This window comes from Quercus lobata, chromosome 6 (genome assembly GCF_001633185.2).
Source record: "Quercus lobata isolate SW786 chromosome 6, ValleyOak3.0 Primary Assembly, whole genome shotgun sequence".
Classification (NCBI taxonomy): Eukaryota; Viridiplantae; Streptophyta; class Magnoliopsida; order Fagales; family Fagaceae; genus Quercus; species Quercus lobata.
Window position 1 is genome coordinate 32185649 of NC_044909.1, and position 56319 is coordinate 32241967.

The window sequence follows — 56319 nt, forward strand, 5'->3', positions numbered from 1 at the left end:
TCATAAAAAAAAATCTAAAATAACTCATAATAATTTGTCACTTATGATTTGCTGTAAAAATACAAAGCATAAGAAACCTCTCTTTATTTTTAAGAAAAAAACTCAGTTTAATTATAGACCAGACTAAGAAATCGTAATTTAAGTAAGGAGGTCCCACTGAAGTGACTGAACCAAAAATAGTAAAAGATAGAGATACGAGATATCGAACTTCTTTATTTATTTATTTATTTTTTTGAAGCAGCCATTAGAAAACCCAATAATAGCAACTAAGGTCCAAAAACAAAAAAGAAGAAAGAACATCCAAACAAGAGAATAAGCAACTCACGTGGGCTAACAAGTAACAACTAAACCGTCTAAACTAATAATCGATTGTATGTATCAGTCATTGACAATTCGATATTAGGTACAATATTAAGAACTATGGTTTTAATCTTTACATTCAGTGTAACCAGAAAGGTACATAGTGAATCATGAAGGGCCACAAGCAAACAAGCTAGAGCAAGATGATCACCTTCCTTTAGGGTCTTGTCTCGGCTAGTTTGATCTGTGTCTATGAACATCGTTCTTATCTTCCTTGTGTGTTATGACATTATTAATTGTGTCTTCTTTTTTTTTTTTTTTGGCTGAGAAATTGTGTCTTTATCTTCAATGATGTTATGTGCATGATGGCATTCATGGATTCGAACTACAAATATAGTACGTTCTAAAACAAAATAAGCAACAAGTACAAACAATATAGACATAAGAACTTGCATGATTTAACAAGGTGTACTCTCTGTTTAAGAGAGAGGGTACTAAGTACTCTTAGCCTGTTTACAATCTCTTCCATTCTGTCTCTCTCCAATAAGGGTTTTGATATTCCCAACTCAGTAAAGAGAGGGAGTAGTTATTGAATTACACTGGCATATATATGTGTTTGGTGCAGTAAAAATAAGTGTAATCCACGTGCACAAGAAGATAAATTGATAAAGAGTTGGAAGTTCAGTTGTACACTAATGTCGGTCCGAGTTATATGACTTAGTTTAAGCCAAATAGAAAGGTCGTAAGCATTATTCCATACCGATAGAATAGAGAAGGCATTGATGGTGTCGAGGAACATGTACAAAACTACAAAGAGAACTACTCAAAGAATGTGCCAGAAATTTCTTTATGCATGCATTTGATCACTCAAACCACATGGCAGTAAAGCAAAAACTGTGTCCTATAAATCAAGTCGCTTCTTTTGTGGACAGATTAGTAGATGTTGTAGGGTCAAATATAAAGCCATGGCCAATTGGCCAGTGCCCAGTGGCAAATGAGATTTACCTTAGCTCTAAAATACATGCATTTGCCTCTCTCACATTGATGTGAGTGATCTCGTTTGCGTGCTACGTACCCAGAGTTCATTGAACCAGAGATATTTTTAAAATAAGGAAGCCATCGATATTTTTAAGACAAAAAAAAAAAAAAAAAAAAAAAAAAAAAAAAACTAGCAATGGACTAATGGATTCTGTCCTTTGAGGCATTATTGAAATTTGAATTTATTTATTTATTTATCTTTCATTGAAAAACATGGATGAAAAGATTGTGCAAGATACTCTTTTAAGGATTTATTTTGCATAGAGATTATGGGATATTATATTAGGACATGACGAGCCAGAGACTACAAGATCTGTACTTTGTCGTTCAACTTATATATATATATATATATATATTTATTTCAAATCCACCATCTTCAATTATTGAATTGGAAAAACATTTATTATGTTTCACAAGCTTAATGAAAGCGTGCTCAAGAATAAGGAGAATCTTTGACACTTTGTGGTCATGTTTAGTTGCCACCATTGACCATTCACACAATTTTTTACCAAACGAAGTAACATAGTAATATTGTAGCTAAAACACAAGCAATGTAATTAGGAAATTTGAGATGTTAAAAGAGGTAGAGGTAGTTTTATATATATATATATATATATTATTTTCTTTATATGAAATCTAAGTGTTACGTAATTCACCTTTTTTTTTTTTTTGGGATTAAATCCTTTTTAACTTTTTGGTCACGAAAAAACCCATCTTAGGCCTAAAATCAGAATTTTTTTTCTAAATAACAATAAATATTAAAAAATTTAGTTAATTGTCACGTTTCAAAACAATATTGGAAACTAGCATCTCGAGTGTCTAAAACTCGAGTTCCAAGATAAAACTCGAGTTTTTAAGTATCGATTTGTTAGTGGATTAAGTTAAATTTGGAAAAAAATCAGGCTGAAAATCGAGTTTTAAAAACTCGATTTCCATTAATTGAGTGAAAACGCTGCTATAGGTCTATAAAACGTCACTATAGGGATTAAAAACGCCACTATAGGACCCTGTACTTATGAAAATTTTTTTGCAGGAAAACGCCGCTATAGGATTTTAAAACGTCACTGTAAGGCTTAAAAACGCCACTATAAGTGAAATTTTTTTGCATGGAAATCGAGTTTTAAAGACTCGAGATCTATGTGGCATTTTCACATTTGCAAAGCGAGTTTTTTGGACTCGAGTTATAATATGGATCTCGAGTTTCTAGAACTCGAGATGTTAGTTTTCTTAATTTTTTGAAAACGTTCCTAACTTACTATTTTGAATGGCTAATGGATGATATTATGCAAAATACCTCCCTAAAATCAACTAGATTTTTTAGTTCATATCTGGATCAGATGCTTTTTCCTTTATCGTTTTGGGTGTTGGGCTTAGCCCATTATTAACGAGTGAACTTTGTTGCTCCTTATGTCGGGCCTGATTTTCAAATGGCTGAACCCGCTGCTTCTAGTCGTTGTGTTTTTGGGCTTGGGCAGCCCGAGGGTCGGGTTCCTTTCCCTTTGTAAACGAGATCAATTGAGTTAAGTACTAAAAATTCGCGTTTATTTATTTATTTTTTTGGAGCACGAGCTGAGTTGAAGTTTGTTATCAAATTAAATTATATGTTCAAATTTTGTTTATAAGCTATTAATTGATTAACTTATTCTTTTCCTGTATATTGTAAATATTAGAATTTAGAACTAATTTTTTAACCAATTTACAAATATACTAATAATTAGTAATTAAATTATAGTTTAAAATTGAAATTATATCATTTGAGTTAATTGCATAGAATTATTTACGTTAATAAACTTTTAAAAATTATATTCATTGTTGAAAATTATATAAATGGACTATTTATACCATCAATAAATTATAAATAGTAATTTGATATCTTATGAGGGCGAAAATAACCAAATAGCACATTTTCATAAACTACATTGCAATCTATTACTGTTTCAGAAATATATAGGAATGTACCACTTTTTAAGTACTCGAATTTGGCAAAATTGAGTTTATCATGGTACTCGTGTTTCATAAACTCAAGTACCATGAAAAAATTTTCAAAATTTTTCAGAATATAATTTTTCAAAAAACTCAAGTTTTTAGAACTCGAGTTTTACGACAAACTCACGTTTCATAAATTCGAGTTTCAAAAAAGTGGTAAATCCCTACATATTTCCAAAACAATAGTAGATTACAAATTTTTTTGCTAAATAGTGGTAGTGGGCCATTTTTGCAATCTTATGAGCTTATGTATACACTTACATAATCCAATCGCAAACTCATAATTGTAAGTTTGTTCATGAGCACAGTATTATATATGTTTGAGGTCTACTTGTTTAATAATCGAGTTTGAACTTAGACTTGAGTTTGACTTTTTTTTTGTTCATAAACAACATAAGTCATTTACAACCCACTTACACATAAATGTCTTTATAATGTATAGTTCTTGACTTACCATGACTGGGTGACACAAAATATAACATTTTTTTTAATAACTCTAATGTTGCCTAATGTGATTGTTACATAATAAAAATAGGATTAGTGGTGGGATATGTGAATGTAATATTACTTCAATCACAATTTGTCGTTATAAAAAGATTACGAAAATAATCGTGTCCCTACAATTGCTACTATATAAACACATTAAATGCTTTTTTTTTTTTTAATTTTTTTTTTTTTACTATTGTAGGAATTTTTTTTTAAAAAAAGTCATTTTTATTTTGACCGAATTACATAGGGCCGTTTTCATTTTGGTACTACATATTTGAAAATTTTTATTTATGTCCCTTAGAAATTGCTTTCAAAGTGGTTTTATCGTCTATTTTCTTTAGTAGCCTAGATGTTCCATATATGCCAGCAATTAATTAAAATGTGGAAATACATGTTTGCAAAAGTTAATTATTTATTTCTTTAGTAAATTACCATTTTGGTCCATAATGTTTATTTATTTTTGTGATACAAGATAGAATTTTTACTCTAATATAATCTAAGTGTATATACGTGTGAATCTCCCTTCTAGACACTTGAACCTCGACCCTTGCTCCTCACATTTCACAAACACTTATATTTGTAGAGTGACTATTGTACTAAGGATACGTGGTAATAGTCCATAATGTTTAAACTGTGTGTTAATTTGGTTCAGATTTACAGATTAGGGACCTAAATGGTATTTTCATTTTTGGTTCGTCTTTATTAAAATAAAAAAGCAGCAAAACCTTAACACGAAAGTTGAGATGGCCGAGTTGGTCTAAGGCGCCAGATTAAGGTTCTGGTCCGAAAGGGCGTGGGTTCAAATCCCACTCTCAACAGTTCTGATTTTTATTAGTCTTAATTTTTAACCAATTAGATTTCAGATATCATATCATATTCTCTATTTATTTAATTTTTTTAGAGGGACCTGTTCTTTATTATTCATTCATTCTTATTATCCACACGACATTGTGGCGGCAAACCAAACCACCGTGCCTTATCCACCTAAGTCCCAAGTCCTAACCAACCTCACCATTTTAGCTACGGTCTCAGTTCAGTTTTGTTAGTTGCTCAGATTATCAGAGTTGTGGTTAGCCATGGCTTCTCTTTCAAACTTAAAGCCTGTTAGTGCTTTCACTGCCAACTATCGTCCAAAATGCTCCAAAACCATCCCCCGCAAAATTAAATGGGGTGTCGTCAGAGCTTCCTCTGCTGCTCCTGGTGTTGACCTCAACACTCTCCAATCTGCCATTGCTAAGGTTACTTAATTTCCTTTCAATTCCACTTCCCACTTAACTTGTTAAGATTATTTTGAGAACTTAGAATTGCATGTATTTTTTTTTAAGTGATATGAGCAAGTGGTCAAATGACTTAATAACTTGTAGGCACTTTGGGTGAATATTTAAAAAGTTTGAACATTTCCTTAGATGCAAAACCATTTCATTGCAAATATTTCAAGCATAGTATGGATTGGAGTAAATTATATGTGTGCGTTGAGTGGTGTGCGCTATGCGTGTATTAGTAATTATGATAAGTTCTTTTGGGTGCACCCAGAAATGGTTAGCGCTATCTTGGGTCAAGACAAATGACAAATGGTATTAGAGCCAACCAAGTAACACAGTGTGGCTTAGGGCTTTGCAATGCATTGTGGGATGTTAAGAATTTAATGGGGAGCTCAAGCCTTGTGCAGAAGTTTAATAGAAACAGAATTTGTTCATATCTATTCTGTGTGAAGGACATGTTTACAAAACACATAGTTAGTGTACAGTTGGGAGAAGCTGCAATATGAGATACCCCTTTGGAATTTCTTTAAGTGAAGATCCTTTTCGTAGTAGTGAAGGGCAGTCACTAGCCTCAACCATCTTTAAAACCAATTCTTTTGTCTAAGTAGGTTCTTTGTCATTCTTCCAGTGAAGCTATGTAAAATGTCGGTGAAATCAGGCTATATTCATCGTCTTTCCAGTTCCTCCATTATAGTTGGAACGCTTGAGAATATTCTAAAATTTGTCTTAGAGAAGATATTAGCTTTGGAATTTGGTTCTTAGATTTGGAGTCTATGACTATGGTTGATTTACTCCATTTTCTTCTTTGTTAGCTCTAGAAGATCAGGGAAAGTGTCTGTAGAGTGTAGAACTCTGGTATTAATGTAGCCATGTGTGAGAAATGGGGCATCAAATGCCTTCTCTAAATAAAAAGCCAACTCGGAATTTAGAACAGGATGGAGCTCAGTTTGTATAGGGCTGGATGAAATTGTTGCTGGTAGCTTTGTAGAGGGTTGTTAGAGTGCTGCTCTTAGAGCAAATACAAGAGTCTTTGTGTTTTCTAGAGATGTAGTTTTGTCATGAAGGTGTGCTCCTAAAATTGCAGTCATAAATTTACAGTCAGCATTATTATGATAATTTATTGGACTTGATGCTGCTTATGCCTAAGCAATGGCAGGTTTAGTGGTCTGATTTCAAACACATAACCGTGAATGCAACCTTCCTTGCTTGTGACTCCATGCAATCACTGTTTTTTCACTAGCATTTAAATGTGAAGTTTCACCAAAGTGCATAACCCCCCTCCCATCCCTTCCTTTTGAGTGTGTGAAAATTATTGTGGCAGAAACCAGACAAGTGAAATATTATCCATTTGACAAATGGCTCTGGCATAAATGACTGTCTGGTTTCCACTTGTGGATGATTAGATAGTGTGCTGCTTCGATCAGATATCCTTGCATTGATCTTTTCCCTTCATTTTAATACAGGAACTTTTATGTTTCTCTTGTGCTTCCAACATATAACGCCTAGGTTTATTAATTTTTTGTTTGCAAAGACCTGCAATCCCCAAGAAACCTAAAGATTAAAAAATCTTTTTCTTTGGTGTCCTGGAATTTTTTAGCATGTGACTTATCCCCAGGCATTACAATCCCCCATCCTACACAAGGCAAATACTGGGATAAATCACCAGGGCTAAAGGGTAGGATTCGAACTTGGTTGACACTTCCTGAGATGCTTTTATTTCAGGCCAACGAGTTAATCAGCCTAACCCCTTGGGGTTCTCAAGTATCCAAACTCTTAGTTCATTCATTCATCTCAAAAAAAAGAAAAAAAAAATTCCTATATTGGGGAATAAAGGAGTGTGATTGAATTAAGAACTGATTTCAAGGATTATGGAACTAGTTTATATTAAATGGAGGTCTGCATTGGTAGTCATTTTAAGCCACAGTGATTCAGTTTTCCATCTGCATCTTCTGAGTTTTGAAAAGACAGAAGATTGCAAAACAGACAATACAATTTGACAACAGGGGAATAAAATTTTAAAGGGTTTTATTTGTTACAAGATCGACTAAGACAAAAGACAAAAGAGTTGGAGATAATTGGAAAGATACAATGTATTGTATTTGTCAGCAATTTTCAGTTTTTTTCTTACCTTCAACTGCAATCCATGTTCTGTATGGTACCTACATGATTGATGTATCAATTAAAAAAGATCTTCCTACTGCATGGGACCTGCACCATCAATTGGGTAGGTTCTAAGGAAAAATCCTGCTTGTTGAATTGGTTTTGTATCCATTTGCTTCTTACAAGCACAACCAAGTGTTTATCTCTAACACTTGTAGGACATAAGCACTTTGGCATGTTACGTAACTTTGATGTGCTTACCAATTCATGATCCTGTAACTGTTCCTAACTGAGGGATATACTTTTTCTGCAGAAAGATAGTAATGCTGTTAAAGAGGCACTTGATCAGCTGAATGAAGTTGGTTGGGCCAAGAGATGGAGTTCTCAGCCAAATGTCTCACGTCGGATGGTCAGTCTCCATTACAAGTGTGAAGTTCTGGGAAGTGGTACTAAAAACATTAGCCACATCTACAAACCCATGCATACTTGTATCCAAATAATGTATATCTGTTCACTGCTTTGAGTTCATCCTTTTATCCTACTTTGTTAGATTAAATAGTTTGACTGCTTCAAAATTCATGCATCAGACATCTCTTCGGGAGCTGACAACTCTCGGAATAAAAAATGCTGAGAACCTTGCAATCCCAAGTGTCAGAAATGATGTAAGTATATATAAAGCTTTCTAATTTCCTTTGTTGCATTGGGTAAAGCGTATAACAACAGCCAAGTCTTGGTCTAAGTTTCAATTGTAGACTAAAATGCAATGCATCACTACTGCAATCATTTCAAAACTTCAGCATAAAAACCCTTTAACTTAGGAAGAATTTCCTGAGGTTTTTATTTATTTTATATATATAGATACACACACACACATAGATTTCAAGATGTCAATGTCTTATTTTGACCTCTTTTGTTATCTCTTTCTTCCTTCCCATAGCTGCTTCTTTGAGCTTGTGAAAATTATAAAGTAATTAGAATTTCATGAATATTTGAGTGCAAATTCGATCTGATTTCTTATTATTTGCACTGAAAAAGCATTGGGTCAAGATGCTGTTCATAAAATTGACATCTGTCAGTGATACAGGCAGCTTTTCTTTTCACAGTGGTGGGCACAACAGGTTTTTTAGGTGTTCTTGCTGGTCAGCTTCCTGGGGTAACTTTAATTCTATCCCTTTTCCTCTGTATAGGTGCACACAAGTTTTTATACCATCTTAAACAGTATACTAGGAGGGCATGCAAACTCATGTTCTATTATCATGCAATATTTTGATTCAAGCAGCCTCTTCTCACCGATTGACGTGTAAGGAAATATATTTCTGTATTTTCTCCTCATTCATAGAAATTTGAAAGTACGTATTTCTCACTTCGTTTCTGCTTAAGCCACATAATTTCACAGCTACTATTGAACCCTTTCACTTCCCACTGCTTTTGTTCAGGAGAATAACAAAGTTCTAAAAGTACTCTCAGTTGGTGAAGTCTTTGACACATATTGTGGACGTGCAAAACAATGTAAAAAAAGTTCATATAAATAGGCCAAGACGTGCTTGAGAGAAAATGAAATCTGTATCCTTGCTCTCACTGCTTAGTTTAAGCTGTTTCAATTTGTTTGTAATTATCACTAGAAAAAGAGCATATCTTCATCTTGGTTTTCTCTCACTGTCTTAAAACCTTAAAAAGCAAACCTCTGGACTGAAAATGCAATGGTTTCTCTTTCCATGTGCATCTTTATATCAGTCTTATCATTCGTGGTTATATCAATTGCATCACATATTATGTTTCTAAATTGCTCTGCATTCAAATGAATCCTTCCTATGGGTGATATGTTGCTCTTTTCATGCCCATGAGGATTGAAGACATTTTTTTCTTTATTTATTTTTTTAATTTATAGCTATGAGATTCATTGATGCAATGCCTTGGTAATGTAATAATTGTTAGGATAAAATTTAAAACAATTTTCGATTTTGATGATGTCTTTCGTTCTTACCATCCCTATAGGACTGGGGCTTCTTTGTGCCTTACTTGATTGGGAGCATATCATTGATAGTTTTGGCGGTGGGAAGCACTGCCCCTGGGTAAGAAATGTCTCTAAGATGGATTACAAGTTTTATCCCATTAAAATTATTTTAAATGAAATTTTAATACAGCTGAAGCCATCAATATTTACCTTCTATTTCAAGTTGGAAAAATTATTTTGTATGTATTACACCTCTCTCTCACATATAGGTGGATTCTAATTCCATACATTGAATCCACATGTGAGACCCACTTTTATATGAGAAGAATGTGTTACTTATAGGGTGCACTTAAAAAGAATGTGTTATATGTAGGGTGCATTTAGTAATTTCACCCATAGTTGAGAGCTAATTTATGACTCGTTTGCATTAATAATGTTCTTATATCTGTTGTAGGCTTCTTCAGGCTGCTATTGGTGGCTTCTCTTCATTTTTTCCTGATTATCAAGAAAGAATTACTAGTCATGAAGCAGCTCATTTTTTAGGTACTCTTTTTTATTGAAATGCATATAACAAACATGAGATACGCCTAATTGATCAAGACTAATGGGATAATGTTCTTTACAAACCTTAGTTGCTTATTTGCTTGGCATTCCTATTCTGGGCTATTCACTGGATATTGGAAAAGAGCATGTCAATCTCATTGATGAAAGGCTGGAAAAACTCATATATAGTGGGCAGATTGATGCCAAGGAACTAGACAGGTATCCATATGACACCAGTAGCTACAAAAATTGAACATTTTCTTTGATTCTTACCTTCTATTCTCCTGAAAACTAGACACTGTTTGGTAATGTCTTAAAGTTCCAAGGTAAAGGTTGTAGGTTTTTATGCAAGGCATATGATAGTAAAAAATTAAATATTATTTCGCTTTATGATTAAGATCTATTTGGATTAAACAATGTGTATAAGCTCTATTTGTATATTAAAAAAAAGAGGTTGAAAGTTTGAGTTAACTACCACCAACAGAAATTGCAGAAAAAGGCAATGGCACAAAATTACCATCTTATAAATTCATCAAATGCTGAATTGTATAAATATGACTGGTGTAGAATAAATTAACTGTAATAGCCATTCTCAGGTTGGCAGTTGTAGCAATGGCAGGACTAGCTGCAGAGGGTTTGAAATATGACAAAGTGGTTGGTCAATCTGCTGATCTTTTCACCCTTCAGGTTATAACTGAATCTTCCTTTGAATTTTTCTTTTTACAAATATATCTTGATTGACAATAATTTTTTTGGGGGGGATTTTCTGCAGAGATTTATTAACAGAAGCAAGCCACAGATTAGCAAAGAACAGCAACAAAATCTTACAAGATGGGCTGTAAGTTCCAAATGAATTTCACCCAGTTTCAATCAATTTTTAGGTCATTATTAGAAAATAATTGTATAAGCAACCTTGATCTTGAAGTGTTTCAATAATAAAATGCTAATGCTAAGAAATTAATGCAGGTTTTGTTAGCTGCATCCCTCTTAAAAAATAATAAGGTGATTCATGAAGCCCTTATGACGGCAATGTCAAATAAGGCAACTGTACTAGAGTGCATTGAAGCAATCGAGAAAGCCGCATAGTTTCTAAGACCAGAATCCTTGTGAAAATTCACTTTTGCATCAGACTTGAACTTCCTAAATGCAGCTTGATTATTCTTGTCCCCTCATAATTCTTGCAATGACAGTAATCAAGATGATTTACAGTCGTACCTTTTCCTGCTACGCTACAGGATAATCATTCTCAATCAAGAGAGTGAAAAGTTATGAAACATTTGTAACGGTATAGTTTGCATGATAACCACTGCCTATGGTACCAGATTAAGAAACCACACCTAAACGAACCTTTTTTTATTTATTTATAATAGATATGAAGTTATGAACTACAAGCTTAGTTTACTCTCTCTCTCTCTCTCTTGTTTGTTTATTAGCGTCTTTCCTTTTCTTTTGACCAATAAATTCCCAGTTTCACCAGTCATAAAATTTATTGCAAATGCTGTGACATGATGAATAGCTAACCAACTGAAATCAGCACATGAAGACATAAAAATATAGAGAGCAATTTATTCAATCGAAACAAAATATATCCCGAAATATTGCTTCAAGCAGGACAAGTTGTTTAGTGATTAAGAGTAAACTCTGTATAATGGTTCTATTACAAAAAGCATGAGTGGCTTACATTCAAGTGGTAGCCAGTTATTCTCAAAAAAAAAAAAAAAAAACAAAAAAGTCGTAGACCAGTTAAAAAAAACCTCAGCATCCATTACAGTCGGCCATACATAGAAAGCATATTCCTCAGTTTTGTTGCTTCAGGCTCCAGGCTATCAAAGCTCATGGAACTAGACATCCTCCAACCCCAATTTCCAAACTGTGTTCAGTAGAAATTCATCATACACAAGCAAAGCATGAAATATTGATTGCATGTGTTAGAAGGTGAAAATAATAAATTCCTTTCAAAAACTGATCATTTTCAAATATTATAATCAACAGTTTGAAGGCCAAGAATCTTGTAGCTCAACTGGTTGGCACCTCCTAGTGTTTATAACGGATTCAAATCCTCCTCCTCCCCACCGCCCCCCCCCACCAAAAAAAAACTATTGAATTATAAAAATAAATAAATAAATAAAAACATTTTGAAGTCCTCTCTTCCCCCCGAGAGAGAGAGAGAGAGAGAGAGAGAGAGAGAGAGAGATAGAAAAAGGACGGGGGAGGAATGAGTGTAATATGAAACTAGTGGTAGAACATTTCAAATTTGCTTATTGTTTATACATGGTAAATAATTGCAGAAAAAAAGTCCACTTATACTCGAGAAAGATAAGATTGATTATATCGTGTAACTGTAACGCTGTAAATAGGAAAGACCTCTTTTGGTGTTTTCAAAGATATGGCTTCTAGATTCTAGTTATGTGTATATATATATATATATATATATATATATATATAACTCAAAGGTATTACTACCAGTGTAATCTGACCAGGCTGGACACAAAGGCCTCCAGTTCAAGTTTGAATAATCTTCTATTGTAAGATCAACATGATTTGGGAGATTGAGTGCCCATATTCCCCCCCCCCCCCCCCAAAAAAAAAAAGGAAGAAAAAGAAAAACTGCTGCACTGGACATGCTCCATACTAACAGCACATCATCCAATTTGGCTGGACTGGATTTCGTCACAATATCTTACCTGAGTTGCAGGGATGTTCATCCTGGCAGAATTATCTAGCCCCAGCACATCTTGTATAGGTATGATTGTAGTTCGGGCCACTGAAGATAACGCAGCCTGTATGAGGGCCCATGGAATATCATCTTCCTCATTAATTGAGAGATACTTTAGTACCTGAGACAAAAATTATATTAGATTAAAAATACAAGCATACCTACACCTTTGCTTATATACTGTTTCAAATTTATCATGTTAATACACACATTGGACTTCTCTTCTTGCTTCAAAATGTCCCACCAGCCTCGGATCTATAATACAAAAAAACATCTATTAGTACGCTCTGTCTAAATTTTCAAGTCAGGATTAAAGAATCGGAACAAAGGTCTCAACAATTATGTAAGTGCAAATCAGTGTTATATCAGATCATGTTACATTTTCCCATCATTCCCCAAATTAATAAGATAAATTGACCAACATATTGAAGTAAGTCCATGGCATGGAGGAATTTTACCGTGTCATTATCGTGAGTTCCAGTATACACAAATTGATTGTGTTCATGATTATGAGGCAAGTGAGGGTTATCAGCATCACTTCCAAAACCTGGACAAGAAAAAAAGAAAATGGACAACATAACATCGTGTAAAATTCAAGGTATGCCTCAAAAATGACCATTTAAAAGACAGTAATATATAGCTACCAAACTGGAGGACAGCCATTCCAGGTGCCCCAATGGATTTCCTAAGCTGGACTACATCCTCTGTGATAACTCCCTGTCATGTGACAGCACAATAGATACGAACATATCAAGCAAAAAACAAAGAATATGTGCTAAATGACAAAAGATTCATTAGAATACAATAGACATCAATGACCATAACATTTCTTTTGGGTTTTTTGGGCTAAATGATCTCCAAGGCCCTTGAGCACTTGATAGTCCCCAGGCACAAGTAGATTTGCCGCACACCAAGAAATTGCCACAAAGTTTTAATATGGTAGAAAAAACGTTGAATTAAACCAATCTTGGACCCCTCCAAAAAGCTAACATGCTTGCAATACCCCAACAAAATAACAAGAATAAAATTACATCTGGTAAGTAGCATTTTACTGAAGTCAACAGGCTATCATATCAATGACCATGAGTTATTACAAATCTGTGAATCCACATTACGAGTGTTTCAAACTTTAGTAATTGTTTGCAAGTAATACAATGCCAAAAGAGCTATTGGATCATATATATCTAGACAAAGGGTGAAAATGGTGACAAATTAAGGGTTTTTTTTTTTTTTTTTTTTGGGTATTATAGCTGATAAAACGTACCAAATCTTCTGCTATTATATTCATCTTCCCAACTGCTCCAGAGATGGCATCGAATAAGGATTTTCCAGGTCCTGCCTACCCTCACAAAATAACATATGGAGTGAATAAAGGGGTAGCTGGAGAAAAATTATAGTGTGATCTGAATTACAGAAACTGACCTTCCATCTTCCAATCATTGCAACCTTTGCTTCTGCGAAATCATGTAATACATCAGTGCTTGCACAAGCAACAAAAAAACAGCATAATACAAAATCTAAATTATCTCACCGGAAGAGACAGCCCAAAAGCCAGCAAATCCTCTGAAGTGGTCTATTCTGAATTCATCATATATATCTTGTGCACGACGTAAGCGGCGTATCCACCATGAAAATCCATCTTTCTCCATGGCTTTCCAATCATACAGAGGGCTTTTAAATCAGAAGTGAAGTAAATTAATGAGCTGGAAAATATAGAAAACCAATTACAAAGAGATTTGAGTCATGTAAGAGTAAACATGAGCTATGCTACGAACAAAGGTTTGAAGTTCTAAGTATCAAAATAAAACAAAGCGTACAGTTAAATACAAATTGGTTGCATACAACTAGTATTGCATGAGACCCACACACAAAAAATAAAAAAAATAACTGAAACTTCAGCTCATATGGACAGAAGGTAGCCAAACTCACTCTTGTATGATTGACAAACCAAAACAAGCCCACAGCCATTGCTGTACATTTGGACTAAGGATACAATGTTTCAGTTACAATACCCAGTAAATTTCCTAGTGCTCAGCAACCAATTAGACACAACATGATCTAGGTAGTTAAATGAAAATTTTCACTGCCCAAGTCCTCCAACAGCCACTCCTCCCCACACCCCACACCCCCCCCCCCCCCCCGCGGGCCCAAAAAAAAAAAAGGGAAAAACCCCCCGAAAAAAGAAGAACAAAGAAAGAAAGTAATGGAAAAAAGACACAAAAAAAAAGGGACAAGAAAGCATCATTATTCCTCTGGACAATTACTCTGGCCTTCAATATATGTATATAGATGTCTTTGAAATTCTAATAAAATATTTATATTTGCTTGGAAGGGTATAGTGTAGTACAAACCTGCCCCACAGCTGACCAGTTTCACTGAATGCATCAGGGGGAACACCACTAACTAGAAGAGGAAAACCATTCCTGTTCTGCTAGAGAAAATAAATAATTAGTACTTTGCACCATAATATGATGCTTCCAGAGTATGTTTCAATTATTAGCAATTCTCATGATTCACTACAGAACTACTCACTAGCAAAAAATGTTTCCTATTTGCCCAAACATCAGCACTGTGGTAACCTACATAAATGGGCATGTCGCCCATTATGCTGATGCCTTTCGTCTGTGCATACTTGCGAACTTTCTGCCATTGCCTTTGGAATAAGAACTGTTGTGCTATGAATTTATCTATCTGAACAAGTAAAAAACATAACTTGGTAATCTTGGTGGTTTTTAGCATCATGGAAGATGATGTGAGAAACTACAAGCCCATAATACAACCAAAAAGCTTATCCAGATCTTACAAAATCCTTTTTGCTTTGAAAAATGTCTTCCAAAGCTGCAAGATGGCGATTTTTTATAGGTTCAGGCCAATCATACCAACTGAAAGTATTTAAGCTGTCGTCAATAGCTGCAAAATAAGCTGCATCTTCAAGCCAGCCTACCAAATGGAAAAAATGAGAAATACATAAGGCATCTAGTGATCCAGGTCCGCAAAGTACAAAACTGCACTCAAAGGCTAATTCAACCAGATACTATAAATTATCTGCACATCTGGATAGGAATTGGGAAGTGAAATTTTTATTTGAAATGAAAGAAGTGCAAGTGCATGAGTTAACAAATCATAAAATCTTTCACAAACTAAACAGCAAGCAAAATGATTAATTCATTATTCTTTCTGTTTATTTTGGACGGTTACCAACATCATAAAGTCAATGCAACAGTATTAAATAAGGCCCAGGTACATCATGTAACATGTAAGAAAAAATTCCTTTAAGATGATTCTAGATAGGAAATTTATGGAATAGATTTTGTGAAGCCAACCTCCAAATAGAAATAGGGTTTGTTATAAATTTATCCAATGTAGGTGGATTGCTTGTTCAAGTTATAAGAAGAAAAGAGTGCCATCTTCTAGTGTATAGTATTTATTTTTACCAAGGACAGTTTGGGTGGTAGAACTAAGGCAAGTGTAGGACAGCATCTTTTGAACCCTACAACACTTTCAACTGTTTGCTAAATTAATAAAATCTAACAGGCCACTGGTTATTTAGCTCCTGCATCATACATTTATGTGGCATACAAGATACACATATTTGTAGACTGACATTCAGGCTCATTTTTTAGAACAAAATTTAAATCCCATCAGACGCGCAAAATTCATTTGGTTATGCCTTTGCCTCTCTACTTTCTATATTTTCTAATGCAATGATGGAGATGGAAATGGAGTACTTGAGATCAGTGGAATTAAATAAATAAATAAATAAAAACTCTACCTGATTAAGACTCAATTACATTATTATTGGAAAATCTCCACCTGTTACTTAAGTTCTTTAGTTAAACCTAAATTTTAAAATATGTACAAATAGTATTTTTAAATTTAACACGAAGAAATTAGGAAGTCCTTGCATGTGATCTAGAAAGTGCAACAAAAATATACAACTTACCATAAAAATAATCCCCGTCCCCCCACCCCCCAACCCAACAAAAAAAAAAAAAAAAGATGCGTCATTTCAATTGGCCTTCTATATATTTCAACTTTCATCAATGACAATGTTAGCCATGGTTCTAAATATAATTCAACACAATTATTTATTATAAAGATGAGATAAAATATGTCAAGAACATCATTTGCCACCAAATCTTTCCATTCACAAGACCTAGAATTTCTCTAACCACCAATGTAGATGGAGGCTGATGAGCTTTAACCATTTTAGAAAACAGTTGCAAGAGATAATTAACAAACTAAAAAGTAAAAAAATCTCACTAGAGATATTAGGATCTCTACGGAAAGCTTCAAGTTGACTCTTAAGCTCCCCTTCACTCAAAATGAGCCTCTCTGCAGCCTAAGAAGAGACAAAAATAAGAAGAATTTGATGTAAAATGAAAGCAAGATACTGAGGAATAGAATAGTTATGCAGTATTATTTAAGTAAGCAGCAAGTTTACAAACAGAGACTCAAGTTTAGTGAATTATTTTTCTTTTCTGTTTCTTCTATTATATTTTCTTTCCTTCTTTTTATATTTATATATATATATATATATATATATTTTTGTGCACAGTTTTCTGCAGCCTAAGAAGAGACCAAAAAATAAAGACCCAATCCAAGAAGCAGAAAATTATTAAATGTACAAGTAAATTTGACAGACAAGGTACTCACTACCACCAATTTCTTGCCCTTTTTATGTCACAATTTCTTAGCATAACAAGCATACAGGCAGATATGTCATTGCACATAAATTTTGAACAATAGAAACAAGGTAATTGTTATGTTGTATGTAGTCTTCAAATTTAAATAGCAGTGTGATGGTGCAGTGCAGTTTTGATGCATTATAATGGTAGGCATGAGGGTAGTATGGTAGTGGTGGTAATGCAGGAAGTAGTTGCAGTAGCAGCTAGGTAGTAATGGTGATGGTGCAGCAGTGGTAATTCTGCTTAGACTAATATTTTTAGCAAACCTTTGTAAGGTAACACAAGCAATTAGATACACGTGACACACATAATTGGTTCTCAATATCAAGGGATTCTTACTAGTGTAGGGTCTAGGCTTAACTCACTGAATCAACAAGATTTTTAACCAATATGACAAAATAAAAGGAAAAATTAGCACTTTATGCTGCTTATAGATTGTGTACCTTAGCTATCAAAGGATCCTTTAGGTCAGCAACAGCTGAGTAGTTCACACGGTCAGTGTCACTGCATGAACAACAAAGCAGTAATAAGTAATAACACAGAGACATAAATGAAGAACCATAGCTTAATGTCTTGGTGCAGTCATAAGTTCAAAGTCCTCACACTGGTTTTGGTAGCTCCTCCTTCATCAACAGACCATCCTTAACAAGCTCTTCGAGAGATATTAGCAGAGTATTACCACAATTTGCATCCTGAAAGTAATCATGTCAAGGATAACTGCCTACAATTAAAATGACACTTAAAAAATAAAATTGGAACTAGATATGCTAACACGTATAAATTGAGAGTCAAATAAGGTGGATCATATAATTTCTACACAATATGCATGTAATCATGTCATACTTAGATACAGGATCTAGCACCCAACATGGTGGAACCTAAGCTGGATATCTAATAAGCCACAACAAACCCAACTAGTTGATCACTATTATTTGTTTACCTTTTCTTTTTTAATTATCAATATAACTACAAGCTCATTCCATTCCTTTGTGATTCATCCAAAAACTCAAGACAAAGCATCCAGAAGTTTAGAAACAATATGCAACAAATTAAGGTCAACACGGAGGCACATAGAGTGGCTAAATGCTTATCCAGTTTTAGCCGCTCCTAGAAGTAATAAGGACCAGTATATTACAAACCAAAATAATACTAATATTAATAACAATAAATAATTGATAATATGAGCTAATCCAATGCTAAGCACACTAGAGCGATCCTATTTTCTAAGGGATGATTTCCAAGAAGCTTTTATTCTCAATTAAAATTTGATTTATTGCACAATACATTCAAATTTCTCAAAAGCCACCTCCTCCCACAAAAGAAAAAAAAGAAATGGAAATACAATAAAGAGATAACATATCAGAATGAAGAGTGTCACCTGGCCCGAGTAGGGTGACCCTTCTTCATTAGCCTTCCTCCCAGGAGGAACAAGCGGAAGAACCTGCACAAATAAAATTATATTCAACAGAAATTCATTTCCGCATGACGTTTGGTCATTACCATAAGGCCAACACACCAATGGATTTCTTTGTGGTGTTGGTGTAGGCGGGATTCAACCTCAGGTCCCTTATTCAATGACATTAGAGCTAATTGAAACCTTAGACACTGGCACAAATAAATTTAAAGTGGTTGTAATTGTTTTCTAATTTTCATATGCGTAAATGCAAAATTAACGCACAGAAACAACCAGCAGAGAGTATTGAATAATTACAGGTTTTATTACAAATTGTTTATCAAATAAGTGTGGCAATGACTGTGTCTGTGATTCTGTGTAATTGTTAGTTTGTATTGCACTATCATCACTCTTTTCCTTTCAATAAATTTGATCAGGCACGGAGTGAAAGCATAAAGAACCAAGAAGAAGCAAATGCAACTATCTGTGAATTCAAAACAAAACGGAAGAGCGGGACCTGCCAGACGGAGCAGCCAGCTTGGTGAAGCCAGTCGATGAACCGAAACGCCTCGTCGCCGAGATCGCCGATCCCGTGAGGTCCTCTAAACGACGTCGGATGGAGCAACACTCCGGCTCTTCTTCGATTTTCCGGATCCGGCTTCGGGAACCACTCTCCGTAATCGTCTGGTAAGTCTTCGCCGACTGCGGCGGAGAGAGAAGAAACGCTGCCGTTACGGAAGTGACAAGAGAATGGAGAAGAGGTGGTTGGTTTGGTTTTGAAGGAGAGTAAAGCGGTTGCGGTGGGAACTGAGGAGAGTAGTGAAGAGTAACTGTAGAGCTTTGGACTTGGAGAGGGAAGGGAGTGCGAGAGTGAGAGTGAGAGATAGCTAGAGATCGCCATGACTGAGACTCAGAGAGATTGAGAGACTGGAATTTAGTAATGGCGGTTTGGAATTTGGATTTAGCTTTGGAAGATTGAATTGAATTTAACAGTAAAGAAACAGAGTGCTATGCGAGCAGAGGATAATACATGTGACGAGTGACGTAACGAGAGAGGGAGAGTGAATCAGAATCAGATGTGATTATATTGACCATCACGCTCCACGTGGCATGGAGTGACTGCTCTTAACTTCTCCCATGTCTGACTCGCTTGCTTGCTTTGGTATGTGTGGAGCTTCACAGATTTCCCATATTGGAATTAATAAATAACTACACTGACCGACGCCCGCACTTTTTTTTTTTTTTTGAGAATGCCGACGCCCACACTTGACATAGATATTTCATAACCATGAACATGTTGCATGCTGAATATTTAACGCAGAAATAATTAGACCCATGACTCTCGCCACCACTTTATCCTAATTTATCTATTTGGCATGTTGCGGGTGATATAGATGAGAAATTATTATTTATATTAGAAAGATTATTGACGTGGTTCTCCTTAACCAATGAAATGATGTCATTTATGTAAATATATGTATGAACTTCCTAATCAGTACAATGAATAAAAAATAAAATTACTAGATGATGTCACATTTGCATAAATAACAGTATTTTATTGGTTGAGAGATCAAAGAGTATCACATTAGCAATCCTTCTGGTGGACCTAATACTTTCTTAGTATAGACGTATATGGACTCACCACTCATAACTTGCCACATGAGTGAGTTGTGATAAAAGTTATGATGTTAACATTTTTCTATTTCATACTCACTCTTATGTACTCACCCCACTTAGGCCTGTCCAAGGGTCGGTTTTGGACCCAACCCAGACTCAACCCATCGGCGCTGGATGGAGGAACTCGAAATCGACAGCCAGAATCAATCGCTCGAGTCTTTTTCTGGTGAAGGTGAGCGTCAGTCGGTTCGGTCGATCATCGAAAACTAAAAAAAATTCATTGAAATCTGCAAAAAAATCACTGGTGGGAAAATTTGCAAAAATCTGGAAAAAGTCATCGAAATATGCATTTTATCGCTGTAATCTGCATTTGTTTCACTGAAATCTGCATTTTTTCGCTAAAAATTGTTGAAATTTGGCCGAATCTAGGTAAATCCCACCAGATCTGGTTAAGATCTTGCCAGATTTGGTCAAGGTCTAGCTGGATCTGGATTGTTTTTGCAGGTTTAGCCAAATTTTTTATATGGCTCCGGTTGAGTTCAGGTTGCTTGGGTTTTGGAGAAGCAAACCCACCACTCGACCTGCTGGTGTCGGTTCTTGAAAACAAAAACCCACCGTCGATCGACTGGACCTTCGATTTGGGTTGGAATCTGGTCGGCGTCAGGCGATTTGGTTGGGTTGTCAGGCTCCGGTCGGGTTTGGACAGCCCCACTACACAACTTTTACTCTAATTTTTTTTTTTTTTTTTAAAGGATAAGAGATTAAACAAATTAGGAAAACATGAGTTAAAGTCACGTTGTCATTTCCATTTTATTAAAATACACTTTGTGTAACAAATATTGCTCAACAAATTAAGTAGTACAAAATTTAGGGTAAGCTACAAGTGTCTACTAAAAGCTCAAATAAAATATAGGAAGGATGATCAAAGGACAAAACAAAATAATCTCTAGTAGAATGTCATTCCTTGGCCAATATATTTATGCAATGGTTGCCTTTGTGGTGGATGTGGCTGATGTGAACTTCCTTAGAAAACTGGAAGAGGGATCTACGATCACAAATGAGATAACTACAAGGGTAAGAGGCATCAATTAAGGAGCAGTGAGAACTGAGAGGTGATAATGCTAAGAAGTACACTAAAATACTTGCTTTTGGATTATCTTACCATGACTTTGGAATGCAGTGAAACCCTTTGAACATTTATGTCGTGTGTTAAAACTATTCATTTTTGTCATTAAAAAATAAATATATAATCCCTTTTCATTTTTTATTTTTTTATTTGGTGCAAAAAAAAAAGGCCGAGAATGGGTAAAAATAGTCTATTTGCTACAATATCAAATTTTATGTACTATATTGATGGGAAAAAAAGAGTCAACATACAAAAATATAATAAAAGTTTGGAGGTCTAAGTTAGTTAAAAACTTAAATGGTAAATTGTAAATTACATCCCTAAAGTTTAGGGATGATTGGATTTTACACACTAAAATTTTAGAATTTAGATTTTATCCCCTGAAATTTAGCGATGTTTGGATTTTATACCTTGACATTTCAGAATTTGGATTTTACACCCTATATTTCAGAAGTGTTTGGATTTTACTTCCTAAAGTTTTAAGGTGTTTGGATTTTAAACCTTAAAGTTTCAGAATTTGAGGGTATAAAATCCAAACAATCCTAAACTTTAGGAGGTAAAATCCAAATTCTAAAATGTCAAGATGTAAAATCTAAATACCCCAAATTTCAGGAGTAAAATTCAAATTCTGAAAGTTCAGGAAGTAAAATCTAATCACTCCCAAATTTTAGGGGTGTAATTTGTAATTTACTCAAACTTAAAATACTCTACGTAAACATAAATAAATACTCTATGTAAACATACTTAAAAAATAAGTTAATTTATAAACTAAGACAATACTGAACAGATCCTTAAATTAAGGATTCTATGTGTGAGATGTAAACCATTGAACTAAGATCTAATGAAATTTAATGTACCAAGAAAAACGATTGTAGTCTACGAAAGAGGAGTTCTCTTATTTGGGTTTGAATGGTCAGAATTCTAATCTCGGATCCTAATCCTAGGCTGATTGTATTGATTGTATAATGGTAATTTCAAAATTTTCAAAAGTTTTACTCACCAATTCCATCTCTATCTTTTATATGATTGTAGAGTTAAATTATAGATCTTGTTTGAAATTTTTGTAGAAGTTGAACATCCATTTTTTATTGATGAATGGTGTCATGGGCTCTACATCATTAACACGTGGAGCTTCGTACCATATGAGGATGGGGTTGTAGTCTTGTAGACAACATGGCCTTATAACGGGGTCCAACAATGTGGACATGTCACACGCATCTCATATATTATTGTTCATGTTCATTGCTTTTCTTTTTTTTAGATCACATGCATTGGAGGTCGTGTATGGCTCTTCGTACTTGGACTGGGAATTATTGGAATTCCAGAGGTACATTTTGGTAAGGGTGTATCTTGGTTATCATTCACTGCTAATTATAGAAGACATGGAAATATGGAATCCTTATCCAAATATTAAGTACGATCTTGAATGAAATTACTTTCTGTGGGACTTTATATATTACTGCAATCATCAACCGGGAGCCTAGCACATTGTTCAATTATTGCTGATTGGAGGAAGAACCACAAATGGGACTAACAGTGCACATGAACGATGGCAAATCACAAGACAGGGAAGGAGTGGACAAAAGTTCATCAGTAATTATATCAACATCATCAGCGAGGGTGGATGTCATTATCAGCACGAACCAAAGTGAAAGGTTCAAACCAACCCTCAGTATCAAGCAATCTGATGATCTTCAAAAATGGAGATCAAGGCAAGTTCATAATGATATTTGTATCATCAATGAAGTAGATGGAAATACTCTACTCACCACCCATGGTTGTGGCCAAATTAAAGTAGACGGAAATATTCTCATCAGTTTGGATGGCTGTAGCGGCCAAAGCAAAAATAATTCGGAAGAAAACAAAAGCAGACCAACTACAAAGGTTGAAATGGATTATATAAGACGTATGTTAGAAGGAATGATTAGACTTAGATCTAGTGTACAGGAGTATTAAATCCGTTGAAATGATGACATATATTTACTTTTAAACACGTGTCACTATCTGATCGTGTCCAATGCACTGAACACACTATACCTAAACCAAGTCCTAAGAGAAAATACCAACGTTCAATAAGTTCCGGTTCAAGTTCAAGTACTTCCTTATTATAAAAGGGAGGCAATTAGAGGGTTCGTTAATGTGATATTATTCAATATTTTGGAAGCAACGATTTCTCAATTTTTACATAATTTTTTTCTCAATTCATCAATTTTTACATAATTGATGAATGATAGTTTTACCATAACTCAAAAAAAAATTAATAAAAAAAATTTGTTATGCAAGAGACTAAAGAGAGGGATTATGTTCTCCCTATAAATTATATATAATGCATTGAGCTACATGACTTTTGAGATCATGAATTTGGTTATGTGAGAAGAATGAACATTCCTCTTTTAATATTGAATAATTACTCACGCTAGAGTAATGTTTGTCTTACTAAAATAAGAAGTAAAAGAGAGAGACTCATCGTGTTTCGTGTTAACACTGTCTTGACTACATCAGTTTTACCTCTCAAAACAATTCCCATTTTCTCTTCCTTTCTTTGGTTTCTTTTTTTCCCCCCCACTTTTTTGTAATTCATTAAATTGCAAATCCATACATATCTGCAAAGCAAATTCTAGAAAGTCTTCAACTAATAAATATTAAAGATGGCAGGTTTTTGCATGCAACCATGCAAGCCAATACAAAATTAACAGAGGTGAAGGTTCTTCCTGGACAGAGGATGAACTCCAAATTGTGCTAATGTGATCTGGAGTGCAAAATAAAATAACACAGCAGTACAAATCATAGAACCAAATAGCTATATAATTGCAATTTAGACAATATCAATTATGACTATGAAATATTATGTACTGCATACAATCTTGATTAGCAAAATCTCAATATAAGATGAACAGCACCAGTATCTAACAAATATGATGTCGATTTAATTACTTCTCATCTCACAGTATAATAACATCCATGCTAGCTGTATAACCAATTACACTCTTCAATTATGTGATTTCTGGGATCTTTTACATAATTCTTCCATAAACCAAAACTATAGTAAACGGATCCTTAAATTAACATCTATACTTTAATTCTTCCACAATCAGAACTGGCCTGCCTAGTATCTCAACCCTTTGATATCTCAAATTTCATCAGACCAATCACTGGGCTCATTTTCATCATAGAATAAGCCATCAACTATCTGATCGATTACCGAATCAATGAACGTGTTACAACTGAGGGTGAAGATCCGACCTACTTTACTTCTAGCACTGGAGAACCATGCAAAGATAGCAGCACAAGTAATGGCTCCCAGACATACCCCACCTGCTTCAGCAATGCCTTGAAGATCCATTTTTCTGAATAACGAGTTTCCAGTCACCATCTCCGTTGTCACAGTAGCTGCAAATACAATCTGCGAATTTTTTTTTGTTAAAATTTGATTGTATTTACAGATTATAGGAAAATGGTAGAGCCTATAAAACAATGTGATGCATTTGTTGTTAGGTTAATTTGCATGGATCAATGTAGTTTCTCTAATTCAAGTTGAATGATTATACCAAAAAACCAAACTGGGCAGCAAGTCGCGCAGTCCCCATCTAGATGAAGGGGCAATAAAACTAAAGGATAAGCCAAGACAAGAGAGCACAATGGACAAATTTAACGTACGTGTTAGTGTCATGAAGGATATATAAGCCAAAAGTCCTGGCTCATTATTGAGTCTTGTTTTTTGGATATTTCTGCGTACTATATGACTGTTGATGTCTCCTGAGTGTCATGGACTGCAAGTGGGTGAAAGGGCAGGCCATTTGATATTGAGGATAAGGTGGTGAGTACTGAGTACGTACAAGATCATTCGTGTATATCTTATCAAAAAAATAAATAACAAGTTTTCCCCAATTTCGTGATATGCTGAAGTACTTGAGGATGAGTGTTGGACATTTTTTACTAATAATTTTTATTTGGATCCATCATTTTTTTTTCTCACTACTTTAACAAGTTGTGAAATTTAGTGTGTTTATAGGGTTGTTTTCCCTCTCTTTTCTATTTTTGGGGTAAATTTGATCTCAAATCTTGTTTAAATATAAATTGAACATGTTTAATTTGCATGTGAGATTGTGTGTTTTACTCACATTGATATTCAATCCCAAGTTAAAACAAGCCAGTTCTAACTACTTAGAATAATGAACACTTTAGAGTATGTTTGGAATGAATAAACAGAGACAGAACTAGTAAGGGGCAGAGGGGGGCCATGGCCACCTCCCCCCCCCCCCCCCCCCCCCCCCCCCCCCACAAATTTTTTATTTTAAAAATAGTAATAGTATACACATTTAATGAATAGTTTAACAATTGAGCCCAAAATAATTATTTTTGGCCCCCCTCCTCTCAATAAGTTACAAATTGGCTCATGAAAATGATAAAACCCAATTGGTAAACAACTATACTACAACATCTGTGTTACTGTGTTGGCTGTTTCATACTCTTTCTTCTTAGATCCAAACTATTTTTTTATGAGTGTTAAAATTGACTATTTGAATTTTCATGAAAAAAATATGACTATTTTTGCTGAAAAAAAAAATGTGCAAAGAAAAAAAGAAGAAAGATAGATGAATACAACTTACAAACCAAGTTAATGTACTTGTAGTGAGTGTGAGTGGGGTGCGTGGGTGGCCATTAATCAATGTGTGGGGTGGGATGACAGGTGTGTTTGGCTATTAATTTTTAACTTAAAATATTTATTTATTTTTTTTAACTTACTACTTACTAGTTGGTTGTTTATTAGTAAATTAGTTTAATTTTATGTGGGGTATTATAGAATTGAATAGTTGCGTAAATAAATTAGTGCTAATGTGTAGTGTACAGTCATTAGTATTACAAATTTTATTATATAAATTTTATAAATTCATGTATCGTTAATCAAAAGAAATTTAGGATTGAAAGGGAGATTGTTTCAAAGTTTAGTACAAAATCAACTATAGATGATTTTTGTTATTTAAAAGAATGTTGAATTCTATTTTTAAATTATTAATTTAAAATGTATTAATAAATGGTTATTTTGTTTCTCCTCTCTTGCTGATATTTTCTTAACATTAAATATATGCTAATTTGTATTTTAAAGAATTTTTTTTTTTTTTTGAGGTTTTGGCCTCCCCTAAATTTTGATCCTAGTTCTGTCCCTGTGAATAAAGATAAAAGAATAGGAGAGTTGAGTAGAAGGAAAGGTGACTCAAATATACCAAAATATAGTACATTCAAGTCACATTTCCTTCTCCTATTCAATCCTCTCTTCCCATTCCCTTCAATCCAAATATAGGATTAAGTTTTTGAGTAAGTACTAATTATCAATGATCTTCCTATCATCTTTCATGGCAAATCCTAAGAGTTTATCTAATAATTACTTATTTGTGTAGGACAAAGCCAAAACATGGCCATGGATTGGTAGTCATTTATGTAAGCAATTTGGTCCTTGAGTCTCGTCTAAACTAAACTCAACACTAGAGTCTATTTGGATTGAACTTATTATTGCTGAAACTGAAAACTGAAAGTACTGTAGCAAAATAATTTTTAAATGTGTGAATAGTATCGTGGGATCCATTTTTAATATTTTTTTAGTACGTGAACAGTGATAAACAGTACTGTTACGATGCCACTATAGTGCCAGTTGTCCCTTGGAATGCGTGAAGTGAGGAAAAACCAAAAAAAAAGAAAAACGCAGCTTTGGATTAAGCGGAAAACGCTGAATCCAAATGGCACCTAAAACTAGTTGTGGAATGGCCAAGTTGTAAAATTAGTGTGAGTTTAATTTTTTTTTTTTAGCTTATTTAGTATTTATGTGCCAATCTTAAATTTTACTCTCTATTTTTAGCTATAACTACACGTTTATATATAGTACTAGTAAAAAAAAACTACATGTTTGTATTATAACTTTCAGCAAATAAATCTTCCATAAAAGTTAATCCTAATCCAATAGCAAATTAAACTTAGGTCAAGTACAAGTCAAGCTAAAATAATGGAGTTTAATGAATAATAATAATAAGTCTAATCTGTATCATAAACAATAACTGACTCACCATGGCGAGGCGACCAGAGATGATCTCAAAGTCCTGGCTCTTCTTCGAGCTCTCTATATACTCCGAAAGAATCGCAAAGAACTGCGACACGTCAGCACCACTCTCAGGTCCATCTCCACCGTCCCTTCTAGTCTTAATCACCCCACCTCGATCTGGGCCATACGATCTCAACGTACACAGCCGAGGCTGCAACACAATATTATTCATCTTCCCCCCATCCGTATTCACAACCGGCTTGGGTTTCTGAACCGGAATTTGAACCTGAACCGGACCAGCCGGTTCTCTCCTCGAAACAGCTGGTTTTGGAGACTTCAACTCGGAGTGAATTGCACGCGCCGTCAAGGCCATTAGAGAGAGAAAATAACAATGGGGCTTTGGGGATTCCGAGAATCTTGGGTTTTTTTTTTTTTTTTTTCCCTTTAAATTTTAAGATTACTTTTGGAACCTTGATGGGGGTGTTTTATGAATCCACGTCTGTCCTAGGTTTGTAAGGTGGTGGCTGACGTTGGTGTGGGCCCTAGGTTTACGTGGCGGCTGCTTTGGTCGGTAACGTGGTTTTCTAGCATGGAATAATTCGTGCTGGGCCTGCTGGGGCTGAGAGTGAGACATGTAATATTTACCGACTTTTTTTTTTAATGAGAATCCCAACTTGACATTTTAGCGGAAAAAGTGATTTGATTTAGGCGGTAGTTGACCTGTCACTGCAGAACGCGAAAATTATTGAATTTTTTTGGGAGTGTCGTAAATGCAGGCTACTTCCTCTAGTATGAATTATTGCTTCCACTATAAATTTAAGGGTTATCTTAATATGCGTATTTCTTCCTCTCACATTAACGTATTTATGGTATTATAAGAGTACTTAATAATTTTTTCTTAGGACATTGGTTAAGAATCTATTTTAGGAAAGTTTTGATATCACTTTTATAGGAAATAAAAAAACTGTGAAAATATTAATTTTTTTTTTTTTTTCATAAAAACTTTTTTTACCTGAATTCTTAACCAGTGCCCTGAGGGCACTTATTAGTATTTCTCTAAATTTAATTAGTCAGGACACTTATTAGTATTTCTCTAAATTTAATTAGTCTTATCTATAGTTATATGAGAAAAGGGTGTACGTATTTATGGTAGTATAAGAGTGCCCAATAATTATCCACACAACACAGGCATATATAGCGTATTTGTGTGTGTATATATTCTGGGTAAAAGTATTTCCAGATTTTATTTATTGTATATTTACAAGAAAAAAACACCAGCACCAAAATTACAAAGGGCAACCATTTATATTTGAACCTATTGGATATGTTTAAAATAAATATATAAAGGTTTAATTGATTTAAAAATTACACGCAAACTGTTTAGTTGGATCAAAATAATCGTGTGGTTAATATTATGATGATAATGATAGTTTTTTTTTTTGGAATAATATAACAGCTTATTATTACCACGCAATATTAATGGTGACACAAAGTACCAATGGGCTCATGGCACTTCTAATCAATTTGGATTGGCCCATATACAATTTTAAGCCACTTGTAATTTTTTTTTTTTTTTTTTTTAATATTGGAGATTTGTTAATTAGATAACACATTAATCATTAGATTAGTGTAAGCCAATGACTTTATAGCTGAATTAACACATTTTCATGCACAAAGTGCTTGAGGTCTAGAGAAAAAAGAGTTTGAGATATGAGATTAGCAGTATATTATAACTATCTAAAAAAGAAATTTGATTAGTGTAAACACTAAATTGAATGGTTGATTATTTAATGATAAAATTGAAAAAGATTAAATATGGTCTTTAAACATGGTACCAAGATTTATTTATTTTTTAAAATGTACAATTCCTACTTAGAATTGCTTAAATTGCTATTTTAGATCCACCCAAAACTTGATTTACCCCAGTAGCTATTGCTAGTTTTTTTTAGTAAATATGAACAGTAAGTTTATAAATATACAAGTTATTTTAGTAAGTGTTTATTTTTTTTATAATAATTTTTTATTCTCTCTCTCTCCACCACCACTCACGGTTTGGTGGCAATGAAGATGGTGGTCGGCATTTACGATGGTAGTCCTGGGTTTGCCATCAGATCTCTCCTCTCTCTCTCTCTCCTCTTTCTCCTATCTCACTCAGATCCTCACCTCTCTCTCAATATAATCTTGTGGGTATTTGTTTTGTTTGTGGGTGTTTGGTGGTGGTAGGTCTTGTGGTAATGATATCGTGGGGGGTAATTGCAATTTGGTGATGGTGGTGGATTATTAATGGTGGTGTTGGGTGTTTGACGGTGGTGGGTTTTTGCAAAATTTTTCTTTTGGTTCTTTGAGTTTTTTTGGATTTTGGTTCTTTTGGGTTTGGGTATGTGGCTATGTTGTGTTTTGTGTTCGTGACTGTGCATGTGCCCTGGTTGCTAGCAGTGGTGGAGCCGCACACAAGGGGGGGGGGGGGGGGGGCAAGGCCCCCCTAAAATTTAAAATATATATATATATATATATATAGTATGTATTTTATTTACATTTTAAAAAATGTAGCTTGTAAAAATAGAAGTTGGCCCTCCCAAATTTTGAGTCATTTCAATGGTGCTCTTAAAAGAAAGAAAAATTATATTTAAAATCATATAATTTGAGAGGTTTAACAAATTGGAAAATGCTAACGAGTGCCCTTTGGGCATTGGTTAAGAATCCAGTTATAGAAAGTTTTTGTGGGAAAAGAAAAAAAAGCAATTAATATTTTAACAGTTTTTTTCATTTCCCATAAAAGTGATGTCAAAACTATTTTTAACTGGATTCTTAACCAGTGCTCTAAGGGCACTCGTTAGCATGACCCTAAAAAATTAAACTATGTAGAAAATGATAAATTTTTGTATATATCTAATATAAGAAATACATGACTTTTATATTCTCATTAAAATTTAGAAGATGATAAATTCTTTTAGTAAATTAATTTGTATATGCGTGTGTGTGTGTGCATGTGTGTGCGTGTAGAGGTCTGTCTTAACTAATTTATTAGTATCACAACTTGGCCCCCCAAACTAAAATTTTTGCCTTCACCCCTAGTTGCTAGGCTGCTTCACAAAGAGACTAGAGAGTGAGAGAAACGGAGAGGAGGAGAGAGAAAAAGTTAGACATGAAGAGAGAAAAATGAATGAATATGTGAATAGTGTTGGTTTTGATATAAAGAACAAGAATTAAGATATTGGGTAGTTTCTCCAAAAAAAAAAAAAAAAAAAAGAAGATATTGGGTGAGTTGTAAAATGATCTAGTAAAATAGATAAAATAATGTTTTAAAGTTTAAAATAACAAATTTTTTAAAATCATGGATGTATGAAGAAGACTTTTATGCTACAAATTCCAAAGTTGTAGACATTCATGCAATAAATGCCAAAGAAGATTGTTTTAATTTGCAGAATTTGCTTGCAAATTAATTTTTTGAAGTCAAATTCTAGCGAGCCCATCTCGAAGAGCATTCTCGATCAAGTTAGCTTGTGCCTACCAAACTTTCTTGAAAACTATAGTACTCCATGAAGTCTTTTTAACCACTTCTACTCTTCTAGTGCCTTTTACATGATAAAACAAGTTGTAGTAGTAGTAATGTGAAAATTTGAATATTTTTATCCATTGCTTGAAATAGTAGAATCTATGGAAATTGAGACTTTCCTACTTAAGTATTCAATTAGAACAATTATATAATGCCTAATTACGTATCAATAAGGGTGGATTAGCAGTAAAAGATATAGTTGTTGACATTGCTTAGAAAACCCTCGACCACATTTTTCTTAACTGTAGCCATGGACGGAGCCATTCGTGGAGTAGGGGGGCAATGGCGTTCCCCCCCCCCCCCCCCCCCCTTTTTTTTAATATAACTATATATTGAGGTACTAATTTTAGCAATTTCGTTCAATAAAATTACATTTTGTCTCTCTTAATAATATCACTAATCATTATAAGAGAAATACTATAGCTAAAAACTATTTTACAAACTATTGAGATAGCAAATTCTTAATGGTTTGCAACTAGGTCTACCACTTACATCACTTTTTTACTTACTAATAACCACTAATCACAATAACAATTTGTAAAAAGGTTTGTAAATCTAATATTTTCCTCATTTTAAAGGCCACAAAAAAAAAAAAATTATAGATCTAAAATCTAAAAAATATATATATACAAGTACAAAATATTAGCCCAACAACAAAAATTACTGATAGACGATTGCAAAGCTTAAAAAAAATTGAGACTAATCAACCAATTTTACCAAAAACAAACAACTTAGCTCTTTAAAAAATTTTAAATAAAATAATTTTGTCATTGCCAACAAAAGACACACTCTACACACACATAAAAATAACAATAATAAAAGAAAACTTTTGCTAGCTAAGCAGTAGAGCCAAAAACTGAAGCCACCGCATGCAGCTAACAATAGAACCACCCCCCTAACTCCAAATCCTACCTTGTCCCTGATTGTAGCTTAATGCATGTGTGGGGCCAGGGAACTTATGATCCGGCCCACGCTCTACTAGGGCCCAGGGCCCGTGCCGAGAAGGGTATTTGCCGAGGACGAATAGGGAAAGGCCGAAGTGCCGGGGGCACAACCGAGGATGACCCTGTCCTCGGCACTCCAAGACTTCAAAGGGAAGCGCAACATCTCATTGAAAGGCTGCCCCCAAAAAGTCCCCTGAAGGAGAGGCGAGTAGAATGGGACCCACGTGAGGGTAAGGTGCAAAACTGGCTCAAAGTAAATACGTCCCCTCCACATTAACTGCACTCGCCAACGTCCTAACCATATTAATGACAAAAAACGCCTGAACAGGGTGACTTCGATCATCGTAACTAACAAAAAGTAAGGGGAGGCAGCTAATGGGACGGGTACTGAAGTAGGCACTTGCCTGATCAACAAATGGAGGGCTAAGATCAACCAAGAAGGGCTATATAATGTGAAGGTTGATGCCCCACGAAAGGAGGCTGGGAAAAAAGGCCAAGAGCTAGAGTCTCCCAGACCGCCTCAAGGAGAAAGACTCCTCGGGCGAACACGGCCTAATTCTGTACGAACAAGACGACTAACCCTCGTCCGGTGACCAAGGCCTAGCCATTTAAACCCACGCTCTATAAGTGATATTGTTTGGGCTTTTTTACGTGCGAACCCAACATCATTTTGGGTCGTTACAAATCGAGTCCTTACAATTGGCGCCGTCTGTGGGGAAGGCTTGTGTGTTGGCACAGGCGGTGGGCGTAAAAGTTCCACTAGGGGCTACGTTTCTTCACTAAGGGCTGCGCTTCATAGTGTCAGTAGCACGGATGGTTCTAGGGGCTTGGCCGAGGAGCTCATCCCCCTAAACCAAGGTCCCACGCCATAACCGAGGGGTTAATTCCCCAAACTACTAAAAAATCAAGTTTTGGACAGAACCAAGGTATTGCATGGTCCTCGGACTCAAACCTATAGGGAAACCAACTACTTAAAAATCAAGTTTTAGACAGAACCAAGGTATTGCATGGTCCTCAGACTCAAACCTATGGGGAAACCAAATACTTAAAAATCAAGTTTTGGACAGAACCAAGGTATTGCATAGTCCTTGGACTCAAACCTATGGGGAAACCAACTACTTCAAAAAGCTAAGTTTTGGACAGAACCAAGGTATTGCATAGTCCTCGGACTCAAACCTATGGGGAAACCAACTACTTCAAAAAGCTAAGTTTTGGACAGAACCAAGGTATTGCATAGTCCTCGGACTCAAACCTATGGGGAAACCAACTACTTCAAAAAGCTAAGTTTTGGACAGAACCAAGGTATTGCATGGTCCTCGGACTCAAACCTATGGGGAAACCAACTACTTAAAAATCAAGTTTTGGATAGAACCAAGGTATTGCATGGTCCTCGGACTCAAACCTATTGGGAAACCAACTACTTAAAAATCAAGTTTTTGATAGAACCAAGGTATTGCATGGTCCTCGGACTCAAACCTATGGGAAAATCAACTACTAAAAAATCAAGTTTTGGACAGAACCAAGGTATTGCATAGTCCTCGGACTCAAACTTATGGGGAAACCAACTACTTCAAAAAGCTAAGTTTTGGACAGAACCAAGGTATTGCATGGTCCTCAGACTCAAACCTATGGGGAAACCAACTACTTAAAAATCAAGTTTTTGACAGAACCAAGATATTGCATGGTCCTCGAACTCAAACCTATGGGGAAACCAACTACTTAAAAATCAAGTTTTGGACAGAATCAAGGTATTGCATGGTCCTCGGACTCAAACCTATGGGGAAACCAACTACTAAAAAATCAAGTTTTGGACAAAACCAAGGTATTGCATAGTCCTCGGACTCAAACTTATGGGGAAACCAACTACTTCAAAAAGCTAAGTTTTGGACAGAACCAAGGTATTGCATGGTCCTCGGACTCAAACCTATGGGGAAACCAACTACTTAAAAATCAAGTTTTGGATAGAAACAAGGTATTGCATGATCCTCGGACTCAAACCTATGGGGAAACCAACTACTTAAAAATCAAGTTTTGGACAGAACCAATGTATTGCATAGTCCTCGGACTCAAACTTATGGGGAAACCAACTACTTCAAAAAACTAAGTTTTGGACAGAATCAAGGTATTGCATAGTCCTCGGACTCAAACCTATGGGGAAACCAACTACTTCAAAAAGCTAAGTTTTGGACAGAACCAAGGTATTGCATGGTCCTCGGACTCAAACCTTTGGTGAAACCAACTACTTAAAAATCAAGTTTTGGACAGAACCAAGGTATTGCATGGTCCTCGGACTCAAACCTATGAGGAAACCAACTACTTAAAAATCAAGTTTTGGATAGAACCAAGGTATTGCATGGTCCTCGGACTCAAACCTATAGGGAAACCAACTACTTAAAAATCAAGTTTTTGACAGAACCAAGGTATTGCATGGTCCTCGGACTCAAACTTATGGGGAAACCAACTACTAAAAAATCAAGTTTTGGACATAACCAAGGTATTGCATAGTCCTCGGACTACAACTTATGGGGAAACCAACTACTTCAAAAAGCTAAGTTTTGGACAGGACCAAGGCATTGCATGGTCCTCAGACTCAAACCTATGGGGAAACGAACTACTTAAAAATCAAGTTTTTGACAGAACCAAGGTATTGCATGGTCTTCGAACTCAAACTTATGGGGAAACCAACTACTTAAAAATTAAGTTTTTGACAGAATCAAGGTATTGCATGGTCCTCGGACTCAAACTTATGGGGAAACCAACTACTAAAAAATCAAGTTTTGGACAAAACTAAGGTATTGCATAGTCCTCGGACTCAAACTTATGGGGAAACCAACTACTTCAAAAAGCTAAGTTTTGGACAGAACCAAGGTATTGCATGGTCCTCGGACTCAAACCTATGGGGAAACCAACTACTTAAAAATCAAGTTTTGGATAGAAACAAGGTATTGCATGATCCTCGGACTCAAACCTATGGGGAAACCAAGTACTTAAAAATCAAGTTTTGGACAGAACCAATGTATTGCATAGTCCTCGGACTCAAACCTATGGGGAAACCAACTACTTCAAAAAACTAAGTTTTGGACAGAATCAAGGTATTGCATAGTCCTCGGACTCAAACCTATGGGGAAACCAACTACTTCAAAAAGCTAAGTTTTGGACAGAACCAAGGTATTGCATGGTTCTCGGACTTAAACCTATGGGGAAACCAACTACTTAAAAATCAAGTTTTGGACAGAACTAAGGTATTGCATGGTCCTCGGACTCAAACCTATGGGGAAACCAACTACTTAAAAATCAAGTTTTGGACAGAATCAAGGTATTGCATGGTCCTCGGACTCAAACCTATAGGGAAACCAACTACTTAAAAATCAAGTTTTGGACAGAACCAAGATATTGCATGGTCCTCGGACTCAAACGTATGGGGAAACCAACTGCTTAAAGGAAATTTGGACACCAAGTTGGTCCTAACGGCACATATGACATTTCAGGTGATGCCTATATCCCTACTGAAATAGGTCCAGACACGAGTTCAATACCCTATAGGGGCGGGCGTGCTAGTATTCTGAAACAGGATCCTAAACATGTCATATGTGCAACCATGCATACATGTTAAGGTAATTAGTTCAAAAATCATAAACAGTAGTAAGTATCGACGAGGGCAACTAACGAGTAACCAAAAGGAAAAAGGAAGAAAAGAATTTCATATATGTGGTCAACAGGTTCAAACTACCAGCAGACTACAAAGTTTTGAAAATAAAAAAAAGAAAAAAAAGAAAAGAAAAAGGAAACTAGTTAATCATTAAACTAAAAACAAATACGGAGGCTGGTCGGGGTTTCCACTTCTTCAATTCTGTGTCGGCCACATCCTGGGAAGGCGGGACAAGACCAGCTTCGACGCCCTGGAGGACAGTCCCTTCTGGGGAAGACTGAGCAGGATCGGTGTTGGTACTCTTGGGGACCACAGCGAGGGGAATTGCCTGCAGGGGCTGGGCAAGTATGGCTGACTTTTCGGCATCAGGGATCTGAGCGCCAATCACAGGCTCGGCATCCTCTTTGGGTACCTTGGGATCCATACGCTCAGGTGCTTCTATCACATCCTGAAACTCTCCCTCTTTAAGCGACTCGCCAGGAGGGACGCCGACCTATGCAGCTTCTGACTGAGTGACCCTCCCTCATGTTGATCGCTCACAGCCTCAGTGCTGGTGAAGGCAGCCTCAAGGATGGATGTAGGGTAAAATATGTTTTCCACTTTCCACAAATCAGACGAAGCATTCACCCCAGTTCGCTTCAAGGCCTCTTCCCAAACCTGGGAGCAGTATAGCCTACATACTCCGAGAATTTGGGCCTTAAGGGAGGCTTGGGTTTCAGCTACCCCAGCGTTGTAACCCTCATCCTCGGCCGTTTCCTTGGCAGCCTCAGCCTCTTTTCTAGCAAACTCAGCCTCCCGCTTGGCCCTCATGGTTTCGTCCCGGGCATACTCCACCACACCTTTATCATTCTCTGCCAAGATCAGTCTTTTCTTTAAATCACTGATCTGCTCCTTGGCTATTCGCAACTGATCATCGGCTTCGAGTAGACGTTTTGTCTGTTCTTCGGCCTGTTTTTGGGCGCCATCTAAACCCGCCGAGGCGCTATCCCTATCTCGGATAGCTTCCTTTAAGGCATCCTTGGCCTTGGTGAGGTCGTCCTCGGAAGCTTTGAGAGTCCGCGTGGCCTCCGAGCGATTGGAGCGTTCATTCTCGGCCGCCTTACTCTGCTTGTTCACTTCCTCCTCCATCCTATAGGTGGCCTGGAGAGCCTGTCAAGTGAGATAAATACATCGTGAGTGACAGACCAGGAGCAAGAGTTAATAAAGTTTTAGGTTTCAAGAGCCTTACCATGCCCAAGTACCTCTTCGTACTGAGGAAAACCTCATGCATCCTCATTTTCTTCAACTCATCCACGTTGGTGGGAAGTAACACGGTTCTCCCTAATGCGTCTGCCACATAACCACCCTCGCCATCTCCAAGGTCCCTCATGGACGCGGTTTCCAACAGTGGCCCCCCGTGGAGTATTGGGGCGGGAAGCCAGGTGCTTGCCAAGGATTGGGCTTCGATCCCTTTTCCCTTGCTTTGGGCAGATTGGGCTTCGGTCTCTTTACCCTTACTTTGGTGCCCAATCTTCAATTGTTTTACACGCGGGGCTTCCTCCCTCTCCTTAGAAGGTTGGGATTTTCCTCCATCCATGGTTTCCTTACCCTTGGGACTCCTCTTTCTCTTTGAGTCAGTGGTCTCCGGCCGAGGAGGCAGAGCTGGTTGGGGAGGAGCAGGAAGTTTGAGGCGGGGAAATTGTGGCTGTGACCTTGTGGAGGATGACCTAGTCTGGAAAGTCTGGGGTTGAGGTGGTGGGGACGGAGCACTGGACTGTGGTGTTCCCTGCGCACCCTTCCCCAGTTGACCCTCGAGGAGGTCGAATAAGCTGGTCGGGGGCTTTCTCTTAAGTCCCATCTCGGTTTGGGAAGATGTGCCTACTAATGACAATTCCACCTCAGATAAGGCCGGGTCACCTATATCACCAGAAGGATCCTCAGATTGGTCGGCTAGGTCAAATACCCCAAATCCCTCCTCGGATCGATCTAACTCTCCTTCGTCCTCCGCTGCTGGGTGAGAAGAGAAGAGGTCCACTAGTGGGATGCCCTCTGGGGCAGATGATCCTTCGGAAATTAAAAATCTTGATTCGACCACGGCAATTTTTAGGAGCCGAGGACGGCTGGCGCTGATCACGTGCCTGGGGTCTGCAAATGACTTCTGAAGGGGAGCATACCCTAAGATTTTGTGAGCAGCTCGGACTTGACCATCTCCGTCATTTACGAAAACTGCCGCTTGAAGAACAGTCTCCAAGTCCACCCAGTTAACTAGGTGAAAGTGTCGGTGAAAAGCGTGTGGATCTACAAAAAAAAAAAAAAAAAAAACACATGCGCATGGTTAGTTACCGAACCACATCAAATTAGAATGGCGCAAAGGGTCGACGCCCATCCATTCCCTATACCCCACCTGGTTCTCCTTCTACCGTGGGGCACGGATCGCCATCATGCCATTCACCGGAGACGATAAGGAAATCCTTGTTTAATCCCTTGTTGGAATCAGGGAGGCATTGAATTAGTCGAACCCTCTCGTCTCTCGTCTTCATATAGTAGGATTTCCCCTTCAAATTTTGGAGATTATAGTACCAATTCACGTCGTGGTGGGTTAATCTTAGCCCCATCTTTTCGTTTAAGGCATCCACACAACCCAGAATCCTAAACATGTTGCCGGTGCACTGGGTGGGGGCTAGTCGGAAGTGCCTGAGGTAACCCTTCGTTACCGGCCCCATGGGGATTCTCATACCCCCCTCTACGAAGGCGAGGACAGGAATTACCACCTCCCCCGTTCCCCTCAGGAAGTACCACTCCCCCATCTTACAATGCCTCAGACTTACGTTGGGAGGAATCCTGTAATCGGCGATGAACTTTTCTATCACCTCCTCAGTATCAACTAATTTCCTCAGTCTCAATTTAACCATCTCTATGAGATACTAAACAAACTCAACCAATGACAGGAGAAGAAAGGGAACCAGAGAAAAATAAACCCAGAAAAGAAAAAGAACGAGTTAATGGAGGCAGGGAACTTACAGAAAAGAGGAAAGATGCTTCGGACAGGCTTTTTGTGCTGGAGATAGACTTGAGTTTGGACGAAAGTTCAGATGAAACCCAGGGTATACGCGCTAGAACTCTTAAGTGCAAAACTGAAGAGACAAGTCCGTTCCAGAAATCATTTATGCTTCCTATTGAGAGTAACTGCACGAATTTTCCCCCCCATAAAGGCCAAGGAATCCCCACCGTTAGATCTCCATCATGCCGTAGAACGTGGGAAACACAGAGCCGCCCGCATTTAATGAGGCCACGTTTCACCTTCCAAAGTCTCCAGGAACGTGTCTCGGGCAGACGAAAAGTCTCGGGAACCGATAAGTGATAAGGATTGACAGGCATTGACAGATGTCTCATGTCATCAAAACCCTTCTATCCGTCCGAGGAGCTAGATGGCAGGATTTTGAGGGGCTATTGTGGGGCCAGGGAACTTATGATCCGGCCCACGCTCTACTAGGGCCCAGGGCCCGTGCCGAGAAAGGTATTTGCCGAGGACGAATAGGGAAAGGCAGAAGTGCCGGGAGCACAGCTGAGGATGACCCTGTCCTCGGCACTCCAAGACTTCAAAGGGAAGAGCAACATCTCATTGAAAGGCTGCCCCTAAAAAGTCCCCTAAAGGAGAGGCGAGTAGAATGGGACCCACGTGAGGGTACGGTGCAAAACTAGCTCAAAGTAAATACGTCTCCTCCACATTAACTGCACCCGCCAACGTCCTAACCATATTAATGAGAAAAAACGCCTGAACAGGGTGACTTCGATCATCGCAACTAACAAAAAGTAAGGGGAGGCAGCTGATGGGACGGGTATTGAAGTAGGCACCTGCTTGATCAACAAATGGAGGGCTAAGATTAACCAAGAAGGGTTATATAATGTGAAGGTTGATTCCCCACGAAAGGAGGCTGAGAAAAAAGGCTAAGAACCAGAGCCTCCCAGACCGCCTCAAGGAGAAAGACTCCTCGAGCGAACACGGCCTAATTCTGTATGAACAAGTCGACTAACCCTCGTCCGGTGACCAAGGCCTAGTCTTTCAAACCCACGCTTTATAAGTGATATTGTTTGGGCCTTTTTACGTGCGAACCCAACATCATTTTGGGTCGTTACAAATCGAGTCCTTACAGCATGCGTTATGGTCTAGATTAAACATTACCATTTATAAAGAATATATACTTCCAATCTATATTCTATATCTAATGTTGGCTAATTGCATGATTAAGGGTCCGTTTGGTTGGAGGGATAGAAAAGTAGGAGGATAGAAAATGGTGGGAGGATAGAAAAGTGGGAAGATAGAAAAAATTTTAATTTCTCTCATTTTTGTTTGGTTAGGAGTGGAAAAATGAAGGGATAGAAAAAGTAAGTATGTATAAATTTGCTCATACACCCTTTTTATAAAATGATTACCAGTTAAAACAAAAATGTGACAAACAACTAAAAAAAAGCAATCACCTAATTTATTAAAAAGTAAAAATCATGTTCCAAAAAAAATCAAGTCTAGTTAAACAAAACAAAAAAATAAAAAAAATAAAAAAATAAGAAAAACAAAACAATTATCACACAAGAAAAAAAAGAGCAACGTCCAGTTAAGAAAAAAAAAACGAAAAAAAGAAAGAAAGAAAGGAACTGGACATGGGCATTTTTGTCCATTAAGCAGCCTTATTTTCTCTCTTCAGTTTTCTCTTCATTTTAAAGAGAAAACTTTTTAGTGGACCCAAAGAGAAAACACTTAGACGGTTAGACCCTACCATTTATTTTCTTTCCTTCCTATCCAACCAAATACACTCAAAAAAGTTTTCCTTCTTATTTTCTCTCCAAAATTTTCTATCCACTCTGTTTCACCGTCAAACAAACACAACATGAGAAGAAAACAAAAAAAGGGCAAGTGAATCTTTGGATTTTCTTTTTTCCAGTTTATTCTTAAGTGGCCCAAAAAAAAAAAAAAAAAAAAAAAAAAAAAAAAAAACCCACGGCCATCAATCCTGAATGGTTGGCGTGAAATTTTAGGACGGGGAAAAAAAAATTAAAGTTCGGTCAGATAAGGATTAAGCGGTTCTTAGCCGATGCAGTGGTGTCTATCTATTTTTGTTTGTGCAGTGGTATCTATCTATCAACTCAAGAAATCAAGGAACTAATAAATAATATATTAATAAGGTTATTATCTATCAATTTGGGTTTAATCATAGTTTGAAGGGATAATATATTAATATTTACTACTCAAGTGCCAATAGTCAATAGATTACTATATAGGGTAATAAAAAAAAAAAAATCAATGATTGATATAAAATTATAAGCAAGAGTAGGTCAGGGATACAAATTTTTTATTTAAAAAAAAAAAAATCACTTTTATATTTACTTACTATTTACACTATTTTATCAATCACCAATACAAAATATCCTCAACAGTTGTGAAAACTTTACATAAATATTTTCACTAGACTTCTTCTAACGTGACTGTGCCTAAGCCCATTACTTTTAAGCTTTTAGAGTAAGGAAATGCTGAAGCTATTACAAAGTTTACTACCAAAACAAAATTGCAAATTTACACGGTAATAAAGGCCATTGGTACCTGTGGGGCCGGGGGACTTATGATCCGGCCCACGTTCTATTAGGGCTCAGGGCCCGTGCTGAGGAGGGTGTGTGCCGAGGATGAGTGATGAAAGGCCGAGGTGTCAAGGGGAACAGCTGAGGACGACCCTATCCTCGACACTCCAGGACTTCAAGGGGAAGAGCAACGTCTCGATGAAGGCTATTCCCAAACAGCCCCCTGAAGGAGATGCGAGTAGAATGAGGCCTACGTGGAGGTACGGTGCAAAATTGGTTCAAGGTAAACATGTCCCCTCCGCATTAAATGCACCAGCTTGCGTCCTAACCATGTTAATGAGAAAAGACGCCTGGACAGGGCGACTTCGATCATCGCAACTAACAGAAAGTAAGGAGGGACAGCTGATGGGACGGGTACAGAAGTAGGCACCTGCCTGACCAACAAGTGGAGGGCTAAGATTAACCAAAAAGGGCTATATAATGTAAATGTTAATGCACCAAGAAAGTGGCTGGGAAAAATGGCAAAAAACCAGAGCCTCCCAGCCCGCCTCCAGGAGAAAGACTCCTAGGGCGAACACGATTTAATTATGTATGACCACTACGGAAAACCACCGTCTTGTGACTGAGGCCTAGCCTTTCAAACCCACGCTCTATAAATGATATTGTTTGGGCCTTTTTACGTGCGAACCCAACACTGTTACGGGTCGTTACAAATCGTGTCCTTACAATTGGCGCCGTCTATGGGAAAGGCTTGTGTGTTGGCATTAGGCGGTAGGTCGAGATAGTTCCCTTGTCATTTCTAACAGCTGGTTGTAGTGTTCTATCGTAAAATTCCACTAGGGGCTATGTTTCTTTACTAAGGACTACGTTTCGTAGCGTCAGCCGCACGGATGGTTCTAGGGGCTTGGCCGAGGAGCTAGTTCCCCTAAAACCAAGGTCTCATAGCATAGTTGAGGGGTTAATTCCCCCAACTACTTGGAAGAAAAAACTGAGTTTTGGACAGAATCAAGGTATTGCATAGTCCTCGGACTCAAACCTATGGGGAAACCAACTACTTATCAATATCTATCAAGTTTTGGACAGAACCAAGGTATTGCATGGTCCTCGGACTCAAACCTATGGGGAAACCAACTAGTTATCAATATCTATCGAGTTTTGGACAGAACCAAGGTATTGCATGGTCCTCGGACTCAAACCTATGGGGAAACCAATTACTTATCAATATCTATCAAGTTTTGGACAAAACCAATGTATTGCATGGTCCTCGGACTCAAACCTATGGGAAAACCAACTACTTATCAATATCTATCGAGTTTTGGACAGAACCAAAGTATTGCATGGTCCTCGGACTCAAACCTATGGGGAAACCAACTACTTATCAATATCTATCGAGTTTTGGACATAACCAAGGTATTGCATGGTCCTCGAACTCAAACTTATGGAGAAACCAACTACTTATCAATATCTATCAAGTTTTGGACAGAACCAAGGTATTGCATGGTCCTCGGACTCAAACCTATGGGGAAACCAACTACTTATCAATATTTATCGAGTTTTGGACAGAACCAAGGTATTGCATGGTCCTCGGACTCAAACCTATGGGGAAACCAACTACTTATCAATATCTATCAAGTTTTGGACAGAACCAAGGTATTGCATGGTCCTCGGACTCAAACCTATGGGGAAACCAACTACTTATCAATATCTATCGAGTTTTGGACAGAACCAAGGTATTGCATGGTCCTCGGACTCAAACCTATGGGGAAACCAACTACTTATCAATATCTATCGAGTTTTGGACAGAACCAAGGTATTGCATGGTCCTCGGACTCAAACTTATGGGGAACCAACTACTTATCAAAACCAAGTTTTGGACAGAACCAAGGTATTGCATGATCCTCGGACTCAAACCTATGAGGAAGCCAACTACTTTAAAGAAACCTGGATACTAAGCAGGACCTAGCAACTACACGTGACATCTCGGATGATGCCTGTGTCTCCATTGAATGAGGGTTAGAAATGAGTTCAAGGCTCTGCAGGTGCAGGTAAGCTAACGTTCTGAAACATGATTCTAAATTTATCGCATGCACAACTATTTATACGTGTTAAGGTAATTAGTTCAAAATCCATAAACAATAGTAAGTATCGACAAGGGCAACTAACAAGTAACCCAAAAGGAAAAAGGAAGAAAAGGATTTCATACATATGTGTTCAACAGGTTCAAACTACTAGTAGATTACAAAGTTTTCAAAATGGAAAAGAAACAAGTTAATAGTTAAACTAAAAACAAGTACGAAGCCTGGTTAGGGTTTCTACTCCTTTAATTTTGTGTCGGCCACGTCCTGGGAAGGCGGAACGGGATCAGCTTCGACGCCCTGGAGGATAGTCCCTTCTGAGGAAGGCTGAACAAGGTCAATGTCAGTACTCCGGGGGACCACAGCAAGGGGAATTGCCTGTAGGGGCTGGGCAAGTATAGCTGGCTCCTCAGCATTAGGCATTTGAGTGCCAACCACGGGCTTAGTAACCTCTTTGGGTACCTCGGATCCATACGCTGAGATATTTCTATCACATCCTGAAGTTCTCCCTCTCTGAGCGTCTCGCCAGGAGAGGCGTCGACCTGTACGGTTTCCGACTGAGTAACCCCTTCCTCGGGTTGGTCACTCACAGCCACGGAGCTGGTAGAGGTGGCCTCACGGATAACTGTAGGGTAGAATATGTTCTCCACTTTCCACAAGTCGGATGAAGCATTCACCCCAGCTCGCTTCAAGGCCTCTTCCCAAACCTGGGAGCAGTAAAGCCTGCATACTCCAGGAATCTGGGCTTTAAGGATGGCTTGGGTTTCAACTACCCCCGCATTATAACCATCATCCTCGGCCGTTTCCTTGGCAGCCTCAGCCTCGTTTCTGGCAAACTCGGCCTTCTGCTTGGTCTTTATGGCTTCGTCACGGGCATACTCCGTCATACCTTTGTCATGCTCTGCCGTGGCTAGTCTTTTATTTAAGTCCTTGACCAGCTCCTTGGCTATTCGCAACTGATCCTCGGCTTCTAGCAGGCATTTTGTTTGATCCTCGGCTTGTTTTTGAGCGCTAGCTAAACCCGCCGAGGCGTTATCCCTTTCTCGGATAGCGTCTGTTAAGGCAGTCTTAGCCTTGGCAAGGTCCTCCTCAGAGGCTTGGAGAGTCCGCGCGGCCACTAAGCACTTGTTGCGTTCATTCTCGGCCGCCTTACTCTTATTGTTCACCTCCTCCTCCATTCTATAGGTGGCCTGAAGTGCCTGTCAAGGGAGATAAATACATCGTGAATGACAAACCGGGAGTGAGAGTTAATAAAGTTTTAGGTTTCAAGAGCCTTACCATGCCCAGGTACCTCTTCGTACTGAGGAAGACCTCCTGCATCCTCATTTTCTTCAACCTATTCATGTCGGTGGGAAGTAGCATGGTTCTCCTTAGTGCGTCTGCCACGTACCCACCCTCGCCATCTCCAAAATCCCTCATGGACGCGGTTTTCAGCAGTGGACCACCATGGAGCATTGGGGCGGGAAGCCAGGCGCTTGGCGAGGATTGGGCCTCGATACCCTTTCCCTTGCCTTGGGAAGGTTGGACTTCGGTCTCCTTACCCTTGTTTTAGGGCCCAATCTTTAATTGCTTCGCACGCGGGGCTTCATCCCTCTCCTTAGAAGGTTGGTACTTTCCCCCTTCCACGGTTTCCTTACCATTGGGACTCCTCTTCTTCTTTGAATCAGTGCTTTCCGGCCGAGGAGGCAGAGCTGGTGGGGGAGAAGCAGGAAGTTTGGGGCGAGGAGATTGTGGCTGTGACTTCGAGGAGGATGACCTAGTTTGGATAGCCTGGGGCGGGGGTGGTAGGGAAGGATCATTGGGTTGAAGCGTTCCCTGCGCACCCTTCCCTGGTTGACCCTCGAGGAGTTCGAGTAGGGTGGTCGGGGGCTTTCTCTTGAGTCTCATCTCGGCTTGAGAAGATGTGCCTGCTGATGACAATTCCGCCTCGGACAAGGCTGGGTCACCTATATCACCAGGAGGATCCTTGGATTGATTGGCTAGTTCAAACACCCCAAACCCTTCCTCAGGCTGATCTAACTCGCCTTCGTCCTCCGCTATTTGATGAGACGAGGAGGGGCCCACCAATGGGATGCTCCCTTGGACAGATGGTACTTCGGAGATTAGAAATCCTGTCTCGACCACAGTAATTTTTGGAAAATGAGGGCGGCTCTTGCTGATCACGTGCCTAGGGTCGGCAAATGACTTCTGAACGGGAGGATACCCTAACATTTTGTGAGCGGCTCGGACTTGACCATCTCCGTCATTTACGAAAACTGTCGCTTGTAGAACAGTCTCCAAGTCCACCCGGTTAACTAAGTGAAAATGTTGTTGATAAGCGTGTGGATCTACAAAAGAAAAACACATATGCATGGTTAGTTACCGAACCACATCAGATTAGAAATGGCGCAAAGGGCCAACGCCCCTCCATTCCCTATACCCCACCTGGTTCTCCTTCTACTATGGGGCACGGATTGCCATCGTGCCATTCACCGAAGACGATAAGGAAATCCTTGTTTAATCCCTTGTTGGAATCTGGGAGGCATTGGATTAATCGAACCCTTTTGTCTCTCGCCTTCATGTAGTAGGATTTCCCCTTCAAATTTTGGAGATTATAGCACCAATTCACTTCATGGTGGGTCAGTCTTAACCCCATCTTTTCGTTTAAAGCATCCACGCAACCCAGAATCCTAAACACGTTGCCGGCGCACTGGGTGGGGGCTAATCGGAAGTGCCTGAGGTAACCCCTCGTTACCGACCCCATAGGGATTCTCATACCCCCCTCTACAAAGGCGAGGACGGGAATTACTACCTCACCCGTTTTCCTCTTATAGTGCCATTCCCCCATCTTACAATGCCTTAGACTCACGTTGGGAGGAATCCTGTAATCGGCGATAAACTTATTCATCGCCTCTTCAGTATCGACTAATTTCCTTAGTCTCGATGTAACCATTTCTATGATTAACTAAACGAACTCAACCAGCAATGGGAGAAGAAAGGGAACCAAAGAAAAATAAACCCAGAAAAGAAAAAGCACGAATTAATGGAGGTAAGGAACTTACATAAAAGAGGAAAGACGCTTCGGACAGGCTTTTTGTGCTGGAGATAGACTTGAGTTTGGGCGAAAGTTCAGATGAACCCAGGGTATACGCGCTAGAACTCTTAAGTGCAAAACTGAAGAGGCAGATCCGTTCCAAAAAATCTTTTATACTTTCTAGGGTAATTGCACAAGTTTTCCCGCCTATAAAGACCAAGGGATCACCACCGTTCGATCTTCATCATGCCGTAGAACGTGGGAGACACGGAGCCGCCCGTATTTAATGAGGCCACGTTTCGCCTTCCAAGGGCTCCAAGAACGTGTCTCGGGTAGATGAAAAGTCTCGGGAACCGATAGGTGACAAGGATTGACAGGCATTGGCAGATGTCTAATGTCATCAAAACCCTCCTATCCGCCCGAGGAGTCGGATAGCAGGATTTTGAGGGGCTATTGTGGGGCCGGGGGACTTATGATCCGGCCCACGTTCTATTAGGGCTCAAGGCCCGTGCCGAGGAGGGTGTGTGCTGAGGACGAGTGATGAAAGGCCGAGGTGTCAAGGGGAACAGCTGAGGACGACCCTATCCTCGGCACTCTAAGACTTCAAGGGGAAGAGCAACGTCTCGATAAAGGCTATTCTCAAACAGCCCCCTGAAGGAGATGCGAGTAGAATGGGGCCTACGTGGAGGTACGGTGCAAAATTAGTTCAAGGTAAACACGTCCCCTCCGCATTAAATGCACCAGCCTGCGTCCTGACCATGTTAATGAGAAAAGACGCCTGGGCAGGGCGACTTCGATCATCGCAACTAACAGAAAGTAAGGAGGGACAGCTGATGGGACGGGTACAGAAGTAGGCACCTGCCTGACCAACAAGTGGTGGGCTAAGATTAACCAAGAAGGGCTATATAATGTAAATGTTAATGCACCAAGAAAGTGGTTGGGAAAAATGGCTAAAAACCAGAGCCTCCCAGCCCGCCTCCAGGAGAAAGACTCCTAGGGCGAACACGATTTAATTATGTATGACCACCATGGAAAACCACCGTCTTGTGACTGAGGCCTAGTCTTTCAAACCCACGCTCTACAAATGATATTGTTTGGGCCTTTTTACGTGCGAACCCAACACTGTTACGTGTCGTTACAAATTGTGTCCTTACAGTACCATATTTATAATATGAAAAATAAAAATTTTTAATTACTTTTCTTTTTGTGTTTAAAAATTGATGCACAAGTATAAGTACTTGCGGAATGTGGGGGAAAAAGCCAGAGTTCAAGTCTCCAAAAGAGAATTTCACACATATATGCATTTAGATTAGGTTAAAGTAGAATTTTATCTTGTATTAAAAAAAAAAAATAGATGCACATGTTTGTAGAACTTATATATATAGTGAAATTTGAATCATCTTTAACAGTGGCAAAACCAGGATTTGATTTTAAGGGGGGCAACATATATATATACAAGTAGGCGCACACATGCACGTGCACATGCGCGTGCACGCGCACACGCGCGCGCACACACACACACACATATATATATATATATATATATAGTATTTGAGACCCATATAAATGAGATAATAGTGTATTAATTATAATTATCATATAAAATGAATTTTGAAAAGAAAAAATAAATCAATTTATAATATGAGATCTAAAGTGGGGATAGCCAATTCAATATATATATATATATATATATATATATAATTATATAGATAAGGATAGCTAAATCAATTTATAATGAATTATCCCTATTTGTCTTTATTCCTTTGGATAGCTAAAACAGGCACGCGATACTATTGCTGTCGTTACTTGTGACTCTGAATGAAAGTAGTCGAACTGTGTCGGGTTTAGACTTTAAAGCGTAGATGGACCTTCTTGTTGTTGCTCTGCGCCACCACAATCTTTAGTAGATCAAAAGCCCCCATCAAGACCTCTCTCTCTGAATTGCACATATCATAACCTGTTTTTGGTTTTCTTGCCACCCAAAGATCCACAACATAGCGTGTACAAAGAGCAATGGAAATTAACTCGAATCAAAAAGTGTGGCCTTTGATTTATTTATTTATTTATTTTTTTGGTGCTGTTGTGCATGTGTGAAAGAATTAACTATCTCGGTTGGAACAGCTTGAGTTTGGTGTTTCCAAGTATAAAATTGTTATAATGAAATTATTATTTCACTCTCTAATTATTTCACACTATATTTAAACACACTTTTACATCAGCCGAGGAATTCACATTCTTAAAAAACGTCCACATTTAACACGTGTATACTTCATAATGACACATTAATTTTAGCTTAATACTATTTATTCTGGGGGTGGTTATAAAACACAAATAATTGATTTACAGGTCATGAATCATGATTGATAGCTGTGAAAAGAATATCTAACACATTGGAGCCTCCACTTCTGCTGTTATCTTCGAAATTAAGATACATAATCTTTTTCTAATTTCTTCTCAAAAAGAAAAAGATTCATAATCTTTTTTGTTAAATCCAATCTAACTGAGGTTCTTTAGTTTTAAAACTGAACGAGAGATATTTTTCCCTATAGTAGAGTTCAAAATAATCTTTAGTCCTAGTAATAACGATTAAAAATACACCCGAAAATCTTTAAAAAAAAATTACAAATACACCCGAAAAGATATGAACAAGGAATAAATGAAAAAGAATAGAAATCACACATCTTGAAGTGAAAAACCATTGATGACAACATCCAGAACTTCCATGAACTAATAGTGTTCATCAGCTGGTCTGAGGAGGGGCCCCTTTAGGGACACTTGGGCGCTTTGGACCCCTTGCCGCTGTGATGTGGATGGCTCTCTCTTGTACACTTAATTTCTGTAAAGGAAGATCTATATAGTTCAACACCCTTTAATTTGTTTTTATGAGTTTATAACATCAAAATTGCACATTAAATCACACAACACTAACACATACCTCAACAGATTCCAACTTGGGTTCATCTCCATTTTCATTTCCTGGTCAAAAATAGGAAAATTGCACTTGAGTTGAGGAAATTAAAGGAAGGAAGAGATAAAAATTAAATAAATAAATAAATTAAATGCTAATGTGATAGCTTTACCTCTACAAGGTTTGCAGGTTTTGATGTTTTCAGCTAAACGGAGAAAACCCTTCTTCAGATCTTGAGCAAGTTTCTCCATTGAGTTTTTAGGATTTTAGCAAAGGTCAAATGAACTTATAGCTAGTTCCTGGACACCTGTAAAGCCCAGCCCGTGACGCTGAAAAAACATTCATGAATAAAGCGAGCACCATGTGCTTAACTTTATTTTTCCAGAATACGACACTAGTATTTTATATATTTTTATTACATCTTGATCTTAGTTCAATCTCTTTGGGTGAAAGGGCTTAAAAGTTAAAATTACTCAATTGCTACTTATTAGAAAACTGGTGGATGGACCCTGCTATCAATTATGAGCAAGTTAGGAATGTTTCTAGTGATCAAATGTTTTTTCCCATTTTCGTGTTACTGTTATATATGGTTTGTCATGGTCCATGCAAATGCTAAAAATTCACACACGGAAGCTGCATGTTATGGTAAGATTCAAGTATCCATGATCAAAATTCTTATCAGTCATCACTTTAAAATCCAAGTTCAAGTATTCCCCAATGGACATGTGTAAGGTTGAATTTAATTAACTATCTTGTTAGCTTTATTCCGTGCCAAATTTGCTTATAATTCAGCATTTAGAAACCATGTATTTAGGTGAGAATCATGTAAGGGTAGTGTGTGAGAAAGTGTGAAGAAAAGCTCAAGATTGTGCACTCAGCAAGGGACTCGCGACTGGATCTCGCGCTTGCAAGTTGCCAAAGGATGCACATGAGTGAAGCATGTAGAGGAGTTAAACAATCACGCCAGCTGGAGCACTATAGGGGAAAAAGTCCAGTCTGGCAATTTAGTTAGCTCGCGGCTTGGACTCGCAATTCAGTGTTGCGAGTCCAAGCCGCGAGGCTCGCAATTCAGTGTTGCGAGTCCAAGCCGCGAGGCTAAGTTGCCAGTCCACTCTATTTGGGAAAAACTGACTCTTCGCATTCCAAACACACACCAGTATAAATACCCCTTATACCCACGAAATGTAGAGAGCTTCCAGAGAGAATTTTGAGAGAAAAACCCTAAAAAAAAAATAGACTGACTCATCCACAATCTTTACATATTGATTCTCCAAATTCCTCAATTCTCACCCTCTCCATTGTTACATCCTTGAGAGGTTCATTAGCCAAATCATTTTCTCACCATACCCATATCTATGAGGAGGCTGTTTGGTGCTTGGAAAGCAGTTAGGAAGGGACCAATTGATATTGGTTGAAACTATGGGTTATAGCGGAATCCGGTAAGTTAGAAAAGACAAAGGTTCGGCGTAATCTCGTTGGAGCAAGAAGTTTGAAAGGTTTAGGTACACTAGGTAGATTAGACTTAGAGGGTCTTCTGCTGTTCAAGTATCCTAACTTCATTTTCTAGTGGATTATTGACTGCTTGGAGGGCGGCGGAGAGGTTTTATGCCGAGAACTTCGGTTTCCTCTTTGATAACACATCGCTGTGTTGTCTTTGTGTTTGCATCTCTCTTCCCTTAATCTTTTCCATTTAATTTATGCTATGGTTGTGATCTTATTTGGTTTAGATTGTTTTATCAATTCTGTAATAAGCTTGTGTTCATATTCCGCACATACACTGTTTGATTATAAGTTTGAATTGATAATTTGTAAATTGGAGGTCTAAACGTTCAAAGTGTTTTACACACTATTTGAACATTCAACATGTACAAGCGTAAATTTCTGTGTCTTCAAATCTTAAGGACAAGATTCATCTTGAACTGAAATTGAATGTTATGACTCAGGTGTTGAATAGATTATTCGAATTTAATTTGTGATAGAGTGAGGCTTCCTAGATATACTTTACCAGTCAACTCAGTTGATAAAGTCTCTGATGGTTAAATAAAAGATTTAGGGTTTAATCCCTGCCTACATAAAAAACTGATTGGTGTCTTGGTTTGATAATAGAGATCAGGATCAGACGTCATAAGTTGAAACTCTCTTAAAAAACAGATAAATTAGTATTGTTATTTATTTGTATTCAAATTAATTCCTATGTTTTAGGATTTGTTGATGGTGTTATCTCATCTTAGCTATTTATGTACGTTTAATGCATATTAATGAGAATTAAGTAGAATTAAACCTAAAAGTCTCTCTTTCTCTCTAAGTTCAGGAGATTAGACATCTTGAATTGACTAAATTATCAATTTAATATTTTATTTTTCTTGTCCATAACATTTGGAATTAGAGCATTTCGATTTATTTGAAGCATCACTGCATCACAACAAATAACCAAACCCACCATTGTTAGCACTAAAGCCTACATCCAACTAAACACCATCATCAACATATCAGAATATTTTCAAACCCATAATGCACTAACTTATAGCCATGCACTAAATATCATAACAACCCCCCCCCCCCAAAAAAAAGCCTACCATAATCCAAAGTCCAACTCACAGTACCCATCTAGCCATTCACACAAGTTTTCAGATGTTAAAATTATGGTTAAGGGATTAAATTTACCATTTCTTAATAGCTTAAGTTTTTGGGACAATCGGTAATTTAACATAGTATCAGAGTAGAAGATCCTAAATTCGATTTCTGTCTTCATCCTACCTCCCATTTAAAAGGTTAAATTCCATGTGTTGGGCCTCCACTTATTAAGGGGAAGTTTAGGCCCATACATGAGGGAGAGTGTTAAAATTATAGTTAAGTAATTAAATTCATTATTTCTTAATAATTTAAATTTTTTGGACAATCAGTAATTTAACACCACGTGTAGCACAAATATATATATATATATATATATATATATGGCTCACTAAAGCTACTCAAACGAAACCCATGGAGATACCAAAATTCAAAGGTGGAAACACTTTTTGTGTGACCTTTTAATGTCTAGGAATTCTTCGCTTTTAACAACACCCCACACATGATAAGATTTCCATTGCTTCTTATTACATGGAAGGAAAGGCACATGATTGTTTTTGAACCTTAGAGGCAACAATATTATGCATCGATTGGGTGGAGTTCATATGTGCCCTTCAAGATCGGTTTCAAATACTAATCAATGAAGCACCAATAGAGGCTCCTATGGAAAAATTATTCAAAACTCTTGTCCATCCCATTCAAGACTCAAATATTCAAGAAGCAACAATTGAAGTGTCGGTGATCAAAGAACCACCAACAATTCAAGAAAGTAATACGTTAAAGGGAGCATGTGCCACAAAAATTGCATTTGAAGATCAAAAAATTGACGAAGTGGAAAAAAAAAAGGATCAAAGGGATCTATTCGTGATGCTAAATAAACCTACTCTAATTGCACAAATTGGGTTTGTCATTCCCAATGAGTTCAAGGATGTGGGAATCAAAGTTTTTTTGTTTACAAGAGTGGTTAAAGAAATAATGGCGCAAGCATCCATGGTCAAAATTCTCATCATTCATCACTCTAAAATCCAAGGTCAAGTATTCTCCAATCTAAGTGTGCAAGCGTCAATTTCTATGTCTTCGAATCTTAAAGACAAGATTCATCTTGAAGGGGAATAGAATTTTATGACATGGGTGTTAGATAAATTATTCCAATTTAATTTAGTTTTAGAATAAGGCTTCCTAGATAGATTAGTATTGTTACTCGTATTTATTTATGTGGGTGCTCGAGGACCGAGGATGAAGTTAGAGAGTTGCAGCATTGGTGTGGGAATGTCATAGGTCACGAGCCCAAGAAAGAAAGCCGCCCGAGGAAAGGAAGAATTAAATCAAGATACTCTATAGTATTCTAAGTGGGAGCTAGAATTTGAAGAGAAAAAAAGTCAGTGGACATTAGGGAAGCTTCTAGTCTGGGACAGCCTGTTGCATTTGTATTAAATGGTGGGTAACAGCTTTATCAGCCGCATTGACGAGGAAGTGACCTAAACAGTGTAAATCACAGCTAAGCAGATTCCTTCCACCATCTTCTTCAGATGTTAAAAGCAACAAGTGTCATGAAAGGAGGGAGGTTAGGTGAGAACGGATGGTTGAAATATGATGGAGGTAGGAGTATATAAGGAAAAGAAGGAGCACTGAGAAAGGGATCGAGACGCAGGTATCGAAAAGACATAAGCACAAAAGAGAAGAAGAGATAGAAAGGAGAGTGAACGGTGTAACCACTTGTACAAACTTAGCCTTCTCGAGCGAACTTATGGAGGGATATATACCCCTTCATTTTATAAGATGAACATTTTCTTCTCTATTTTTATCCTTGGACAAAGTCCCCTCTTATTGTTCGTCTCCCTTTCTTACAAATTCTATTGATTTGGGCCAAGGTTTAACTGTACAACTCACCGTTCTAGGTGGGTTTGGGCTGCTAGATTTTTTGGTACTTACAATTAGTGATGTCTGTAGGGATAACAAGTTGTGGTGGATCTGTCCTGAGTACTTATGGCTAACGTAGGCCAAGATAGGGAGGAGTCAGTTGGCTCTCTGAGGGAGAACCAGTTTGTTAACCTAGAGCGTAGGAGAGATAGACAACATACCCCCAGCGTTGTGGTGGAGTCTTATCACACTGAGCGGAGTAATTCAAAGTCTAGGAGTCATACCTCTTATGATCTGGAGACGCGGAAGTTACAGCGAGAAATAGATTGCCTGTTTAGCAAGTTAAGGCACAGGGAACGTAAAAGGAGAAGACTCTCTCTCCTACCAAGTGATGGTTCTAGAGGAAGCAGGGACAGTTCTTACCGAAGCAGGTCAGGAACTCCATCTAGTGAGTCTTATTCAGCTTCTTCACATGAGGATAAGTGGGAGAAGAGTAGTCATGACCGTAAGAAAAGGGCTTCCCACCATGGCCTGGGGAATGATGCAATGAGTAAAGCCCTACAACAATTCTTTTTTTTTTTTTTTTTTTTCTTTCCTTTGATTCTATCTCTGTCTTCATCCTCACTCCCTTTCTCACCTCTCTGTCTTCTTCTTTTAAGAACACTACCAGAGCTAGGTTGGATACTGGCGTACACTCAGTTTTTATTTTTTATTTTATTTTATTTTTTATTTTAAGCATGCCACTGAAGCTGGGATGGAAGTCGGCGTGGAGAGAGATTGGCGTGGGCATGTGGCTTGGTGAGACTAGCGTCGTGTGCCTCGCGGTGGTGTGTGAATTTCAGGTGGGTTTTGGGTTTGATTTCCGGTGCCTCACGGTGGTAATGGGTTTGATTTTCCAGTGGGTTTTGATGTGAATTTTTCTTTAATTTTTCGTGGGTTTCTATCCATGGTGGTGGTGGGTGTGTTGTTGCCATGGTGGAGTTTTCTTTGATTGATTTATTTATTTTGTGTTGTTGCTGTGGTGGTTTATTTGATTTTTTGTGTTGTTGCTATGTTGGTGGTGGATTTTTCATTGATTTTTTGTGTTGTTGTGTTTCTGTAGTGCTAGATTATTTGTGTTGCTGTGGATGTTTTTTATGTTGCTGTGGTGGTGGTGGATTATTTGATTTCTTTGATTTTTTGTGGGTTTCTTGTGGCAGAGGTGGTGGTGATGGGTTTTTTTAGCACTGGTAGTGGTGGGTTTCTTGTGACAGAGGTGGTGGTGATGGGTGGTTGAAAGGGAGATAGTGAGGAAAAGATAAACAGATTTATGGTGGAGAATGAAGTAAGAGAGATTAGATTATATTATTTTATTAGGTAGTATATATTATTTTAATAAGTTGAATAGGAAAATAAAAGTTGAGATGTTGGGTGTATTGTAAAATAATATAGTATAATTGATAAAGTAGTATTTTAAGATAGTAAAATAAGATGGGATAGCATTCCCGAATGTGAATGTTCTAAAAAGAAAAAAGAAATCTTAAACTGTGAAACTTGCTTATGGGTGCATAAAAAAGGGTGCTTTTTCATCGATAGGATAGGATTCCGACCACTCAGCATCATGTTGCAAAACCACATGTTTTGCTCTGATACACCCATGGTTTACACTTTAGAATTTGAAACTTTTTAGAAATATATTTAAAAGACTTATTCCAATTTTTCCTTTTATTTTTTCATATTTTAAAATTTGACAATTCAAAAGCTAGGTTTTTAAATAGACATATAAAAACATCTAATGACACCGAATTTATTTTCAACAAATTTCCCTCAGACCCAAGCTATCTTACATAGTTTTCGCCCTTTTAGGACTCAATAATATTTATCTAGTTCTTGCTTGGAGGAGAATTTAGTTCCATTCCCTCCATCTTTCAAGTTTCGGTCATATACAAAAAAAAAAAAAAAAAAAAAAAAAAAAAAAACCCATGCCAACAACATTAAGCAATTGTAAAAAATAAAAATAGGGACAATTGCACTTTTAGTCCCTACATTTTGACGTTTTTCCATTTTAGTCCCTACATTTTATTTTTTCCACTTTTAGTCCCTAAAACCAATTTACGCTTTTCGTTTTAGTCCTTGAAACACTGTTCTGTCACCAAATTAACGGAAAGACTGACGGATTAATAAGATATTATTAAAAAAATTATTTAACATTTTTTATATGCCAAAATTAAAAAAAAATTAATAAATTAACATTTTTTGTGTTTGTGTTTGTATCTATTTCATTTTCTTCTTTCTTTTAAGATAAACCAAAAAATTAAAATCAAAACAAAAATAAATTAATAAATATCCCAAACAACATCAGCCAGAGAAGCATATTTATAGTGCTAAAAAACCCAAATTATTTTGTGTTTGTGTGGCATTTATCTCTCTTAGTCTCTATCTCTCTCGATCTTAGACGACTTGCTCTCAGATTGGGTTGGTTGAAAAATATCCCAAACCACGGCTGAGAAAAAGAAGAGGGAAGAAGATCAGCCCAGAAGAATTAGAAGAGGAGATCGGCCTAAGAAAAAAGAAGAAGAAGAGGCAAAGGAGATTAGCAACATGGGCACAGCATGCAATCTTTGACTTTTGCTTGTTTGTGTTTGTATCGTTCTTTTGCTTCTTTCTTTGTCAATCTCCGACTTTTTTTCTCTCTCTAAACCCAAATCCCTCCCCCTCTCTCTTTTTTGATCAACAATGGTGGTAATGGGTTTGGTGACTTTGTGGGCGAGGGTTTGTTGACTAATCAGTGGGTTAGACTGTGAGAACGTGAAGTTTGATTTTTCTAGTTTTGGGTTGTTGATGATTTTTCTGGGTTCATGGGTTTGATTTTTCTAGTTTTGGGTTGTTGATGATTTTTCTGGGTTCATGGGTTTGATTATTTGCTAAGAAAATCAATAAAAGAAAAGAAAATATTGATTATTTTTCT

At 37.5% G+C, this 56319-nt stretch overlaps 3 protein-coding genes, 1 long non-coding RNA gene and 1 other non-coding gene across 8 annotated transcripts; 2 read left to right on the top strand and 3 right to left on the bottom strand.

Moving 5' to 3' along the window:
* Positions 1-4550: 4550 nt before the first annotated feature.
* On the top strand, positions 4551-4631 carry TRNAL-AAG. The gene has a single exon. It is a non-coding gene; the product is annotated as a tRNA-Leu (tRNA).
* Positions 4632-4730: 99 nt separating this feature from the next.
* Positions 4731-11060, top strand: LOC115995294. Of its 3 annotated transcripts, XM_031119800.1 has the most exons (10): positions 4731-5051; positions 7489-7584; positions 7763-7837; positions 8260-8328; positions 9171-9247; positions 9584-9672; positions 9762-9891; positions 10269-10359; positions 10445-10510; positions 10639-11057. In XM_031119800.1, the coding sequence occupies exons 1-10, from the start codon at positions 4890-4892 to the stop codon at positions 10756-10758; spliced, it is 975 nt and encodes a 324-aa protein (XP_030975660.1). In that variant the 5' UTR covers positions 4731-4889; the 3' UTR covers positions 10759-11057. The 3 variants fall into 3 exon arrangements, with proteins under 3 accessions (XP_030975660.1, XP_030975661.1, XP_030975662.1); XM_031119801.1 differs by lacking the exon at positions 8260-8328 and having other exon boundaries at positions 10639-11060; XM_031119802.1 differs by lacking the exon at positions 4731-5051 and having other exon boundaries at positions 7495-7621.
* A 198-nt stretch (positions 11061-11258) lies between these two features.
* Positions 11259-19643, bottom strand: LOC115995155 (4-alpha-glucanotransferase, chloroplastic/amyloplastic). 2 transcript variants are annotated; one of them, XM_031119606.1, is made up of 16 exons: positions 18987-19643; positions 18455-18517; positions 17680-17768; positions 17520-17580; positions 16652-16730; positions 15192-15328; positions 14921-15079; positions 14740-14819; positions 13920-14059; positions 13811-13842; positions 13653-13727; positions 13033-13105; positions 12847-12935; positions 12599-12643; positions 12357-12509; positions 11259-11542 (listed from the first exon to the last, which is right to left on the bottom strand). In XM_031119606.1, exons 1-16 carry the CDS (start codon positions 19368-19370, stop codon positions 11438-11440), a joined length of 1764 nt encoding a protein of 587 aa, XP_030975466.1. In that variant the 5' UTR covers positions 19371-19643; the 3' UTR covers positions 11259-11437. The 2 variants fall into 2 exon arrangements, with proteins under 2 accessions (XP_030975466.1, XP_030975467.1); XM_031119607.1 differs by having other exon boundaries at positions 14740-14816; positions 18987-19642.
* Positions 19644-24041: 4398 nt separating this feature from the next.
* Positions 24042-27700, bottom strand: LOC115993888 (stress enhanced protein 2, chloroplastic). The gene is made up of 2 exons (XM_031117872.1): positions 27272-27700; positions 24042-24615 (listed from the first exon to the last, which is right to left on the bottom strand). The coding sequence occupies exons 1-2, from the start codon at positions 27617-27619 to the stop codon at positions 24343-24345; spliced, it is 621 nt and encodes a 206-aa protein (XP_030973732.1). The 5' UTR covers positions 27620-27700; the 3' UTR covers positions 24042-24342.
* A 20793-nt stretch (positions 27701-48493) lies between these two features.
* Positions 48494-49284, bottom strand: LOC115993557. The gene is made up of 3 exons (XR_004093016.1): positions 49114-49284; positions 48969-49009; positions 48494-48869 (listed from the first exon to the last, which is right to left on the bottom strand). It is a non-coding gene; the product is annotated as an uncharacterized LOC115993557 (long non-coding RNA).
* Positions 49285-56319: the final 7035 nt, after the last annotated feature.

What these genes read in the sequence shown, in the direction of transcription:
- LOC115995294 (XM_031119800.1), top strand. Translation starts at nt 4,890, where the DNA reads ATGGCTTCTCTTTCAAACTTAAAGCCTGTTAGTGCTTTCACTGCCAAC. An exon ending in CAAATGTCTCACGTCGGATG is followed by an intron (nt 7,585 to 7,762) that starts GTCAGTCTCCAT and finishes TTCATGCATCAG; the next exon opens with ACATCTCTTCGGGAGCTGAC. An exon ending in TGAAGCAGCTCATTTTTTAG is followed by an intron (nt 9,673 to 9,761) that starts GTACTCTTTTTT and finishes TACAAACCTTAG; the next exon opens with TTGCTTATTTGCTTGGCATT.
- LOC115995155 (XM_031119606.1), bottom strand. Translation starts at nt 19,370, where the DNA reads ATGGCGATCTCTAGCTATCTCTCACTCTCACTCTCGCACTCCCTTCCC. An exon ending in CTGGCTGCTCCGTCTGGCAG is followed by an intron (nt 18,518 to 18,986) that starts GTCCCGCTCTTC and finishes TTATTTGTGCAG; the next exon opens with GTTCTTCCGCTTGTTCCTCC. An exon ending in GAACTCACGATAATGACACG is followed by an intron (nt 12,644 to 12,846) that starts GTAAAATTCCTC and finishes TTTGTATTATAG; the next exon opens with ATCCGAGGCTGGTGGGACAT.
- LOC115993888 (XM_031117872.1), bottom strand. Translation starts at nt 27,619, where the DNA reads ATGGCCTTGACGGCGCGTGCAATTCACTCCGAGTTGAAGTCTCCAAAA. An exon ending in TCTCTGGTCGCCTCGCCATG is followed by an intron (nt 24,616 to 27,271) that starts GTGAGTCAGTTA and finishes AAAAATTCGCAG; the next exon opens with ATTGTATTTGCAGCTACTGT.